Source organism: Melopsittacus undulatus, chromosome 9 (assembly GCF_012275295.1).
Source record: "Melopsittacus undulatus isolate bMelUnd1 chromosome 9, bMelUnd1.mat.Z, whole genome shotgun sequence".
Lineage (NCBI taxonomy): Eukaryota > Metazoa > Chordata > Aves > Psittaciformes > Psittaculidae > Melopsittacus > Melopsittacus undulatus.
Window position 1 is genome coordinate 23,346,097 of NC_047535.1, and position 72,089 is coordinate 23,418,185.

At 43.0% G+C, this 72,089-nt stretch overlaps 1 protein-coding gene across 1 annotated transcript; it reads left to right on the top strand.

The window, feature by feature from the left end:
* The first annotated feature begins 7,973 nt into the window (after positions 1-7,973).
* On the top strand, positions 7,974-44,118 carry WNT7A (Wnt family member 7A). Its single transcript, XM_034066422.1, has 4 exons — positions 7,974-8,122; positions 8,928-9,154; positions 20,500-20,771; positions 42,414-44,118. Exons 1-4 carry the CDS (start codon positions 8,052-8,054, stop codon positions 42,891-42,893), a joined length of 1,050 nt encoding a protein of 349 aa, XP_033922313.1. The 5' UTR covers positions 7,974-8,051; the 3' UTR covers positions 42,894-44,118.
* Positions 44,119-72,089: the final 27,971 nt, after the last annotated feature.

Consider the following 72,089-nt stretch of genomic DNA (forward strand, 5'->3'; position numbering starts at 1 on the left):
AGGGTTCACAGAACTCCCCCAAAGCTCCTCTGTTAACAAGGGCTGTTTGGACAAACTTGGCTGGAAACCAAAACCCAGTTCAGTACTTTTCCTTTTTTTTTTTTTTTTACCTGCAGTGCTATTTTAAGCCCAGTTTTTATGGTTTCAGTTCGGGCACTGGCTATAAAGGAAGAGGAAAAAAACACAGCATTTCATAAAGTTTATGTGCATTGCTCATAACTCTCACACCATGATATCACTGCGGCCATGTGAATTGTTAGTGGCACTTTGACATCAGCCTTGTAAAAGCACATCTCAGATCTTTGAATAGAGGAAAAAGAGAAAGCCTCTTTTGAGGAAAAGACAGGTTTCAACTTCTATCATTTTATCTGCAATTATAGTGATATTAATCTTATCAATAGCTGTAATAGTCTCAAAATGTCTTCTGCCCATTGTCAGATTTGTAAGCATGTGTTAATCCAAGGTCAGCCTTTGTCAGAACAAAAAGTAGACCTGTGTCTTTCTGTGCCTTCCTCCCCATCGTTCCACTCTCTCCACCCTTTCTCTCCTTCCTGCTGTGAACATGAGTTTGCTTCCCCTGATCTCCACATGATTTTCTCATGCTATTTGTTACCCCTTCCCATCCACAGTTCTATGTCTCCGCCCTGCACACATTCAGGGATGGACAACACCCTTGTTGTCCACCCTGCTGTACCCACCCAGCCACATGCTATCTGCTCTGCACATCACCCTGCTCATGGTCCATCTGTCCAACAGAGAGCTCCTGGGAGTTTTGCAGCCACCAGTGTCAGGCTCAGCTCTGCTTCACCCTTTCTCTCTCACACTGTGCTGTGAGCAACCATCAGGAGTTCATTCTGGGGCACATCACTGGTACCCAGCAGGTTTCAACACCGAAACACACACCAGCAGGACTTGAGATTCAACCCCAGCTGGCCACAACTGGCAAAGATGCATGATTCACCTTCAGTTTTGCACCCCAGCTCTCTTCCCCCCACACTACTCCCTATCTCTGCAGACCTGGGGAGAACCTGATAGCCTTGGGAATACCTTCTTTTAGCAGCATCTGTAGCTCTTTGGTTTTTGCACTGCCTGGAAGACTGTGTCATATTTGCTGGATCAGATCCATGGTGTTTATGACCTTTCTTTGGCAACAAATAATCTGCTTTAGCAGCTCATCTTTTCACCTTGTGCCCATTAATAAACATGTAAAGGAAATGCCAGGCCCCTCTTTTTTATTGTTAAAAAAACCCTACAACAAAAAGGCAAAAATAGTATTTGCCCGAGTGCAGTTGTGATAACTGAGATTCCCCAGTGTGTCTGTAAAGACCAACCTGTGATAAAATGGAACCTGATAAGACTCCCAGAGAAGCTGTGCAGGGAAAAACAAAAGAGAAGAAAGAAGCCTGGATAAGCAGCACCCTGTGAACAAAGAGCTGTGTTTGTACCTGTCAGGGAACAAAAATGAACCACTGTAGAACTAGAGTTCTCTGTGTGATGTGCAATAAGCATCTGGTGACATCTGCACATTGGTTGATGGAGCAGAAGATGCAGACCACTGGGATTCAGGTACTTGGCTCAAAACCACTGACAAGAAGGGGTCTGTTACTCCAGTTCTTCTGTCGATGTTTAGGTTTATTGTTTGAGAGTAATTTACATCATGTGTATTAATTATTAATAATACATCATGTGTATTAATACCTCTCAGGTATGTGCGGCAGGGCAGGGGCCAAACTCCAAGCAGGTGAAGTGATACCCATGGGACAGTCTGCAGCTGTAGGCAGGGTGAAGCCCAATCCCATTATAGGATACAGCCCCAGTGCCTGGCCTGGTGCCTGCAGAAACATGGGAGACCCATTGCTTTGGCCTTAATGTGAAGTATTCCTTCACCTGTACCTAGATTAAAAAGCCTGAGCAACCCCAGAGAAACCCAGGACTCATGGACTTTGTTTTCAGGAGGTTCTCAGACTGTGTCCAGCTCCAGAAGCCAGCAGACATGTCAGAGGTGACAGCAGAGGAGTGCTTCCCTGATGCTCACACACAGGCACAGCTCTATGCCAGATGAGCATCAACTGGCTGCATCTTCCAAGTCACTGAAGTAGACTCCTAAATCACCAAAACAGAGCCACTCTCTCCTTACCCCAAATCTTCTCCTGACTACTAGTCATCCACCTCTCTCTCCATCCAGCTCCTGTGACACTCTGAGCCCATCAGCTACTAACTGAAGCTGCAGGTAATCAGCTCCCAGGTACTTTTCCTGGCTTGCATTGATGGCTTAGCTTGGATGAGCCCAACCTGGAGTGCACCCCAGTGGAATCTGGGGCCTGAGTGTCCCTCTCAAAGGGTGCAAACCTGCACCACATTTCTCAGACCCCTTGTCCTGAGCTTGCCAGTTGCCTGTCTGTGTCACCAAGTCCATCCACACAAGGCAGTTGATCACAACCAGGCACGTGTCACCTTTTTATTGTCACAAGTGTTCAAAATTGGACAAGACTCGCTCTGGAAGCACCCCCCCGGTGCAGCGGCATGGCCAGGAGGGGTGGCCAGCGCAGGGCAGGTGGCTTGCACCCTTCTTGAGCTCTGATCTGCTGCAGTCATGTACTCCTTGTACAGAGAAATTGTGCAGCAGACTATTTATTGACCATTTTGCAGCCCCACAAATACATCTGTAAACTGAGAAGGGGCTGTGATTGCTGAGGATATGATCTATCACAGGAATGGGCCAAGAAGAGCCCAGGAAATTAACTGGCTTTGAGGGTATTATTTATTTATTATTGTATTTTTTAAAACACCCTTTTAGGAGGTAGGAGATTCTCAGTACAGGGAGCACTGGTATATTAACCTCACATTTTTGCTACTGAAAGGACTCTCTAGTCTGACTTCTATGTTTTGACAACAAAACAGTGCAGCTATGATTAGCCTGATAAAAGGGAGCCAGAGTTGGAGTATTGATGGTATGTGCATCTAGGATCTAGTTACAAAATGGGCTTTTAACCACATTCTCCCTCGTGAATTTGTGTTATCAGAGGCCATCTTAAAAACAACAAAAAAAGATAGACAATCTTTCTTTTTCATTTCTGTGGGTATGTTTCTTGTATCTCTTTCGGCTTATGATAAATGAGTCATAAATAACCTTGATCAGAACCACACACTGGGCAGACGGGCGCTGTGTGAACTTCCTTACTTAGTCCATGCCAGCGCAGAGATCAGCAGCAGCAGTGAATCTCTAATCAGAGGTAACTGTTGGCTCCAGATGTGGTTCTGTGAGGGAGTCCAAAGGACAGTATCAAGACCAACAGACTCTTCAAGCTTCTTTTTTATGATCTAGTTTATTTTGAGAATACATTTTGAGAACTGATTAGCCAGCGTACTAAATCATTGCACTGCCTAACCCCAAAAAGCAACCTTGACAAACAATTAACAATAGAAACACCATTGTAGCAACAAGTGATGGATGGCTCCAGGGTGTAGCTTGGGCCTAGCCTTTGTTCAGAAGAAAGTGGCTGATGCTAAATAAAAAACTGGGTAGTAAAAGGTGAGAGCAAAGAGATCATATCTGCAATAAAACTATTTGTTCTGCTTGAGCATATGCTTCTCAGGGCAGTGAGCATCTCAGGAGGCAGCAGAGCCCCTGCCTTATGACTGCATAGCCAGTGCACTCCCTGGGAGCAGAGTGAGAGGCTCTCACACTACCTTGGACTCCCTCTTGTAGTCCGAGCCATGTCCTGGGACAGGCCTGCAGACAACCATGCTTCATGGAGCAGCAAAAGCTGCCTCAGACATTCCTATAGACACCACAGTTATTTCAAGGGAGGAAACCAGAACTGGATTTTATCTGCATACATCTTACCATAGAATCACAGAACCCCAGACTGGTTTGGGTTGGAAGGGACCTTAAAGCCCATCCAGTTCCAACCCCTGCCATGCACAGGGACACCTTCCACTAGAGTAGGTTACTCAAGGCCAAGATCTGGCATTTCTTTTAACCTTTGTAAGAACAGTTTCAAGTTTGTTTCTATTGCCTCCTGATTCCTACTTTTCTGTCATTCATTTCTAACCGTTGTTCCAAGTTTTGTGCTAATTTACTAATTTGCCTATAACTTCCTGCTCTACTCTGTTAAGAGAAATTGGGTAATTTATCATAATGCCTCATATTGATTTTACTATGCAGAGATAAGCAAGTAATAAATTTAAGAACATAGTGTAAAAAAGGAAACTGGATATATACGCACTGTAAACTAGATGGTAGGTAAAGATTAGTTATTATAGACCACTGGAAAGACACATGGTTGAAAGGACCATTTAAGGTGTACAGCACTTTAAACGGTGATTAAAATGCTTGAGACACTTTGCCAAACAAGACAAACTACCCTTCATAATCTGCACAGGAATGCTCTTTTGTGTATGCTTCACATGAGCGCGCACCCATGCACACACATATATTTAGGTCACTATTTTTTTTAGGAACAGAGTAAGAGAAAGTCATTGATTAGCCCAGTAAATTATTTATCTTCATTTTCTGAGGAGGCTTTGCCATTTTCTGTTCTTACTGAGCCCTTAGACAACAGTTTGCTCAGCCTTGACCTATCCCATACCCCTGTGCTGTGTTAAACAGCCAACTTGCTGAGGTTGGGTTAGATAAAGCATCTCTAGCTTCAGCATCAGGAATACAGAAAAAAAAAAAACCAACACAGAATGAAGCCTAAAGAGCTCCTGGACCATTTCTTATGTTCCAGGTCACCACAACAGAGAATATGGACTGAAACTGTGAAGCAGATATAAAATGACCTCCTGTGTTTTAGTGTTCATAGGTCCACTTTGGAAAGCAGGTTTAGTTTCAGGATGAGACTCCTGAGACCTTTTGTGCCCATTTGTGCTCAAGAGCTATTGAACCAGTGTGACCAATTGTACTAAGAGCAACAAAAGAAGCTACAATCCCCACCTCCACCATGCATCCCTAGATCCTCAGCAGCAGCAGTGTTTGGTGGTTGGTTTGGGTTTTGCCAGCCCCCAGGAGCCCAAGTGTGGATCAGGACATCATTGTACCAAGTTATACATAGAATTATAGAATCACAGAGTGTTTGGGTTGGAAGGGACCTTAAAGTTCATCCAGTTCCAAACCCCTACCATGGGCAGGGACACCTTCCACTAGAGCAGGTTGCCCCAAGCCCCATGCAACCTGGCTTTGAGTACTGCCAGGGATGGGGCAGCCACAGATTCTCTGGGCACCCTGTTGCAGCACCTCAACACCCTCACAAGGAAGAGGTTCTTATATCCACCCTGAACTTCTCCTGTTTAAACCCATCATCCCTTGTCCTACAGTCATTACTACAGCCCTTGATGAAGACTCCCTCTCCAGCATCCTTGTAGCCACCTTCAGACCCTGGAAGCTGCTCTGAGGTCTTCATGCAGATTCTCTTCTCCAGGCTGAACAGCCCCAACTTTCTCAGCCTGTCTTCATACAGGAGGTGCTCCAGCCCCTGATCATCCTCATGACCTCCTCTGGACTTGCTCTGGAGCAAAAAAAAAAAAAACCCTTCATTCACAAATCCGCACAGGCAAAACATGCTTTGGTGATTGAAATGGCAGGGCATGTTCTGACACTCAGAAAACTGCTTGACATGCAGAGAGGACAGTGCACTGAGCACATCCGCTTACAGAACTGATAAAGCTTGCGTAATCCTACTTCCTCATGCAGGTCCATCCCACATTGCTTAAGCTGTTGGCCTGTGTACCTCACGAGAGCTGAGTGAGCATCTCTGTGTGAGCTGTGCACAGGGTTCTCCCGATCCCCTGCTTGTCACATACCCGTTCCCAGCGCTTCCCCGAGCGGGCAGCCCGCAGCGCATGGCCACAGCGCGGGGTGCCTGCCTCAGCACGCTGCTGGGGCAGGGCTCGCTCGCAGCAGCAGCACAGTGTTCCCTGCTCATCCCAGGAGATGAGAGACAAATGTAAATTGGAATCGTGCCCTTCTGCCTGTCTCTGAACCGCACTTGCCTTTTCTGGGGTGTTTCCCCTCACCCAAAGAGGACATGCCCTAAACCATGCATCGGCATATCCTCTCTTGCATAGACATTCACTTCTCACTGTGTGCTGCCTTACACACGCATATGCGATGCGCTCCAGGTCACCTTGTATCTGCTGCTGGGACACTCAGTGCCTGCTTTATTTCACTTGAGGCTGCTAAAGCCGTGGGGCAGCTGCTCCCTCTGCCCCAAAGAGTCTCGAAGGTGCTGGGGGCTGCCTGCCCTGTGACCGTGCTGACTGCGCTGCCCGCAAATCCCGCTCTGACCACTCTGCCCGCACTGCCCGCCAGGTGGCGCTCTGACCAAGAGTTTGAGGTGGCTGCGCGGGAGTGCGGTGGTGTGGGGGGGTGTTTGCGGACTCCGGGGCTGCTCCCACCACCGACACCCCAAATTCCGTTTCATTCACAGCACAGGGCCTGGGGCCGCCAACCGGTTCCGGCTCCCCGTGTCGGGACTGCCCTGCTCGGTTCGGCCGGCGAGGAAAGCTGACGGGCGTAAGGGTGATGTGAGCGCCCGCAGCAGCGAGACGCACAGGGTGCTGGAGAAGGGAAGGATCCACATCCTTTCCATGGTACCCTGCAGGGACAGCGCTGGCCGGACCGCTTACCCCCGCCGTGCGGTTCGGGGAGCAGCGGTTCGGGAGGCGGGTCCACGCGGGGCACCGGCGCGGTTATGCCGCTGCTCCGCTCGCTGCCCGGGAGAGAGATTTGGTCCCGCGTTCTCGGAGGGATCCCGAGCGCCTGTTGGTTTATTTTTTGTTTTCAGAAACCCCCTGTCAGCAGAACAATTGCCGCAGCACACCCCTGTTACCACGTAGGTAACCTCCCTGCCTGAAATATTTTAAATGGATAATAAAATAGTCACTATATCCGTGTAATTCCCAAGGAAGAGCCAGGAGACTCCCCCCCGTGCCCCCCGCGGCAGGACGGCGGCTCCCGGAGCGCCCCGGCTGCGGGGTCGGACCCGGCGTGGCCCCGTCCAACGAACACCTTATGCAAGCCCACGGTCGCGCAGGGCCCGGCGGGACAAAGCGTCCCCGCCTCTGTCATCGCAAACTAAGCGGAGAGGGCACCGCAGGTACACACGGGCGGGGCTTGCCCCGGCCCCGGCTCCGGCCCCGCCACGCTGTGGTACCGGCGGCGCTGCTGGGGAATGCTGCTGGGGGCTCGCCCCGCCGCGCCGGCTCGCCTCTGAAACCGGGAGGGAAAGTAGCAGCACGTTACACAGTAGCGGGGAGGCAGAGCGAGGGGAGGAGCGTCCGCGCTGGGGCAAACGCATAAAACCAGCCCCAGGTGCTCAGCAGCCCCGGCGAGCGACAGCTACCGCGGAGTAAAAACTTACCCCCCCCATCCCCGGTGCCGGCCGGCGCGGAGCAGCTCGGGGAGTGGCCCCATGCCGTCCGGCGGGCCGGGGCCAGTCCCGGGGGCACCCCCCGGTGACACCCCCCGCAGCTCCCGCCGCTTTCCCCCGGGCCGTGCCCTCAGGAGGAGTCGCGCTCTGCGCCCCGGGAGGATCGCTGTGAGCCTGCGGGCAGACAGGTGATCTGCCTGCCAGTCCTGGTTACCCTTCTTCCCACCTCCCGCCTTTCTTCCCCCCCGGCTGGACAACTCCCTCCCTGGAGAACACGCCCAAGTAGCTGAAAAAGAGCGAAAGCGAGGAGAAAAGCAAAAAGGGGGGGGAGTGGGGGGGGGTGGGGGGAGCAGGGAGACAGTTACCTCTGGACCTGGGGGAGCCGCCGGCGCTCGGGAGGATCCCGCAGCCCGTGCCCTGCCGGCAATAAAGCGCTACGTGTGACAGGCATACAAATCCGGGAGCGCGGGAGCGGCGGGGCCGAGGCGGCCCCGGCGGGCCATGCTGAGAGCCTGCGGGGGCTCGCCGGGGCGCAGCGGCGGGGCGCGGCGGCGCGGGGGGCCCCGCTCGGCCGGGGGGCCCTGACCCACCGCACCGCCGGGACCGGGACCGGCCCCGGGCCGGCTGCGCGGCACGCACCGTTTCGCACGTTGGGCTGAAACACGGCAAACAAGGAATATGAACAGGAAAACAAGGCGCTGGATCTTCCACATCTTCCTGAGCCTGGGGATTGTGTATATCAAGATCGGGTAAGTAACTTTTTTTTTTTCTCCCCTCTTTCTTTTATAACAATCGCGCTCTCGCGCTCCCAGCCGAACCTGCCCAGACCTGTTACTATTTAACTCGGGAAGTCTCAAAAAGAAAAAGATGATGGTAGTGATCACGGTTATTTCGTAAAGGACAGGTAAAGCCCCCCTCCCCCCCGCTCTTAGCGACCCTCGGGGAGCAGAGCAGCGGGGACCGGGAGGTCCCTGCCGATGGAACCGGGGAACCTCACGGAGCAGCCGAGTCCTTCTCCGCCCCAGCCTGGGATCCTGCCGCGGGGTGCCCCGCCCGCCCCCCGCAGCCACCTGCCGCCGGCCGCGGCTCCGCTGCCGCGCACTGAACCTCCGCACCCAGCGGGGAACGGGCCGGTGGCAGCTCCCCCGACCCGTCCCGCAGCAGCATCCCCTGGCCGGGTCGCGCGGAGCTGCCGGCCCTGGTGCGCCCGGCTGCGGGGGGATGCGGCGGCGGGAGCGGGTCACCCCCTGCTTTCCCTCTGCCCTCCCGCGATCCCACAGGATAGGTAAAACCCTCCCTGCCAGTTGCTGTGCGTGGCGCGAGCACGCAACTTCGCTGCACGCGTTTTAATTTCACGAATGAGGAAGTTGGGTCTCGTTTTGGCAGGAGCCCGCGTGCGCCTTATCTCCAGTCCGGCTGTGGAGAGAGGGAGAGGGAAGCTCAGCGGGAAGAGGCGGCAGTTTTCCGGGGGCACCTGACAAAGGTGGCTCAGCGGGTGCTGCGGGAGCCTCGGGCACCAGCCACCCCTCAGCCCCTGGTGTCTTGTCGTTGCAGGGGTTTTTCCTCTGTGGTGGCCCTCGGAGCCAGCATCATCTGTAACAAGATCCCGGGTCTGGCCCCCCGGCAGCGGGCGATCTGCCAGAGCAGGCCCGACGCTATTATCGTCATCGGGGAAGGGTCCCAGATGGGCATCAACGAGTGCCAGTTCCAGTTCCGCAACGGGCGCTGGAACTGCTCTGCCCTGGGAGAGAGGACCGTCTTCGGGAAGGAGCTCAAAGTGGGTATGTTGCCTCTCTGCTTGCTGCTGGCCAGCTCCCACCTGCATGACACGTAAAGGGGGGCACACGAGGAGCATCGCAGGTACAGCTACGGCATTAGGAAGGACTAGCTGGCTTGTCCAGCTTGTGCCAGCCAGGGTAGGACTGTCATCCTGGGCATCTTCGCCTGGATGCTATGGCTGTTGCTACCAGTGTGACTGACATCTGTGCTTCCTCCTGGCAGGGCACCTGCTGTGGTTAAGGAAAGACATTCCACATGTGTTAGCTTCCATCACAGCACTGCACTGTCCTGGTCTTGCAAATCGTTTATGAAAGGTGCCCCATCTGTGTGCACAGGACAGGACAGCAGCCTTGTTCATGTACTTAAGGATGTGAAGAAGGTGTTTGGTTCTGGTTAAAGGTAGTGGTCAGAGATTGAATGAGGGAGCAGCTCAATAGGGACACTGGCCTGATGTTTGTACCTGTTGAGACTAAGTCCAGCAATCAGCCTTGTTCTAAGAGACTTCCACTGGACATGGTAGTTATTCTATAGCAACTATAGGTAGTGTCCCCCCTCCCGCCACAAAGAAGGGGTGGGTTCTGCTTTGAGATGTCAGGGCATTTATAAAAACTGCTCCAAGCAACAGGCAGAAGATCCCATTTCCAATTTCCTTCCTTCCTCTCCCGGCACCCAGTTATTGCAACAATACAAAAATACATCTAAATTCTTAACTGAACCAGCATTAATAGTGACAAACACAAATACCTGAAGAAACAGAGCTCTCATATCCCTGTACTAAAATCACATAGTAGTGGAGCTTACTCAGTAATTATTGATTCCACAGCACTTAAGATACAAAGACTCAAGAAAGGTGTTTTCCAAATACAGGTATAGCCATTTTTAAAGCCATCATTGAAAGTTGGGATCTGTGGTTTTCAGTCTTAAGGTCTTTCTGCCTCTTCCCCATGTAAAATGTAGATGCCAAATAAAGAACAATGCTTAGCATTGTAGAAAACATGGATCTTTCATTTGAATAGAAGAAGTGATTGAGGACGGGAGGTAGAAGAGTTCTGAGCAGTCCCCCAGCAGCTGTGCCCTGGCTTCTAGCTTGCTGGAAAACCCTCTGGACTGGACTTGCTCCAGGCACTGTTTAGTCATCTATGGACAAATGGCAGGGTATGTCCCTAGTTCCTCATTCCTGCATTCCCATGAAATGCAGGAATACATCCTTGCTGCTCTACTCTGGAACTCCTGAGAACTCCTGGCAGGAGCTGAACGTGTGTTTTATCACGTGTGCATGCTGATACGTGTATTTTCCAAACCCCAGTGACATTTAAGGGAAGATCAGAAAGAACAAGATGACTAAATTTGAAAGCCCCATGTGAGTTACCGATATTTCAACACCTTTGATAATCAAACAGGGTGAGCCAAGTAGGGGATGTAAAAGTGACCCTGCATGACATCGTGAAACATCTGAAAATGGACCATTTATTCAGATTAGCTCATTGTTTCTATTCCTTGAGCTGAGCTGTTCTTGTCAGTGATGCATCCAAGTGTTTGCCACTTATGTCAGTGAAGAGCCCATTGGGATGGCTGACAGGTTTGGGCTCATTTACTCCAACAATGACGTTTCCTTAAACAGAAAATGTGAGAAGGATTTTTAATTCTTCAACGAATCTTAGAACTGCGGAGTTGCTGTGGTCTCTTGTACAAACATGCGCTCAGTTCCTCCCCCCGCCCAAAATTGAATTATTTAGCTAGCAGGTTATATTTAGGTCCTTTTAAAGAAAGTCAATATTAAAGGAAGTAGACTTTGATCTGTCTTTGAGGTGATAACTCTTAATATGTTCTATCTATCCATTATGAGGCTAAGATGGATAGGACAAATTCATCGCTGGCTTTGGAACACAGTCAAGTGTTGAATGGCATCCAAATGATAAAACTCATTTAAAGAACAACAAACTCCTTCAGATTTAAACAGGTTATACACTTAAATTTGAAAACAAACTTCAATAAAAATCACACAGGTTGGAAATCTGCAGTGGTGAATTTTACTTGCACCCAAGATGTGCATGCTGTCTTGAGGATAGAGATACTCAGGCTTTCAAACACTGGGAAGTGTTCTAACTCTTGCTCAGGTTGCCTCGCCCTATCAGTATGTACAGAGACCTAGAATATCTGACACAACTCATTTTTCTACAGTTATAAGAAAAATAATCTGTTTCCCAGGTCTCTGCCTCTTTTCCTAAGATCTCTGTCTCGGGGCGTGCTCTAGGTTACCAGTCAGAGAGATAAGGGTTAATATTACCCTCATGAAAAAAGGTAAAGCCTACATGCTATAAAAACATAAGTCAAATTAGGTGCCCACAAACTAGAGGAGATCAGGCCTCTGTGCCTCAATCTAAACAGGAGGAGGGATGTGGGACATAAAGGACCATATACCCTAGAGGGTGTATTTTAAGGTTACAGTGCACAAGAACAATCCAGGTTAACATTAGTTACTGTAACCTTGTCGCTTTTTTAATTAGCAGCAACAGCTCTAGGTCCTCAGTCCCTTGCCATTGTGTGTATTGCAAAATACTATTTTAACAGCAGCTAACACATTATCACCTTTTACAGCATTCAAAGACTGATTCTATTTCTTGGCCAATTGCATCCTTAAAGTTATTATCTAGGAAGTACATGGAGCAGCTTTGTCTTGCCACTTGCCACACATGACCTCATTGAGCTTTCTCTCTCAGAGGCTATGCTCTGCCTCTGGAGTGGCACTGATGTACTGGCTCTATGATTAGGGTATAACTTCAGAATGACAGTGATGTGGCTGGCCTGGCCACTGCACTGCTGAACGTATGCAGTGAGCAGTCTAATATCAATCTGGGAGGATGGGCTTAAATAACTCTTATGCTAATAGGATTTGTGTGTGTATGTGCATACAAATAAGTTCCCTTGGATACCACAGATTCTTGGGAACTATTTCCCAAGCTCTGATTTTGATGGCACACCAAGCTAAACCTCTTCAGAACCTGGTTTCTTTACTTTTACCTTTACAGGGTGATCCGCTTTAGGAATGTTATTCAAATGTACCCAAATTATTGAAATTCTCTTCTTGTCACTACAGGGTGATTCAGCAGGCCTCACATCTGCCATTGTGTGGCTGAGGGACAGAGACCCTGCTCTGTGCTCCTCTTTTCCTACTTTAAATGGCAACAGGCAGCCCTGGTTAAACACTGAAGTCAGCAGGAGGAAAGCATCAAATACAATTTTCCTGCTCTAATCTGTAGCTTGTGTGTATCTGTATTTTAACAAATTTACATCTAATCCATCTCCAAGGAATAATTTAGTTGTAGACTTACAGTTAACAACTATTCAAACTCATTCATGTTTCATATGGCCTATTTGTGACCACAAACTGGAGTTTCCATCTTGTGTAGCATACTTCAAACCAGTGCACAGCATATACTCTCCATTTCTTGTGTCATTTTGTCTAGTTTGTCCTTCAAATAAGAGTTTCTTCCCTACTGACAGACTGCAGATATCTTATCGTGAAAGCTGGTAACAAAAGTGCCAATAACATGAAGAGAAATAACAGAGTAAAAGTGACATCAGTTTACGCCAGCAGAGGACTCAGTTACTGGAGTGATAAAGTCACCATCAAGATCACCACAAGGATTTTTTGTTCTAGACAATTCTGTAGACGCCTTATTAATAATGTAAAGTCACAAAGAGAAATTTTAAAATAACCATGGAGATGATGCAATGCTGCAGTTCTGGACACTTCTAAAACCAAACCTATTTGTTACAGTGCTCAGCAGTTCTGTTCCTGAAGACAGCCACAATTAAACCAAGGGTTTAAAGCAGGGCTGGCCAAAAAAATTCCTGCCCACCTCTCTTCAGGTGAAATGTGGTTCAAGCCGCAACATCTGAGCAACCAGGGTTGCCTTTGACAGAATGTGAAAATCAGATTTGGGCTCTGATGGACTGCAGAAAGAGCAAGTGCTATAGTGAAGGCTCTTCATCAGGTGCCTTACTAACCCATTTTGATGTGCAACCTTGTCAACAGGTAGTCAACAGTAACTTTGCTGTTTGTGATAATCATAGGCCAAGGAATAACTAACTCAAATAATTCCCTTAGGATATGTAAACATTTCATGGTATCTAGAGGGCAGCACCATCTTGTCGTCATAGGGAAAAACAGAAAAACTATGTCCTGAGTAGCACTGCCACTATTAAATGAAACCTCCCAAGTGAAACTAATGCAAACTGCTTGACTTAATCTTGGCAAAGTGACACCCAAAGAAAACTCATCTCAGTACAGGCTTATGAAAAGAAAGGCACTATGACCATGCAGAAGCTGTCACGATCCTTCATGGGAGGGGCTGGAGAGAATCAGCTGAGGGCTGTGAAGATGTGGTGGTCTTCAATGAGCATTACAGCAAAAGAGGTTTCAACCAAGTTTTCATCCTGGTCTTACTGAAACACATCAGTTCTTTGGTTTCTTTCACGCTAAAAAATGTTTCAGTATAATCACATTGACACCTTCATCCATCTGACGTTACTCATGTGAATAAGGAAAACTGAAATCAAAACAAGAATCTATATGGACCAGACTTCTGCACACAGCACCAGTGTACATTATGCCCAGTGCCTTTGAGGGATCACTACAGATATACTCAGATGTACACATTAAAACAGGAGAGGCTGTCCTTTATACACCATATTAGCTCTACACTGCCCACTGGACTGAATTTAGCAATGATTTATTTCCCATATATTAAAATACACTTTTCTTCTATGGCTTCAACAGCATAAAGGAAGAGGGGATATTCTTGTCTATTGCAATAAGTGACAACTACCCTACAAGCTAAACTCTTAAGTAGCTTGTTCAGGAGCTATCAGGAACTATCTCTTTTGCTAGTATGAAAAAGAGAACAAGATCAAGCTCATTCTCCTATCTGGTCTGGTAGAGTTAAAAGAAAACAGAGTAAAACTTGTGTAAAGGACACAGTTTTGCAAACTTTGGTACAGGTGTATTCAAGAGAGGATTTAGTCTTCAATCATTTTCCAGAGCTTTTTGATTTGAAATACTGATGTAATTGTGTGTGTTAGGTTTTATAGTCCGATTCTTTGAATTACAGAATAAGAGACCAACTAAACAACCACTGCTAGCTCATCCTGAAAATCTTGCTGTTCTCATATTTCTCGTAAGATTACCTGCACAAGTCCATGGGAAACCAGGCTCTAAGTGCTCCTGCACTATTCAGTATTCAGTTTTCTGACTCAGTGGTGTTGCAAAACCCATGAGATACATGGAAAAGAAATACTGAAATTCACAAGCCTCTTGCTATCTATTCAGGCAAGGTCAGAACTGGTATTTCTGCACAGTTTTCAGCCCTGACAGCCAGCTCTTAATGTCAGATTCTTCCATGAGAACAGTTACTTGAAGGCAAAACAGAGACCAGGCTGAAATATGGCCTGAACATCCCAAACCCAGCATGCTATTGTAAGCCAAAAAAGTCAATCTATCTCAGCAGGGACTGTCACAGTAAGATAAAACATTGCCCCAAGGTCACTGCAGTTGGAATTCCCATCAGAAGGTTTTCATACCTGCCTTCAAATGTGTCTTGTGAGTACATGTTTCAGAGAAACAGAAAGATTACATTTCATTGGAAAGGTGGAAGAGTCTCTCCTGTTGGAGGGTCAGTACATGGCTCTTCCTGAAGCACGGCTTCTGAGGGATCAGAACCATCACAAAAGGGGAAACTATTGTCCCAACTCTGAAATACTGGCTGTGATGTTTGTAATGCACATGTCTTCAGCAGCAACTTCATACGTTTGAGGGTATTTTCAGTGTTTCCTCTCCAAGAATGTCATGTGTTGACAAAACTAAACTTCAGTTTGTGAATGTGGGCAGTGACTAAACCCCCCAGACTCTTGAATGTCTCTTAGAGCAACTCTACTTATTTTATTTCCTGGTACTAATCTTTGCAGAGAGCATGCTGCTGATACATAGAGAACTGCCATTTTCATTTCAAGTCAGTACAATATTTTAAGGCACCAAATGCCTCAGAAGTTTGATCCATTACAGAAGGGGGAAGACAAATTGGGGAGGGGTACTTCAGGGATTTTTTTTAAGCTACCATTTTTATTAATCACACATGCTAAGTTAAGGAAACAGAAAGCAAGGCTGTACATAGCCTACCAAGGAAGGAGGAGGCACACCCCAAAGTAGGCAGAGGATGAATCTGTTCTTCTTTTTTCCTAGCTATGAGTTATGACCTCTATAGAGAGATGTGAAGTAATGTTAGCTATGGCGCATAATTGGCAATGCACATTGTGTTTCCATCTTTCTATTTTCACAATCATATTTCAGCTCATGTCACTGCAGGTAACTCCCTCTCTGACCTTTTGGCTTTAAATAGCAAAAAATACAACCCATGTTTTCCAGGGAGATAAACAGAAATTTGTCTTTTTTATTTCACATCTTAGTCAGTTCATGAGGGGGACTGATGGGATGGGCCAAACTATTTAGAAACATACTCAGATCCTGAGAGGTACTAAACTGCTGAGCACCTGTTGACTTCCTGCAAGTAAACCCACTCTATCTTGCTAGCTTAGGTCCTGTTTCTCATGCAACATTAAGGGATTATGCAGCTTTTTAAAACTAAGTAAGTTCTTATTTCTAATCAGTGTGAATGAAGCTTTTTACAAACTGTTCAATTTTTTAGATGAAACTAAATTGAAAGCTAAATTAAAACCAGAATGCAGACCACTCTTTGCAGCTGATCTGCTTGCTGATCAGCCAAAGCCCAGTCACACAAACATTTATACCCAAAAGCAAAGATACACATGTGAGTATTCGCAGGATTAATGCTCCCAGGTATGGAAGTATGCTCAGTGTTAGGAGAGCCACCTGTCTTGGTTAATACTTACATTTGCACTTATCTGTCCCTTTGTGACATTTGACATAATGTGGTGGTGGTTGACTGTGCAGAGCTCAGAGACAAAGCCAGCTTGGGATTGTTGCATGCTGCCCAGTGAAGGGTCTAAAGCCAGGACTCCAGTGCTTCAGAGCATGATGTGCATCAACAGAGTGGAGCTGCAGGAATATTGGAGGCCATGGATGCCAAACTCTCTGCCATCAAAGCAATTGGAGCTGCAACACACTGAATACCTTATGGAAGCCCAGAAAGAGCAGGGACATCTTTGTGTCCGATACATGAAGAAAAGCCCCTATGTTCCAACAGCACTGAAGCACTTGTTTAGGCTGAGGACAGTCCCTGTGTGGATGGGGAAATGAAGCCAGGCTGGTGTCAGTGCCCATATCTCACGGCCAGGCTGAGTGCTGGTGGGTGACACTGCTGGGGTCAAGCACAGGGTGTGCCCTCCACTTCCCACCAGCCACTGTGCTTGAACATCACTTACAGTGTTACAGCAGTTATACCTGGCAACGCTGCTGTGGTTAGAAACCTGTCACATCATCAGCTTCATTAATGACTGAAGCAATCTCTGACAGACTGCTGCATCCTTTCCTGCAGCTACTACTGCTTGGAGTTGATCTCTGGCATGTGTTTAGCCTTTGCTTATTCCAGACAATGAGAAGAACATGTGATTTGGGAGCTGAAAGGATGGCTTACAATTTCTGTACACACACAGCCAACTCTCCACCTCTCTCCACAACTCCTGTAGGGCTCAGGCAGCTGTCATTCATTCTTTCTTCGGCCAATTTACTCATCACAAATGTTTTTATCTGCACCCTTGCAAGTCATGGGCTGTAAAAGCCTCAACAAAACCTCTTAAGTTGACCTAGTATCTGGGATCCTCCCACAAAGATGACTGTTTTTTTTATATGCATTTCTAAATTAAACTTACTTTTTTAAAAATACTTTTTTTTTTAAACCATAGCTTTAAATCCAGTTGCAATTTAAGGATGGGTTCAGTGAGAAACACCTGCAAGAAGGTTTAATTCCTGGATGTCCACCCAATGTGTCTAGTGAATAGCTCACGTCAATGAGTACATTTTATTTAAGCTCTCTCCAAAAGGTCTTTTCTGATCTCACTGCTGAAAACATACCAATTTACTCTCCCAGCTACTGCCTGGTCTTCTTCTGAGCCATCTAGAGAAGGTAATTACTGCAGATTAGAGTTTTCTACACCCTGTCAGTCATACAGAAGAGCAAACCCCTTGATTTTACCATCAGCCTGCTGACTATTTTGCTAGGAAAGAAGTGTTTTGCTTATTCTGGTCACTGGTCAAAGCAGGCTCTGTGTCTCATATGGTACGATGCATTGCTGCTACTTCAGTCCTTTCTTTGCCCTATGTTTTGTGTCATACCTCCTGCTTTGCTGAATTTCTTTGTCTTCCTGCACCAGAGGTGCTGTTCCCACCTATGAAGTATTTTGTGATGCTACAGTTACCATCACCTTCAGCTTAAAGTAGATACGAGAGTTTCAGTACAGTGTTGATACCAAAGCCTGACCTTTTTCTAGCACTAGGATCTGGAGGTTTTTACTACTTACTTTTCAGAGGGAAAGTAAAGCACAGGTCTCAGCTGAAAACTAAACAAGAAAGAAGACAAAAGAGGATTATATTAGCCCAGTTGCCAAATTGTTCCAGAATCCAGCATCCAGCAGTGATGATATTGCACCTTTCAACCTACCCATGTTTCGAGATTAGACTGAATACGGAGCAGGTCAGCTGTTCTGGAGCATCAGCAGTCTCAGAGGAAACCACCCATTGCCTGCAAGCAGCAGCCTGAGGCTACCTTGTTAAAGCAGCGTTTCCTTCCGAGATCCTCCAAGCACCTCAGCTGTCTGCTGAAACCAGAAGCAGAGGAGTAGCATTTGCTATTTAAAAGTGGTAGGAAAGCACACGTTCTCATGTTATCCCATCTGGTGTCCAAAGCCCTGTTACACTCCTTTAGTATCTAAAGCATTGTCACAGAGGAGGCTCAAAATGAATTAATCCTCCCCCCTAGCCTATATACTGGCATTCCTACAGGCCAGACAAAGGTAGTGAAGCTTCAAAAAGTGATTTAATTTGTGGAAAAACAGGGATAGTTTGATGCAGATGGGACAAGCCTGTTCCATTTTATCAATACTGCACAAATGCCAAGGTGCTTCCTGCCTGGATCAATTCCTCCAGACACTTAGTTTACCTTGTAATTCTCTAGTTTTAAAGAGCTGCTCAACTTTTTCCCCAAACAAGACCAACTTATAAAATAACTTAATTTGTGTAATATATTTTACAGTCAAGATTGACACTGGGGTCTGGTTCTGCTTGTGGCAGTTTTATACTCCCTGCATTGCATTTTGCTCACTTCTAAGAAGCAAAAGAGCTACTTAGTCTTAAATATGTTGAGTATGTCAGGTTAAAGTGATCTCCCAGTGTTTTTTATTCTAGATCTTGAAAACAACTTGTGATAGAGCAGAAACCATCTAACCAAAGGAAAACCAGAACCAGATGCAAATTTCACCAGAAACCCAGTGTAATGCATTGCTCCCCTCTGAGCAGAGAAGCTGGGACTTCTTATTATACCTTGCCTTGTTTGTCAGTGCATTTTTCCTAGTGTTTTATTTAAAATAGTGAGGATATTGTTGAGGATAAACTGGAGGAAGAACTACAAGGTGCCCTGGCTGTTCCTGGTGAATTCACGCTGGAGCGGGACCCAATTTCCATCTGCCTCGTCTGGTCTCCATACACAGAGGCACTGAGAGCACAGCTCCAAATCCATCTAAATCCTGTGATTTCTATCCCACATTGAGATTTTCATAAAAAGCCATATGTTCTGGAAAGCCTCATCTGTGAAGTCCACAGTCCCAACAACTCAACATTTTGTGACTTTTTTTTAAATATAGAAAAACAAGAAATCCTTTGAGGAATAATGATACTTTACTACAAATTTCTGAAATACTGTGCATGGCAGTATTAGTGGGAATATTATCTATGTGATAAAAGGGTATGAAGTTGCCTATTAACAGATTTTATGTCATCTTGTTTTCCACTGGACTTCACATTTAGTGGCAAGTAAGAGAAGTCCAGATCACAGATGTGAAAGCTGAGAATGAAGTGCTTGTAAGATTTCTTTCCCAGGTAATGATTTTTTTTTGTGAAATCCAATAAACAACAGAAATGTGCTTGTTTCATGTATACTACTATTGCCAGTAGCTGAGCTCTACCAAAACTCCACTGCTGGGTGTTTGGAGAAGGGAAGCTGATCTTTTCATCTGCACCTCTCCTAATTAAGAGCCTGATTCTGATCCAATTGATGCAAGGGTAGATTTTGAACTTGGAGAAATAAGAGTAGGGGTAATTGCTTAGTTTGGGACATCCAAGATTTTTTTAAAGGGCTGTTTGACAGACATAGGTGACCTCTGCAAATCTCCTTAGGTTTTGAAGGGGCCCTCATGCATCAGAACTGGTTCTGAAAGACTCTCCGATCTTGTAGTATCCACATGTGGGAAACCCACATAGCAGAATGCAAAAAAGCTTCAAGAAGATAAATTAAATCATAGATCAAAAGTGAGAACCAAACAGAAGCCTGTTGTTATTATAGCCATGTTGTTGGTCCTTTCCAACCCTGAGTATCTTATGATTCTGTGTTGCACAAATCAATATCAGCTTAACCTCTTCCTCACAGCCCTCTGGGGAGGCTGTTACTTTGCCTTGCTTTCGTCATGCACCTGCAACAGGGTAGGGTTTTTTTTCCATCCTACCTTTGAAAAATTAAATTTTGAAATCTAAATTTTGGACATTTTGAAATTAAACCCAAAACTGATTTCATTGAGTCTGCACAAATATCACTGATGAAAACTTTGTGATACCTACAATGTAAAAATCCCATGTTCCAGACCAGTAAAGATATTTTCAGAACAAGATTTCTAACAGAGGTTTTCTTCCTGTAAGCAGAGGTTGTTTTCCTGTATAAATACCTTTTAGTGCAGAACTCAATTTCTAAATAAAATCCCATTTCTGATTTTTTAAGAAGTTTAATATGGTTGTTTTAGCAATTTCACACCCAATTTCACCTATTTTCCTTTTCTTTCTTTCTTTTCGAGCTAGAGCATTTGCCACCCCACCCTGTTGCTATAAAAAGCTTAGTTTGACTACTTCTAATACCATCTGGAAATACATAAATGAAGTTGCCTAGACAATACTTTATATCTTACTATCTCATAGACAGCTATCATTTCAGAGAGAGAACGTCCACAAAAATCAATACTTAGAAGAGTAGAGACCTGCTTATGCCTGCAGATTTACAGCACTTCTAATAATAGCCTCCTGATGTTTGCACGGAAGGACCTTGCCTATTTTTTTCTAACTCATGTCACCATGTTGTATCATGTATTTACAGCAGTGTTTTCATTTCAGGTAGCAGAGAAGCAGCATTCACATACGCCATCATTGCTGCTGGAGTAGCACATGCAATCACAGCTGCCTGTACACAGGGCAACCTGAGTGACTGTGGCTGTGACAAAGAAAAACAAGGACAGTACCATAAAGAGGAAGGATGGAAATGGGGAGGCTGCTCTGCAGACATCAGATATGGAATAGGATTCGCCAAAGTATTTGTGGATGCCCGGGAGATTAAGCAAAATGCAAGGACACTCATGAATCTGCACAACAATGAGGCTGGGCGGAAGGTAAGTCCCTCTGCTCTCCTCCCAGGCCATCTCCAGCCTGGGACTGGAGATGGGTTAGGTCATGGACAGTGCCTAGCAACTACAGTGTGCTTTAATGCTGACTTCATTTTACAGTAGACAAGTAGGCACCTTGGTGAGTTATACGAGCTGGCTGGATCATCTGTCCATCACTTATTTGTCTAAATGTTACTCTCTACAGCTGGAAAAAGAAAAAGTAAACAAACATTTTTAACTGCAAAGGCAAATGATACTTTATGGTAGAAAGGTTGCTGTTACTGTGTGGGTGAATGGGATTTTCGTCAGGTTCAGACATGAACTCATTTGAAAAGGGATCGTTTTCAACCCAACTCTTTAAACCTTGTTCTTTGTGCAAGGACTACATCTAGAAGTATTAAAATACTTTAGCAAAAAGGCCACAGGCTGACTCACTGTTACACCATTATATGGATTTGCTTTATCATTCTGCACAGCAAGATGCCTGCCCCCTCCCCATTCTTTTGAACTGGGTAGCTGAAAGCAGCTGCTCCAGAACCAGTGCTCAGGAAGACAGGAATTCAGCAGCTTCCAACACGTTTCATGTGGATCCTGGGCACTGAGTGCCCGGGTTTGCTGCCTTTGCTCTTTGCTCCACTCGGCCAGTTTTCTGATCATCAACAACAGCTGTTGCAGAAGCAAGACCTGACCTGATCTGTGCTCCTCAGATCCCTGCTGGTCAGGCCTTCTCCAGCATACCCTGAACAGTCTTGGTGGTGCAGGGGCTCTGATTTACACCAGTGAGCAGTGGCCAGGAACTGCCTCGTACTCCCCATGTGCAGGTAGTCCAGCGCTGCTCTCAGTATGGAAAGTGCTGTATTGCTAATCATATCTTACGGAATGAATGTTTTCATTCTCTTGCTTTCTGAGCTCTGTGCTTTACCTCCTCCACTGAGCATTAGTACTGATTTGAGTATTATGTTAGTGTGACTTAGAAGCAAATGGGAGAAGGAAGTTAGGAACAGCAGTAAATTTGTGGATACTATTTTTGTTGTAGTAATTACCTGTGGGCTCTGAGACATCTCCAGTTATGCTGGAGCCAAGTAGATTGCAAAAAAAAAAAAAGCCATTTCCACCCCAAACAAAAGCCTAACCTTTCTTTTATTTAATGCTATTGTAGTAGTTTTATAGATGAGATTACGGTTTTTACTCTGTCTAGTATCCCCAATGCCTGCTTGTGTCTGGTTCTCTAGTGCAAACGCAGTACGTCAAACCACTAGCAAGATTAACACTGAGTTCCGAGAATAAATCAAGGACTACCCACTAATATTTGCTGAACAAATGACCTGAGATCTTTATTGCTTACTGAGAAACCTGGTAAAACACCAAGATCCACAGTCTGCTCTTTTACACAAGCACAAATCCACTGAAACTGCAGAGGAGTTTCACCTTAGTGGGAAAGGTACTTCCTTGAAAGGTCTGCTTGAGTTCAATAGGTGCTGGCAGTTAAAAGATTCCCAAGAAATGACAGAGCAGCCTGCAGACGGCTGCATACAGAGATGGAACTGGCTACTGTCTAGAATTCTTTTCTTTCCAATATAAAGCTCAGAGATACAGAGAAAAGAAGTTGAATTTTTTCATCTCCATTATCGCCCAGGTATGGGCCCAGGGTAGGGAAGGAGGGCAGCTGGTCCTAGAGATGGCCTGTGTTCAGAAGCCTTGAGGACATGAGCTCCCTTGTATTTCTCACCTATATGTGTACAATTTGCTGTGCTAAAGGACTGTGCCTGGAAGACTGAGCTCTGCACATTGTTACCTGGGAGAACAGTAGTGTGTGCTATCTCTGGCCATCTGCCATTTCTCCAGCAGGCTCAGGAACTGTTCTGATCTAGAGATATTTCTACTCTTCTTCCTGCATCCCTTACAGAGCAAAATTACTGATCTTTGTTTGAACAAATCTCTGTTTGAAATCTTCAGGGGAAAGAAGGAGTAACATGACTGGGAAGAGGCACATTCCTCCACCATCCTGGAGAGAATGAATAAATGATGTTTTTGCTAGCAAGATTCCTTTCAGGCTTTGCTCTTATGTGAAAGATCACAGTACTTAAAGACAATTGGCAGAGGGAGGCCATTATGGGTATTTGGCAAGCTAGGTCTCTCACAACCTAACCCTTTCACAACAAAGACCGTCTTGTTTTGAGGTGGTACGCTCCGTTTTGGAGCAATATGGATCTTATCAGTCTCCATACAATCTATTCTTGGTGGCTTTCCTCTGGGCTACAAATTCTTGTCTAGTTTTACTTGCCCGTGGCTAGTTTTTTGATTATATTTATGCACGTAGGAGACAGACTGGCACCTACTGGCCTTCCAGAAATAAAACAGATGTTCAATTCTTATTGATTTGTTATCTGCACCTGTAGTCACTGCTATACAGTTCACAAGCCTGTCCCCTTCACTTTGGTCTTGCAGTGTGAAACTGTACTGTGTGCTGTACTCACTGCTCTGGGCACTCACAAATGACCTGTGGAATGGTTCTTCTTTAGGATTACACCAGCTGCAGAGGATCCAGGTTGTACTCTAGTAAATCATACATGTGTTATTATCTAGTTGACTTCCTAGGAATCACTGGCACATTCATCTGTTCCATCTTGGTGAGCAAGAGATGACAGACTTTGCAATGCAGTGGGCAGGCCCGCTGGGCATGAGTTGGACTGCATAGTATAAACCTGCAGAGAATCAGGAAAAGCCTGATCCAGACATTTTAGAGATCTTAACTGAAGACTTTCCACCTTCCCATAGTCTTGTTTTACCTAGGCAGATGTCTCTCTATCTCCCGTGGTGCCCACAAGTCTCTTTGAATCATAGAATTGTAGAATCAATCAGATTGGAAGAGACCTTAAAGATCATCCAGTCCAGCTGTTACCCCAGCACTGCCAAGGCCACCACTAAACCAGCATGACTTTTCCAGAGCAATCTCACAGTTGTCTGTCAGCTCTTTCCAGAGATGAATGAAAATTGACTGTGCCACGTGTGGAGGATTTTAGAGGTGTCAGGTGGAGAATATCCATGTGTTTTTATCTCAAACAGCCTTGGTAGTGCAATGCTTGGAAAACACTTGTGTGCATGCCCAGGGCACAGTGAGAAGCACTTGTACGTGAGATCGGCGGGTGTGAAATGTCTCCACTTCCAGCTGCTCCCGCACTGCAAACCAATGCCAATGATGCCAATGGTTCCTGCAGGATGACACCTCCACTGCTGGGGTGGAGCCAGCAGGCCTCTCACTCTGTTCCTCTCCCTGTCTCGGTGACAAACTGCCAGGACTCAGCTCTGTAGCACACAGGCACAACTTCAAAGTTCCCAGGCTGCTTGGAAGGGAAGGGACAGAGTTCAGAACAGGGGTCACATACACCCTACACAACTGGCCCCAAGCAGCCCAAGAAGCCTCACATAATTTGTCAAACCTACTGGAGAGCAGCTATTTCTGGCCTCCAGAAGCAGAGTTTAGGGTGTCTTTCCTCTTTGAATTAGTATTTCCTGAAATGCTGATTCACTGCAGGAAGAAGCAAGCAGCACACGGAGAACAGGAGGAGAATTTGTAACAGCTGAGTCAGAAAAGAGAGATAAAGCTTGAATTAATTTAAAGGCATAATCCTGATTTGCCCTGAGAACTTCCATGTGCAGGGTTATAATTGCAAGGCTGAATCATCTGTTTGCAAATTTGTCTTCTCAAGTATAAAGTTACTTAAATTACTGCAAGTAACACAATAATGTGCGTCTGAGAGTTATTTATGCTCCAGGAAATAAAAAAGTTATCCTCCAAGTTATGCTACTAAAAAATAGCAAAGTAGGTACTGAAAGGTTTTACGCATTTTGGCTGTAAATGTTCCATTTTGACAGCACGGCAAGGTACATGACCAGATTGCTCTCTCCTCTCTTTTCTCTGTGACATTGAAATTCCACGAATGGCATCTTGCATCAGCGTTGCATCATATTAAGTATAATGCAATATTATGAGTCATTGTTATAAATCATGGGCACAGGCTGCATTAGAAAGCTTTTGCAATTCAAGAGCACATCAAGGTGGATTCTTATTCAGTGCTTGTCTTTGGAGCATACACAGGTGCACTAACTTTGCCATATACCTTCATCCTCTGAATTGGGAGCATTCCTATTTTCCCTTTCAGCTCTCAGGCTTGCAGGAGAAGTGCAGTACGTGCCTAACAGAGTTGCTGCAAATATCAAGCAAACTATGAGAAAACAAAAGGTGTTTCTGAAGTGGATCATGCAATGATCATAATAGACTGAAGTGTTCAGTATTGTATCCTTTAGGGAAAACTGTAATGATGTTAATCGTCTGCATTTGGAAAGCACGGTGTTTAGGAGTTCTCTCAAGCCATTCTTTGAAGCCTCCACTTATATGGCACTCTCCCCCTCACCTCCTAGCACTTCTGACCTCAGAAGGAGATTGCTGCCATGTAACTTTCCTGAACTTCCAGTTCTTGCATAGCATGAAATCATCACGCAACTGCAAGAATGTAACTGTTCTCTAGAGGAGATAGCTATTTCTACTTCATTCAGCATACCTTTAACTGGCCTACTAGCATGAAGACAAGAAGCTTCACAGAGCACAAGCTCTTGCAGACGAACCACTTGAAAGCTTGTAAGCATCTAGCACATTGTTAGAAAAGAGACAAGACTGATAAAAGAGGCAGCCAAACATTTGAACATCTGTCACTTCTGAATATAGGCCTGACATTTTGGATGTTTAATATTTCTGCCTGAACTAGGTCTGAAAGCATGTGAAAACATGGCACTATTCCTGCTTGCAGCCATGGCTCAGTTCAGCTGCTTGCAGTGGAGGGGGATTGCAGCCCTGCTGGGGTGGTCATGCCTGAGGAAGACTGCAGCATTCCAGGGGACCCCAGCATTCCAGGGGCTCCTGAAAGGAGCTCTGTTTCCAGAAGATGACTAAGGATACACACTGCCTAGCTAGCAGGGTACAGTCAGTGTGCTGGAGGACACAGGGCCCATGATGGGACCAAAAGATTCCTTTCCATGTCTGTACCAGCTGTAATCTGGTGCTAAGCAATGTCTGCAAACAGCACAACTGACTGATAGTGACCAAACCCGTGTACTTCTGTATTCATCTGTCTCTCAGCTCCATCAGAAAGAATGTCTCTAACGGCACATGCACACCAGGATAAAACTTGCCTGTGTGGAGCGGCTGAGAATTACCATTGACTCCAGGGAGTCTAGAGACCAACTCCGAGCAGAGCACTGGGTGAGGTTGTGCTCATAGTCCTGGCACCAGCCATCAACTGGTATTAGAGTATCAGCAGCAGAGCCACATGCTTCTTGGAGTCCAGAACTCAACAGTGCCCTTACAATTGCACTTCACATTTCAACAGATTTTTCTTCTCCTTTTTTATTTTTGTTGTTCCTGAATTGTTCCTGATTTTTGTGTTCAGAAGCTTCTAGTCCTTAGTGTTAGAGATGCTTCTTAAACACAAAGCTGATGAATTATTTTCCTCTCTACTGGTAGATTCTAACTACTTGTGAAACGATTGAGAGTGGTTTGAAGTTGGGGAGGATTTTTGAGAAGTAACTTTCCACTTGTAATTACAATTCCTGTGAGGGATCATGGAGAGAGAGAAGCATACCTAGGACTGGTGCTGCCTGCTTGATCAAGAGCTTGTTCATTTACATCCAGGTCCCCTCACTACTCCCTCACTCGGACCTCCATTGTCAACAGATGTGTTGAGTGTGTAAGAGTGACAAGCACATGTGCTGCCCCTCCACACAGAATGTCCAAGCCCTTGCTTAGACTTCTTGCTTCACTGATAAGGGACCAGGAAAAGTGCTTTTAGGCTTCCATTCCTGTAGGCTGTAGGAAGATGGGGAGCTTGGTTTGTTGGCAGGTAAGTGCACCTTGCTGATAGTGGCAGTAGCAATTCTGACAGACTTCAACGGTAGCTGTTCGGACCCCTAACAAATGAGTTTGGTAGACATAGAATCACAGAATTATAGAATCCCAGACTGGCTGGGGTTGAAGGGATCTTAAAGCTCATCCAGTTCCAACCCCTGCCACAGGCAGGGACACCTTCCACTGGAGCAGCTTGCTCCAAGCCCCTGTGTCCAACCTGGCCTTGAACACTGTCAGGGATGGGGCAGCCACAGCTTCTCTGGGCACCCTGTGCCAGGGCCTCAGCACCCTCACAGGGAAGAGCTTCTGCCTAAGAGCTCATCTCAGTCTGCCTTCTGGAGGTTAAAGCCATTCCCTGTTGTCCTGTGCCTATATATGCCTATGTAGAATGTCCTGGTAGCTGGCTTGCTTAATTCAAGTGTACGGTATTTTGCATAGATTAAACTGGGCAGAAGGAGAAGGTTTACAAGAAGGTTTAGACATGTGGCTTGTGCCTCTCTGTGACCAGGTAGAATAATGGAATATGTAAAAAATGCTTCTGACAACTCTCACTGTCATGGTTGTAAGGTACAGACAAAAAGAAGGAGCATTCACCCATAGAACTGGGTCAACTTATAGCATGTTACCTGAGGGAAACCAAGTCCTATTCCACCCTACAGTTCCTGTGCTTCATGGCCCTCCTGTCCAGAGTACTTGCCTTCTCCCCAAGCCTCCAGCCTCAAGGCCTGGCACCACAGCTGTAGTTCAGTGCATTTAGAAAAGGAGCATTAGATGTAACAAAGTCTTTCCTGGCACCACATGCTTGCTGAGGGGGAGCAGGATTCCCAGAAAGGCCAAGCACTGAATTTGGAGGAAGCCCAATTCACTGAATGGGAAAACTCCCATTGAGGTTGGTGGGACCATAGGGTGCAGCTGAGTGCTTCCAAAAATCCCATCCCTACAGAGTGTTTGCAGTGCTCAGCAGGACTTTGCTGGGCAGTTTCCTAGGTGTGAAAAACATATACATCTGTGCACTCTTATGGTATTGTGTTTGTATTTGAAAGCATCTAAGTACTATTTTATGGCTCTCCTACTTTTTTTACATAGGTCTTAAAACAAGTCCCAGCTTGACAGTCAAGCTCTGCATCTTCTCAACAGCCCAGAGTAAAGATAAAGGGAATATTAATGTTAGTCTAAATGATGAGAGGGAATTGGACTGCACAAGAACAGTAATCCACATGAATGGATTTTCATTCCACTTGTCCTCCACTTTCAGCTAATCAGAAATTGTGATACATGGTCCCACTTGTATTTTGGCTTTCAGCTCCCTCCTATATCTTATGTTGTTGAAAACTGTATTCCTGATTTACGCTGAAGATTAGGGAATGATAAATGCTATCACTTACCTGCAGTTGCAATTTTAGAGGATTCTGCCATTATGAGCAAAACATGCATTTCGTGTATATGAGTACCAAATCTGACAATCTGTCATGCAGCTAACTGAGGGCCTGGGCCTCTTAATAAATAACAAAGTTCTCAGATTCTAAATTTAATATATGCTCCTTTTATAACTGAAATGATCAGGTCTTGCTCCAGTGATGGATTTGCTCCACAAAGCCACTTGCTGGGTCACACCATTTTTGGACATTTTCTAATTTAATTCTTTTGCTTTGGACACTTAGCAGCATTTCCTTCCCACAGGGCACGCGCTTGCCATCCAGCACTCAAAGGGAAATATAATCTTGGTGAAAGCAGCTGCTGTATAGATTATTCAGTTCTACCAGTGGTTTCAGCACTGTTGGATGTGATCTTTTCATAGAGTCTGATTTGGCAGAAATACAGCTATCACAGAGCATAATCACTTCAAAGCAAATACATGCTATGTATGGGTATTGTAAAAGTTATGCTGAACACATAATACAAGTTTTAAGAAAGAGAAAACGTAGCATTTATTAGCCCTAACTCTGACCCATGACCATAGATGTTTTGCCCTGTACTGTTTATATTAACCTGTGAGTTTTGATGTTTTATTGAGAAATTAAATCAGAATACAAGATTTTTGGGCTTCATACCTAAATCTAGGCCTAAACTGTTGCAAAACTTTCATAACTAGCTGATGAGCACAGTTCTGCTTCTCCTGTATTCCCGAGATGACATTTGTTACACTTTACATTTAGGGTTCTAAAACCTAAGACTGATTTCCTTGTATTAGTCTAGACACTTCCATCTCCGTATTTTAGCAAAACCCAACAGAAGAGACGCATTGGCCAAATTAGCAGGAAACTAATGGCCAGGCTACTTACTGAGAACATTTTTAATAGACAAACAGGCAGTGTTTATACTGCATATAAAGTTTGCACTGAATTATGCTGGAGATCTTGCACGATGCAGTCTCATTCATTCCACCTCTGACAAAGTGTACCCATTCATCACAAAACTCTAGGTTTGAGTGCTTGAATTTCTGCTACCGTGCTGTGTCAATGGGGATAGAAACTGGAATCTTCTCCAGCTACAGCACAAACCCCTGCAGTCTGAGCTGGAAGTATCTCCAGGAGTGTTTCCAAGAGCCTTGCAATGATGAGTCAGTAACATGAACTCAGTTATCTTGCTATGTAAAGGCATTTGGAACAATCTATAATAGAAGTTTCGGTAAAGGTGAAAGTTAAACCAAGGTTTGGTTCAAATGGTTTACTAGATACCTGGTTGCAGAAAACTCTGAAGCCATGAAATCCTGAACCCTCACTAAAAGCAATAATTGCTTGCATTTGCTGTACAAATGGAACAGACTTTTGCTTTAATGGAAAGAATTTGCAGGTATTTTGCAGTAAACAATTAAAAAATCAATTAAATGAAGAGCAACCTTTTAGTCCAAGGACACAAACAAGGCTTGCTTTGGTACTGGAAGAATGTAGAATGGATCTATTAAAGGATAAGGATTTCAGGTAATTGCAGAGACGATGCTTGGCTCTGCATGCCCAGTCAGTGCCAAAAGGCACTAGTATTAATCTGCATTAGAACTGGTTATAGAAATGACCCTGAGCCTTCTGGTACTTAAATATGAGCTGCACCTAATGGGCTTCATATAGTCTCTGAGAAAACAGAAGAGTCAGTATTCAGAAATTGTAAACCAGATCTAAGCTAACATCTATTGCTAATGATCTAGCAAATAGATTTTCCTGGTAGCAATCAGCTGGTGGCCTACCCTAAGGAAACTAGCCTTGCCTTAAGTATGCTACATCTTATACTAAATATAAGACCACACACAATTATGAGTATAACCATGTATTCTCTTACAGGGCTATTCCCACATGAGATTTTAATTGAGTCACATCATACTGTTAACTTTGGGTATATAAATCCTGCAGTCATAAAACAATTTACTATTGAGATGGCACAAGAGTGTGTAGATAAAGAAGTTCAATAAGGAGTCAAGAATATGTGCCCAAAAGCTTCAATTAAGACCCTGGTTAAAACAGAAAAGGTCCAGGAAATATAACCAATGAAATAGTGGAGATGCTTTCCTGCAAAATCATCCCTTACAGATGATGGCAAGCTCTTTGCAAATTGCCTTTGTGAATCTAACATCACCAACATTCACGTTGCCACCAGGAGCATTTATAGGATTTGTGTGCTCCCTGTGGTCTTTTATTTCATAGAGTTTTCTTTAAAATGTCTACCCTTTGTCATATTTGGTTGAAATGACTAAAAAGGTACAGCCATTACCAATGGGATATGAGAAGACAGGAAGGCAGAAGTGAGACAGTCACCAAGTGAGTACTTAGGCTTTGTTTTCTAAGAAAATCCACCTGACAAGTCTGTCTTGCTATACTTGGAGCAAATTTTAACTAAAAGGTGTAATCAAAGTCTTACAATATTTTTCAGAAAATTATAGCTTTAAATAACCATGCTAAGGAATACCTTAATACCTTTCTGCAATTCTATTTCACAGGATTATAGTTTATATTAATGTTCATCTGAAAGAGATATTTATAAAATTAATATCTGATTAATACATTAAATGTGTGCTACAGACATGCATGGTTTCTTTTATTGATGGGTTTATGTACTGGTGAAACTGGTGCTTAGATGCTGCTGTCACAGGCATCCTATGACCTTGTGAACTAAAGACCTAGAGCAAGAGCAATTGGTTAACCTTTTGTTAAAAACATCTGTCTTGATTTCAAGACTCATTTATAGAATCATAGAATCCCAGACTGGTTTATGTTGGAAGGGTCCTTAAAGCTCATCCAGTTCCAGCCCCCTGCCATGGGCAGGGACACCTTCCACTAGAGTGAGTTGCTCCGACCCCTGTCCAACCTGGCCTTGAACACTGCTATGGCTTATAAAGAGGAACTATTAATGATATTATTTGATGTTGCTATTCAACTCATCTCTAAGTAGCAATGAGTTAGATCTGTTAATAAAAAAAAGCAGTAGCTATGTTTGGTCTGGAAGGTGAGCTGGCTGAGGTGAATTACGTGCATCAATGCAGTAAACCTCAAAAGGGAATATCTGTTAATAGGTGTTTGCTCATCTGTAAGACAAAGGCTTCAACTATTGCTTACAATGCTTGTTATAATGAAAAGGAGAAAATCTAATAAGCTGGGTAAAAGCAAGACAAAAAGCAAAAGGGTTTTGCTTAGACTGCACTAGGCATTAAGTGTAAATTTAGGAAATTCCACTTTCTTCTGCATAGGAGGAAATTTTCATTGACAACAGGCCAAAGATCCTTGTTAAAATTCTTGGCCTGGATACAGGCATGCTGATCTTGGCAGCAGCTAGGCTACAGAGATAGGCTTTGCTGGTAGGATCTTATCTCTGATAAGTGGAAGCTATTTGAAAACATGGAAGTGTGGATCTGTTGTCCAAACTGCAACTGGAGGGGGAAAACTCTTATGTAGAAAACTTAATTTGAAAGTCATCTCTGTGCTATAATTATTCTCACACAAATGTTACAATTAACACCAAAATCATGTTACTTTATGATACTGTGAATAATTTGAACTTTAAACACCAAGTGTGTGGAAATGTGTTCACAAAACACAATGTGTTATTGTGATTGAGTTGCTGCCTTATGATAACTAAAATAATTGCATACTGATTAGCTGGAGGAGTAATGGGAAATTTCTCTTAAAATTACAAGAATAGCTATCATTGTCCTGAGCAGCTGCTGCTTGATGTGGCAGCCTGGTGATATCCTACACAGGGAACAACCATCCTTGGCAATGGGTTTGAAGCCTCTGCCACAGTCCAGGTCGTGTTATCTCTGCAAAATAGTGTGGCTGAAGAGAATGGGAGTAAGTTTGATGTAGCTCAGGTGCTCTTCCCTGCTGAGGAAGGTAGCAGAGTGTGCAATGAGTACTCCTCCAGTGTCGCTTACAAACTGTGAACAGCATGTCAGGTGTTAGGATTGAATCTTTAAAATGTCTCTCTGTGAATCAAACATGAATAAACCCTGTGCTTCTTTCTAGACCAAAGGAGTTAGTGAAGAAGTTAAGAAATATTGAGTTTTTATAATAGCAATACTGAAAAATTAGCGTAGAAATAATTTGAAATTACCTGAAGTGCTTGATAGAAAGGGAAAACATCCTTTGATTACTAAAACTGCTGGCTTGGAGAACTGAAACATCTACAGATTTTTCAGCATTGCTTTGCCTTGCATAGTATTATGTGCTGAGTATCTAAGAGTTAACTCTCATCGTCTGGTATGCAACTGAACGAACCTATAATTGTGTGTGGCTATTGGTTAAAACTGTTTGGAAGCAATATGAAGTGATATTATTTTGCAACTAGTACTCTTGCCAGTACCTGGCTTTATTAGTTTAGCACAAGAGGTGTTTTCTGATTAGTTGTCTGGAACAAGTAAGACTGTTCTTTTTATTTCTATCACTCTTTGGAAACTTTACTCTTGACAATTTAAACATTTGTCAAAATGCTCTACCTGGTTGCTCCCAATTCTTTACTGTATAATGCCAGCACCACTTCATTTGAGTGCTTCACTACCAGTGGGGAGAGTTATACAGAAGATGAAGTTTAGTGGGAATGAGTCAGAATGTGCCATTCCTCTGTGTACATTAGCTGTACTGAGAATGAATTCCAGTTGTGTCATTACCTGTTTTCCCTATGGTTTTTTTTCTATGTGAAGAATGACTCAGGCCCCATGGCATATCCCAAAGTGATGGGCAGCAATGTCATCCCTGCCTGAATAAGCCCCAAGACTTTAATTCATTGTTATGCCAAAATGAGGAGTGTAAATAAGTTTAGTTCATCTTATCTGGGAGTACTTCTAATTTCTTCAGAAACAGCATGCTAAAACATGAGCTATAGGCACCATTACTTTCTTTCTTTTAAAAACCCCGAACATGCCATCCTACATTTTAATGACAGCTTGATGCATTGACATTTAGAAGCCCAGAGTATGGATGAAGATCACTGTCCCAAGATCAAAACTAAAACCAGACACACTGGACACAGGATGCTAGAAGAATTATATTGACTTCAAAGAGGTCAGGGTTGGCAGACATCACTCAGTTAAGATGTCATTGACTTCATTACTCTGATTCATACATTGACTGCAGGACTGAGCTCCTAGACTGAAGTAAGGATTAGGGAAAATGGCATTTTTAATAATGGCCATTTGTCATCTTTTTAATATATGGCAAAATACTGCTCAGATCACTATGTTAGAGAGGCCTGTTTTAGAAGTATCAGTATTTTGGAGTAATTTTTAATTAGTGACCCAAATGTAGGAAGATCAAAGAAGAAATGTTATGTTGACAGCATGTCCAAATCTAGAAAAAGTGCTGTCTCATTTGCTTGGTAAACTGTCCTAGTAGCAGTGAACACCATACTGTTTCTTGATTTTCAAAACTCCTTGGTCATATTTTACTCACTTCTGCCATGAACATCCTATCCAGTATCTTTCTGGAGAGGAAAATACGTACTGTAGAAAACTTTTGTAATGATAGGAAGGTAAATTAGATAAAATAACCAGCAACTCTATCTGTAATTGTGTAACACCATCCCCCTTTCCAGTCTATTTTAGCTTCATCATATGAAGTGCCCAGGTAGGCCAGACAACAGGATTGTTCCGTGTTGCAAAAGCTAAAATCCATGATATCTACAGTGTCAGTTTTGCTTGGACAGCAGCAAATAACAATTTTAGATAAATTTTCCTTAATCTCACAATCCCATTTCAGTGAGGGACTTCACTTAAATAGAAAATAGAAAATAACATGCTGAGTGGCTTTAAAACAATTCAGCTACATTCCAGTAATAAAGTACATTAAAAGAAACCAGACTTTTTTTTTTGCACTATTTTTTCCAAGTTGCTTTTTATGATTGATCTTTAAACTTCCTCCATGATGACACTTCCTTGGCATTGCACTGATCCAGTCTAATCTAGGTGATAATGCGTCTCCCAAGAGTTATTTTTTAAAAACAAGTACTTTATCACACACATTGACACTTTGTTTCTTAAATTATTTCCATTTTTTTTTCTGTTAAAATATTTGCCTTGCTTTGGAATAGAAAAAAATCCACAAACCCAAAGTATTGGTCAGCCCAGTCCTGCAGACAGAGGTTCCAAGAAGCCACCACAGCAGTAACCCCTCAATAAGCTGTCAAGCCAACTGTCAACTACTGAGCTTTTGTCATTAGCAACTCAGAAAGCATAAAGTCCCATCCCAGAAACCTTCTGTCTCACAGCCTGTTTGCCAAAAGACAGTAGGAACTTGCTACTTAGAGCCTATTTCCTGATAGAAAACTTACCTAAGCATTAGTTTGGTAATCTGTAGTTGAGAAGAATTTTTATAACTGGACTTCCTGCCAACAGGAGGAAGGGTGGGAAGAAGGTTTTGTATTTGATATTACACAGAGAACTTTGTCACCCAGAACATCCCTTAAGAGTCTGCAAAGCTCAACCTGAAGCTTACAATTCCAGTTCCTGAATTCATGATTTCAATTCATATTTTGATGCCCAGAGACAGAGAGATGAGTGTTCAGGTATTTTCTCTCTGGGGAAAGAAAACTGGAATGTGTTCATGAAGGACGTAAAAAGGCAAGGAATCCCACAGGCCAGCTTGCAGCTCTTATCAGACATGATGGAAAAGGGAGAGGGAGAAGAGAATACCTGGCATGAGACCTGCTCCAAGAAGGGATTGCCTGACGTGGCAATCCCATGTGGATTTCTTCATGTATCATTCCTCGCTAATCCAGATCAGATTTTGCTGAGCTATCAGCATCAGGTGTTGCCACATCATGCCCACTATCTCTGCAAGCACTATCTTGATGAAGATAAATAAAAACTTAAGAACCTTATTTGACTTTCACAGGCCATGATTAGATTTGCAGAGCTGTCAGAGAAAAATACTGAGGAATGAGCAAGCTAGATACAGACTCTGAGCCACACACATGGAATCCACTCTCATAGTCACTTTTGCAAAACTGTGAGGCTTTTGGCAGAGGTTCATCCCAGGAGCAGCTATGGTGGGATATAAGGTGTTCTCCTAGGAGGACCCCTGGAAGCAACAGAAAGCTTAATATTAGAATAGAATCATAGAACAGTTAGGATTGGAAAGGACCTCAAGATCATCGAGTTCCAACCCCCCTGCCATGGGCAGGGACATCTCACACTAAACCATATCACCCAAGGCTTCATCCAACCTGGTCTTGAACACTGCCAGGGATGGAGCATTCACTACCTCCCTGGGCAACCCATTCCAGTACCTCACCACCCTAACAGTAAAGAATTTCTTCCTTATATCCAGTCTAAACCTCTGCTGTTTAAGTTTCAACCCGTTACCCCTTGTCCTATCACTATTAAGACACCTTTTTTTTTGTTTCACATAGCAGTTCCTACAGCTAGAAAAAAGGCACACGCCATGCCTTATGGTTTAATCTGAGAAGAGCATTATTAGGTTGTCTGAGAATCTGCCTTATTAAATGTCTCTTTTTACAAACTCCTATGTCCTTTTTATGCTAAGTGTAACTATTCTTCAAAAATTACAACAATGAAAGTATCCTGTGACATTTACTTTCTACTGCTCTTTCGGTGCTTTTGGTCCCAGAAGTGGAGATAAATTGATTTAGTGCATTGTAACTCATGAAGGTTATCGGAAGTATAAGAAAAATATGCAGGAGAAAACATTTTTTACTGCATTCCTCTCAGCTTTTACTGGCCTTGCTCTCAGTGCTCATTTGCTATTCCGCACAGTGCTAGTCATTGAACGAAGGGTACCAGGTCTCCCGTCCTCTAATTCAAACAATACAAAGGGAAAGAGAAGCACATCTCACTCAGTTTGCATTTGCTGACAACAGTGCACAAATGCTGTGACCATGCAGAAAGACTAATGTGTATTTTTGACTTTACTTATTTAATGCATTGTGGAAATAGAAGCTACATTTACAAAGTCATTGCTGCATATGGTCAACTGCTTTATAAACATGAAGTAAAAGGCAACCAGTATTCCACAGAAAGTATAAAAATAATCATAAAACTCTATAAAATGCATATAAGAAATGTAAGGAGCCTATTGCTTTGTGGTGGCACAGAGAAAAGGCAGCAATGTTACAAAAAAGGTTAAACTTATGAGAGCACAAAATTTCTGAAGTCTTAATTTTTAAGGATCTCATGAGTTAGAATCTGGAAAAAGCGTTTCTGCTCTTTAAAGCCGGATTTCCATTCCTGAGGGTAGATGGTGGCATTGGGAAATACCACCCACCTGTGAGGCTTCCAGAATTCTGTCATTCAGCAGCATTCTCTTGGCAGTCTTCATTATTCGTCCTCAGAGCAGCATGTTGCCTGATTTTCTTTAGAGCCCTAGTCTGAGGGAAGTGTAGTGGTGATGTGATGGATGTAGGTCACATGCTGTGGTGATTTCACAGTCATTTTGTATTCAAAACCAAAAGTCTCTTGTAATGAAAAAATGGTTCAACCTGCCAGGGCAGTCGTCTTTCTGGGATAGTCACAGCTCAGCCTATCACATTTGTTTGATACTGACTTCAGGTATTGTTATTTTGCACAGATTTATTAATCAAAAACATGAGAAAAAGGAAAAAAAGAGATATTTTGGCTGTGCTTAATAAGGTCTTCATAATATGTTCAAATGAAATATGAAAGACTGGAATAAGTCACTCTTAATATGGGACAGAATTGGTTCCAAACTCATCCCCAGTTAGTTTACCATTGGATATTAATGCAAAATATGTTGTGTTTCTACAGAACACATGTTACAAAAGCTCTATTAATATAGGTAGTGAATGGATATCCACTGATGGGAATCAATCTTTTCCATTTAAATATGCATTTGATAACTTTAAACTTGAAATAGAGTACTTTTTTATTATGCTGTTTCTGACATTCAAAGCTTTCAGGAGCTTTCTCTTCAGCAGCAGTGTTTCTTGGTTTATCCTCTCTCATGTTCATTTTTGTTTTGCAATCATTTTGTTTTGCAAAAAGCACCAAGTATTGTTTCCTTGAGTTTTAGAGCTCTGGTGTTAAGACAGTCCTGCAAGTTACTTAAACAGCAGCATCCTTTTGGTTCTCAAGCAAGTTAATTTGTTCGAACACTAACTATTACATGGCTTTACTGTATGTATTTTTACTGTGTTAGTTTTAAACAGTATTTTTCCTCAATGAATCCTTCAAAAGCAGAAACCCACATCTCTAATATAATCCTGAAGTTTGAGTAGCTTTGTCTTACAGCTACAATTGCCTCTGAAACTAATATAAATCATGAGTCCTCATATGCCACAAGCTGAAAGGGGCAGATTTGCACCTGTCCATTGGCCTCTCCAGCCCACAGAAGTGGTGTGACTGCTCCCCAGCCCCTGGCATGCTCTTCTCCAGAGTGAAAAACCACTCTTGTTTTGCCAGTAGCTGTGAGTTCTTTCACGTGTAGTAAAGGTATTTGTTCAGGCACTCGGAGGGACAAGTATTTCCTGACCCAGATGACCTGATGTTACACAAAATTAGGAAAGATTATGGCCCTAGTGGGATAGGAATGAAGTGTCTGTTGTCTCACTCATTACATCTGCTTCACTTGTAAGCTAGAGTCAGAGTTATTTCTGATGTAGCAGTAAAGGGTCCCTGGCCTCAGACACTATGGGCAGTGTACTCACTGGGAGGCAGGATTTAGTTTCCATGGGAATCCTGTTGGTGAAGGAGAACGTGCTGGAGGTGCGATGGTAACTGTATTTCAGATATAAGTCCTTTGGGATAGCTTTGGCACCAAGTGTTTTAGAGTTCTCGTGATCAAACCCAGGGCTGTCCCTGGTACCTGACCACATGTGAGTCACAGGGCACGTGGGGTCTCAGACTGCCCGGGCCTAGGCATTTGGAAAAGCAAGGTGGTACACACCACTGACTAACTGGGTAACAGAGACACTGAGCTCAGAACACCCACTGCATGAGGGTGACCCATGTTTCTGAGCACAGCAGCCACATAACAACTCCATTTGCCCTGACCCGAACACCCACGGCACCCATCCCAGCACCCACAGGGCACACTTCAGATACGGCTGCAGGACAGCACTTGAGAGCAAATACCACTCCAGTGCCAAGCCACACCAGCCACCATTTTCTGCTGGTCTCACTGGAAACCAGGCCCATTGGCTCAGCTACACAGTGCCCTGGCCACTGCTGCAGGATTGCAGCGCTGGTGCCAGCCCATGCAGCTCCTGGGCTGCAGGGTTCTCCAGATCTGTGCTTACCACCCTCACATGATACACCCTCCACATTCTCTGCAAAACCAAAGGTGAAGAAAAAACATGTTAAGTTGCTAATGGCAGTGCCCAAAGGTACTATATCTGAAGAGAACATCAATAAAGAGAGCCAGTGCAAGTTTTCTTCACACAAACTATTTCCCAGAGGCTAATGGCAAGGGGAGAGAGGGAGAGAAAAACAAGTACTGACAGTTTACTGTAGGAGCTCAAAGAAAAAGTGGACAAAGCTAAAAGAACTCCGGCTCTTTGTTCACATTTAATCCAGTTCAGAGCATTCACTGGTGCATACAGATTTACTTTCCATGGCTGACAGAGCTGGATATGGTCATTTGGTAAGAAACAGAGGATCTAGGATTAAAATTTTGTGCCCTTCACAACACATTGTGCCCTTCCTACATTTTAGGAAAAGTCACTCTCAATACGTATAAAGTTTTAATCTAATGTAAAAAGTGAGAGCTGCTGGTTAATACCTTCAAAGACACATATCCTGGTCTTGACAGGTGAAGAACGCTTTCTGGTTTTAACCAGACTGAGTTTTTAAGGGGTAGAACATTTCTTTTGGTTCACAGAAATCAAGGGAAAGACTGAGGCCTCTTGTCCCTACACAAGGAATCCCCTCTTTTATCTTCTTCCTTCTCTTTTTAATTCTCATCTGCAATTTATAAAGGCACTGATTTATCAGAGGCTACTAGAATGGTACTAAAATACCACTCTCCACATATTTTAATGCAAAACGAATAGTCTAAGCACCAGATGTCACAGTACAACAAAACTTTCTGATCAACACTGCAGGTCTTTGCTGAAGACACAGTTCAAGTTACACATAGCCTACTTCCTAAGGGCTGTAGGGTCAGTTCATCTCTGGCTGAATTTGGAAAACCGCACACACTGAAAGACAGCACCAGTGAGGATTTTATATAAACCAGAACAGAACCTACAAAAGGGTTTGTGAGGCAAAGGTAGAGAGGTTGGGTTACAAAAGGCAGAACTAAATGGGAAAGTTCAGTTGCAGAGTACAGTTGACCCAAATTAGGCAGATTTTAGCACAGTGTATTGGAGATGCAGCCCCAACAGTGTGTAGAGAGGCTTGGCCAGTAAACCTTAGAAAGTACCACTTACAAACCAAACCAGTAAATGTGGCACAGCGTTAAAGGACAGCATTCTTCATCATCCTTCTGCCCTCTCCAAGAATTTTTTTGTCATCTAAGAAGGACCCTTGACACTTTGGTTCAACCAGTATTACTCCAACATCTCATTTCCACATAAACCCACTCCTTTTTATCCTAACTGCCTATGCCCAGCATTAGCTGAGCCCAGGAAAGCAGAAGCCTATCCTGGTTGGCATCATGTCACTTCAAGGAGCCCAACATGTGCCACGAGGCTGCCCAGTTGCTGAACTGCTCCAGCAGCTTGCTCAGCTCTTTTAGTGGAACTACTAATTCTCTCAGATGTTGCTAGCTGTAATGGGCTGTTAATGAAACAGACCAAAAGGCAATTTAGGCTATTTAAGTACACTGCAGGAAAAAAGCTCTACCTGGGTAGATGACACATGATGTATTTTGTATTAATGTTTCAAGTCAGTTTGGATGATCCTGATGGCAGGCAAGGGAGAAATATTTTGTTGCAAGTTTGAACATCTTACCAGGATATAAGGCCAGCCCCTGAACACAAGCAGGGATTGAATTAGGGCTGAGAAATGCATCCCTGGCTAGTTTCAAATTTAAAAAAAGAGAGATTTTAAAAGGTACAAATGAGGCTAAAAGAATTTATGTGATTTTTCCGGTTTCTGTGCTATAACTCCTTTTCCCTCTCCTCATCTATCTTCTTAGCGTACTACCTCATAAATGAGTGAGCAATAAAAGAAGCATGCAGTGGCTGAGAAACTTAAGATAACAAGATAATGCAAATGTAAGCCAAAGCTTGAGAAGAACTGCAAGTTAAGATGTAGATCTGAGTATAATAGTTTCTCACATCTTAGTTTTAGGGCAGTCATAGATAGTTTGCATGGAAAATTAACCTAAAAACAGTAGTGTGAAAGGTGACCCAGTATATACTAAGTTCAGATCTCTCAAAGTCTTGGACCTATACTTTGTACAGACCTTCAGACCACATGTGCTGACACTTCACTCGTAGACTAAAAATAAAGCTATTTTAATGCCTTTGAAAACCCTGTCTTCATTGAAGAATGGCAGAGGAAGAACAATAAGTAAAGCTGCAAACTCTCCTAAGGTTAGGCAATAGCAATTACTGTGCCTAGATGACATGGGAACAGCCTGAAGACCAAAAGGTATGAGAATAATAAGCTACTACATGTAGTCTCTAAATTACTCATTCTAAGGCTGCCAAGAGCAGGATGGAGTTATGTTCATCAGGGTTAGTGCACCACTTAGGATCTGCAGCTGTGCTCCTTCTCCTTTGCCACCCCTGGTTTATGCTAAGATTTTAGTCTTTTGAGTCCCAGGACACATGTCCAGCCTTTGAGCTGGGCTTGGCTCCATCAGTGCAGGCTGGAGCAGCAGCCAGTGCCAGTGTCTGAATGGCAAGTTTTCCAAATGTCCGAAATTGAAGAGGGGTTATAAAAGAGGATTAATTCAACTTGTTGTATCACTGTACAAGGGTACAACCAACCCTTGTAGGCTGCCCAGGTCAGTTGTGTGGATCAGCTGGGCTTTCTCAGGGAAAAACTTGTGTGGCCACTCCCTGAACCCAGATAATCCCTCTGGCTGCACTTCCACTGCTGGGATCTGCTGGTTTGGGCAGAATTTAATCATCAAAATCGTTATGACCTCTTTCAGGCAAAGATCAGTGGGAAATTAACTGTTGGAGTTAGGTATGTTTTCTAGCATTGACCCAATGTAGCCGCTCAGTGAGGTCAGTTATAAGGCTCAGGATGGACAGCAGGGACTGAGCTGGTCTCCAGTTTCATTTGCAGAGTGGGTTGATGAACAAGCAGCAGGAGGGAGAAGGTACAAGGATAAAGTGTCAAGGATGGGAAGGTAGAAGGAAAGACGAAGCTTGTTATCCTCAGTAAGAATGTAGTGACAACTCAGGTGTAAGCATGAGATACCCCTACAAAGAAGAGAACATGTGACAGGGTGGAGCAAACCACGGAGTTGAGGTGTTTGAGATGCTTTTGCAGTATGAATGAGGTAGATTATTTTTTCACAATAATTGATGACAAAACATGAAACCTATTCCTCATCTTTACTCACTAAAACAGACCTAGTTTTCTTAAAAGTAGCTGGGGCATTCCGTATTATGCGTGATCCCTGTGAGAGGACACAAAATACTTCAAACAAATAATGTGAGTATGGTATATTAAAATAATACTTAGATTTCCAAATTGGAGCATTAGCTTGCAACATTTAGAAGAGATGATGCCTACGTGAATAAATGAACATCTGTTCTACACTGCTGATTGATGTGAGACCAACAGAAGAATAACCCCTGATAGAGTTTAGCTGCTTGTTCCTATCTTGCACCAGCTGATGTCATGTCCAGGTGCAAGAACTGAAATGCAGTTTATGTTTTAACCTGTGTTTACAAGAATCAAGCTCTAGTACCTATTGTTGAATTTTCAAAGCATTCTGCATGTGGCATGTCAGGGAATAGTGTGATTTTCTGCCAGTTCCTAATTTCACTGCCATGTATCAAGAGCTGTAACATCAGATGAATCTGAAGCACTGTGCATTCCTATTGGAAATAAAAGTGATGAAAACTGTGGTTAAGAAGAGCCCCATTTTACCCTTGCTCTGTGGGCTGTGAAATTAGGAAAGGATTTCTTCCCTACTTAACTCAAAGTGCAAATGGGGAATCAGCTTTGCAGCAATGCTCAGCTGACACTGACGAGCATTTCCTATCTGAGACAACAATGTCCCTGGGCAAGCAAAAGCCCCAGCTTTGGTGGAAATGTGGCCTGTGAGGTGTCAATTCATGCTGGAGAGCAAACTCATCTGTTATTGTCATTCAATATGTATCAAATAACCCTGTTGAAGAGACTCTTGCTTGTATTAATGCATCATTCTTTGTTTTTCCACATATAGATTCTGGAAGAAAACATGAAGTTAGAGTGCAAGTGCCATGGGGTCTCAGGATCTTGTACCACTAAAACATGCTGGACAACTCTGCCTAAGTTCCGGGAGCTGGGCTACATCCTTAAGGACAAATACAACGAAGCTGTTCAAGTCGAACCAGTGAGGGCAAGTCGTAACAAGCGTCCCACCTTCCTGAAAATAAAGAAGCCACTTTCCTATCGCAAACCCATGGATACAGATTTAGTGTATATAGAGAAATCTCCCAATTATTGTGAAGAAGACCCTGTCACTGGCAGTGTGGGAACACAGGGCAGGATGTGCAACAAGACAGCCCAGCAGTCCAACGGCTGTGATCTCATGTGCTGTGGTCGAGGTTACAATACACACCAGTACTCAAGAGTGTGGCAGTGCAACTGCAAATTTCATTGGTGCTGCTATGTTAAATGCAACACTTGCAGTGAGAGGACAGAAGTATATACCTGTAAGTGAGCACGTGGCTGGGCAGGCTGGCATGTCCCTGGCCACGAATACATTTGCACATGCACTCAAAGTACCTACAGAAGACTGCAGGAAAGACCTTCTCTCCCAGAAGAAATGCTGATGAATGGAGCCCTCTCTTTTCTTCTCATGTTTCACTGCTTCTGTGAATACACATTTCAGACTCATATGAAAGTCAGCCAGGAAACAAAAACAAAGAACCCCCACCCTGAGCCACCTGACACACAAAACAGGGAGGGAAAAAAGATCATCTCAGTTAATGTGCGCCTCTAAAGCAAGAAGTATTGACTGCCTTGTGAAGAGACACCGCTCAGAGGAAAAGTTCTGAGCTTCGCAACTAACTCTTGGTTTGGAAAAACTTCAGTGTAACAAGGAGCAGCGAGGGGCAGAGGAGAAATCCTCAAAAAGGGCTTTGCACAGGATGGGATGGACAGTGCCTTGTCGTGAACTGCCCATGTGAGTGTGTGGATGACACAGAATTAGGCTTCTACACTCGTGAAAAGCTTCTGCTGCTCTTGCCCATCTTTCCACTTCATACTATTTGCTACAGCAAGTAGAACTTTTGAAGTTTTCTGTAGACACTGCTTTATCTGCCTTTCTTGTGTGTGTGTGTGTGCTGCAGATTTCAGCACAGGGAGTTGGGACACTTCAGCATAATAATAGCAATATTTAACAATTTATTCAGATAAAACTAATATTAATTTATTTAATTAAAAAGAACTCTACCAACATTTTTGGATCTATTCTGCAATTAAAGTAGATAGCTGGCTTTGTGGAATAATTTTGTAGAAACAGCAAGGAAAAACGGGAGCTGTATATATTATTCTTCACTAGGATATTTCTATTAGTTGGACTTGCAGGATGTGTTCTACAGTACTAGATGTTTAAGTACAAAAGCTGGCATCTTTATATATATATGTACATACACAAACACACACTGTTGTTTTGGGGTTTTTTGTTTGTCTGTTTGTTTGTTTTCTCCTGTTTGCTGCTAGATGTCTGGAACAAAAGTCAAGTGGTAGGGGTTGCAAATCTTTACCAGTTTTGGGGTGGTTTTCCTTCCATTAAAGAAAGAAATGTTGCTAAAATCCTGTTTGGAATATGTCTAAAAAAAAAAGAAAATCCAGACAAACCCATCTTTTGGAAAAATCAACCATAGGATAAGAGAGTATATTTTGTAAGAGACTATTTTTATATAAATATTTTATTTATACTATGTCTGCTTGTTCAACCTGTACTTTTTCTCAAAACAAGCATACAATTTGTAATTCTTAGGCTATTTAACAGAGGAAGGGTCATTAGTTTGTGGACACAGCAGCAGCAAGCTGGATACATTCAGCTGCAGTTGGTGGATGTGTCAGGAAGCAGAATGACTTTTCTCTCTGAATGTGTGCATAAATGGGCTCTTTTCCTGCAGCTCCATTTGCGGAATATGCAAAACGAGAACAGGGTCTGTAGCATCAATTCTGTCACATGGCTTGAATTCCTCATTGGTATGAACTGGATGCTCATTTATCCCATTCAAGTAAAGCAAAATCCGAATTAGCTTCCCACATGCGTCAGTCATTAAACTGTGGTGTTATGACTAGCAAAAGTGCTGTGTGTGCTGTCAGTTAAACCTCTATATTGTGTTACTGTCAAATTTGATTTTAATCAGTGGAAGACTGTAGACTATGACTGTAAAAACTAGCATGACACACATTGTCTGATTCTCATAGATAGGATACAAAGCTTACTTTTTGTCCAGCTCTTTTTGGCATTTACATTATTCTCTCTCCCCTTCCCTCCCCCCCTCCCCCCAAAGGCCAGTGCCCAGGAATTAAGAAAAACATCTACGCAAATTTTGAGACTACTCACTTGTTTGTCAGAGTCCAGCTAAGCCATTTTGTGTTCCCTTTATGGTATTTCCTTTTTATCACTGTAATTTCTCCAGCTATTTGAGTGGTGAATATCATTCTGTTTCTCCTGCTTGAGACATTAGTGACTGGTAAAAAACTAATCTAATTTTAATGATATTTTTCATTGAAGAAGAAACCGATGATATTGCATGCTCTGTCTGGGACAGACCAGATTTTTCTCTACTTCCAGACTATAGAATCTCACACTTTTAATGAGGCTAAGAGGGGCATCAGTAAGGAGACAAACCTCAATCTAGCATGCAGTGCTGACTCCTCGTAAGAACAGCGAGCCTTACGAGGAGTACAAGATTTATCTTGTGTCCACTGATCTTTCTAAGGCAAAACTCCCACCTAAGACTGCAAAACCAGAGGAAGTTTTCTTAGTAAATAAAAGTATTACAAAAGATGTTTTAAAGTTCCACCCTAAGGATCTAACCTTTTAGAACTTGTCTGAATGTGACATGTTTTTTCCTTGTTTTAACTTCTTACATACATCGTTTGTGTAAGAACACAAGCCCATGCAGTACCTGGGCCTGCAATGTATACCTAAGATCAAATAGAGAGTTTCTTTGCAGAACTGCCACTTAAAATAGAATTTTTATGCAATTCAGACACCAGCACAGGATATCAAAATAAAATTGTGACTATAATTTGCTTTCAAACTTACGACTTGTCAGTATAAAGCAATGTAAAAGCAATTCAGGGCATAATTGAGTCACTGTTTATAGTTCTAAATTCCATGCATCAAGAATTGATAAGACATAAAATGGAAGTATGTACAGTATGGATGTTAATTACAACTATATGTTATAGTTCAATAATTCAGACCTAACGTTTAATATTGGAATCTCCCTTCCTCCCCCAGTTTGTATTGGCTCTTTACTTAGTGAATACCATATCATAGTTGAAAATGTGTTTTCCTTAATGGTTAGAGTTATTTTACAAGTTATTACTTTTGCAGCATGTTATTACCCTGGAAGAAGAATCTGTGAAAGTCCTGCTGCCTCTCTATTTCAGTAAGCAGCGATGTGCAATGTACAGCCAGCAGATTAGTAACTGAAGGACAAATAACTTTAAACAGTTTTACTCACAATAATAAAGAACTGGATGAGGATGAAATGAATTTGATCCACAATTCCCCTGTATTTTACAGCATTGCGTATGATCAGTGTATTAATTAGTGAAAATACCAATTTGATAACTGCAAGAACAATTTGGGAACTATGCATTAAAGAGCAAGGAAAACGCTGCATTCAACTAGAAAGTACTTGGAAATTTGTCTGTATCATCTTAGACAGGAGAAACCTGGCCCATCAGAATCTGCCATGAGTCTGGAGTTAACTTTTCATTGGCTAAACGGTTTTGAATGGCACGAAGAATAAACGGGAGAAGGAGAAAGATTTACAGTTTGGTAGATATTCCCCCCCCCTCCCCCGACAACAGTTTGTTCTTTGTCCTCAGGGATAGAAGAGCTCTATTTCTGCCTGGTGAAGAACCACACAATGGGAGTGAAATGCATACAACTGCAGAACAATACAGCTCTCAAAAGAAAACATATCTTTTTATTTCCACTAACCAAGGGAAGCGCTGGATTGCTGCTCACATTCATAACCCAGCTGAGGCTTTTAAAGAAAACATACATGCAAGAGGAGTAGGAAGTGTAACAGAACAAGCATAACTGCAAGTTGGGAAGCTGTTATTCATGCAATCTCACTTCCTCACTTGATAACAGAACCTGGATTAATGGAAATAAAGCAGTTCTGCCTTGGGATTCCTAAGCACACTGTAAGGATTTTACCTCTCAGCCTTTTTAAAAGGACAACTAACCTGAATACAATTAATTTGAATACTAGAAGTACCTACATAATACATGAATCAGTCAATGATTAAGTTTTCTTTGCCATGTATGCACAAACCTCATGGAGATATGTCTTTCAGTAGTGATAATTAAACCGAAAACATCCTTAAAACGTGCTCTCAAGTGGCTCATTTGGTAAAGTTACTGTAACAGTGCACAGTTACTTAGAAAAGGAAAATAATGGACATGAACCATATTATACAAGGGTCTTAATGACTTATCTGTGGATTATAGAACTGTTTTTAACTCACCACACTTGAAAATCAGTGTGGTGAATACAGAAACATCACAGAGTACAGGTGGGGTGCATATGTTCAAATTAATTTCTGACAACATTTTTACATCTATCATAGAATCATTATAACAGGTATCAGAAATATGTGCTGTGAATGTCAAAATGAGTGTATTAAATAATAGAGCCCTCTGCACCCAACTCGTAACCCCAAGAAGTCAACTGAACAAGAAGCTCTCCAATTCTGCTGTTGGTAGGACTATCCTGCAGCCTCAGTGATTGACATGCCCAGACAAAGTTGGCCAAATCTGGCAGATGCTGTTGCTGTCAGCCAACAGAGGTAGAGTCTGAGTCAGGCTTGAATATTCCAAAACTGTTAAAAAATTTAACCAAGTGCAGGAATTGTATCACAGTAAAACTTCAGATGATCAAGCTCATCTAAATTCCAAAACATTCTCCCTTAATTGATGCTTATTTTGGGTAGTTTTCACCATGGCAAGTGACCCGACTTGCTAACCCAATTCATGTTCTTCTGGTCAAAATTGTACCAGTAATTTCTCAAAATGTGAGCACTTTAATCTTGAACAAAAATTGAGGGAACCCTACCTCTGAATTAATAATGTATAAGTCAAAATAATGAAGAGATGCGCTTGGATCTATAGGACTCCATGTGTCTGAAGAAGAATGCCAAAACTTTGTGATTCTCTTGTCCAGAGGTAATGATGTAAAAGCCAAAAGGCTTCTTTTGATACTTTGGAGCTCTGTGACATTACTGATTTTTCCATTTTGTTAATATATATATTCACAGATTCATCTATAACATGTGTCATGTAGTTTGCAATCGGAGGTCAGAAACAAGTCCCGGAGAAACCTCACTTCTAAGTGTAGCACAATATATTTACTACTGGTGCTCTCAGGTTTATGTAATTCCTTACCTTGATCTTGTAATTTTGTTAGCAAAGTCTCTGCATCCCACTTTTTTTTTAGAAATGATACCTTTGTAAAGAGGTTTGATATCTCTATGAGAAGATGAGATCATACTTACATTGGAGAAATGTTCCCAAGATTATGTGCACACAAAAAAACCACAAATGAGGTAAAAAGGATGGTATCAACACTGCAGAATTTACTTATGCTTAGTAACACATAATCAAACTTAGTTCAGAAAACTTAGCCCTAGTATGTGTTTGCTATGCCAGCTTTCCTCTCCCTATACACTCAAAATACAAGTAGTATATATCGTACCAGATCCACAGTTGATTTTGTGGTTGCCAATACAAACAATTCACCAGTGGTACCTCAAAAACCCAATACGACCAGCATAGAAAACCCGTGCACCTCTAATGCGTAAGAATGCACAGAAGTTTCTCTTGGGAAAAACACATTATGCACAATGTGCACAATGTGCACACATATGTGCACAATATATGCTGTTACTGCAGTGCTTCACTTACCCATTCTCATGCCTGCATACATGTGTTATACACTTGTTGTGTATACACTTGTTGTTTTATTCTCTCCAAGCATTTGGAGTTTTAGCTCTCTTTAGAGTGTTTATAAGCTTTCCAGTCCATTCCCAGTCACTGATGGCTCGTGTGTCCTGTTTTTTTAGTCTGTATCGTAATACAATAGAGGAGGAAACTCAACATAAAAAAAAGTTCAATCTCTCATAATGTACCTTTAAGTTTCCAGGCCAGTACAAGAAATATGGCATTACTCCAGCCATCTAACACACCATGTCCTCCTTACACACATTTTCAATACAATTGAGAAAGCTGCCCTGATGGCTTTTTAAAACAAAGTTAAAGACTTCAGCCAAAGCTAAGCCTGCCTAGCTGTTACACACCTCACAGCACAATTTCATTTGGCTCTGGCCAAATCCAAACATCTATTCCATTGAATCAGCAAGAAACCTGTTTTGTGAGTTGTTTCTCGCACTTAATTTCTTTCCTAGCAACTTTTCTTTTGCACGTGGGCCCATGAAAATATGCACTATTTGTCCACATGGAGCTTATTGTTGAAATTACTTAAATTTGATCTGAACTGTTTTAAACTACTCAAGATATTTAATACCTGGTACCTTGAGGAAGAAGTTACTGACAGAGAAGATAGAGTACAGGTAGTAGTGTTAGACCATAATGCCATCACACAGGACTGGAAGATACATAATTTAACACCAAAAAATCAGAATAATTCCTTTTGGCCTTCTATAATGCTCAGGTGCCAAGTTGTACAAGTGCTCTGCACTGAGCCTGGTCTCAGTCAGCCACTGTTATCCCCATAAACAAACAGGAAATCAGGAGACAAAAGCACATGAAGGTTGGGCAGTGGGCACAAAGAAGTGAAAGAATTCGGACTCTGATCCAGATTTCTCAGCTTTTGCCATCCCGTTTTAAGGAGCTCAAGCAATGACTGAGCTGCCTCAAACTCATATTCAGATTTGAGTGGTTTGGAAATATATTCACTGCATGTAGTAGGTTCACTGCGTGTTCCGTGGAGCTGAAGGGAGGAGACTCCCTGTCAGCCTCATTAAATGCTAAGCACACAGTAATTAATATAACCTCCACATTAAGTATGAGTCATGCACTGGGGAGACTGTAGAAACCTGGTTTTGTGTTTTGTCTCCTGAAGTCAAATGATTAACAATGATTTGAGGCAAAGGAGGTAGCAGAGAGTCGGAAGATGTGGTCTAAGTCAGTTCTGCAGAGGGAACAGCCTCTGGCAAGCTGAAGCTCAGTGCAAAGCCTGAGGGTCTCCATGAAGCAGGGACCAGTTGCTGTGATGCTGCATCACTGAAAGCATATACAGAAGTTAGCAAATACTCTAATGGAAAGCGTTTCACAGAACAGTGCTAAACCACATTGTATCTTCTGCCACCAACAGAGGGGGGTGTGAGGTGACTCCCTTGGGTGAATGAGTTGTACCAACTAAGTACAAAATGTGAGAGTTAGAATGGAAGCTTAAAAAAAAACCCAATCCCCCCCCAAAGGATTAAACCCTTTCTGAGAAGGGAATTTATCTGCTTCTGCTCCTCCTTTCCTGCTCAGCTCGGGTACCTGTCAGAATACTCTGACGTCTGCCCATGTCTAGATGCAAGCCGCATGAGCTGAGTTCAGATTAAACAGTAAAGAAAAAAACAGTTCCCAGAATATATATTGTGTTTATTTAGGTCAGACCAGCTTGGATGAAAGTGCAAAATCAATCAAAGCCTAAAAGGAAACTGGCAAACTGTCAGTGCCTCAGCACATCCTAGCTGTGCATCCTCCACAGGGACAGCTGGGCTGAGAAATTCTTAGTGTTTCTAACACATATAATGTTGGTTTCTATAATAACAAGATGAGATAAGGTGGTACACAGCCCTTCATTAGTGACTACATGCCAAAGGTGTCATTTTGATGACTTGTTCGGGCAGGAGTGGTAGTGGCTGGGTGATAGATTATTCTCCCTTTCTCCTGCCACAATGACATCTGCTTTATTCACAGATCAGCCACCAGTTGCTACAACAACGCCACTGAGCTTTAGAAAATGTTGTTGAGCTGCTGAGAGAATCTTGGCTACCCATTAGCAAAATGTTAACTATGCAAAAGCGAATAGCCTTTGGTTTTGTTGTAGGAAAGAAGTCAATGCTCCCCAATAAGTAAGAATGTCAAAAAGAATTTACATTCAAAAAGTAGAGAAGGGGTTTAACCCATGATATCACCATGATTCAAAAATCCCCCTGGAATTCATTAGTGAGACATTAGGCCTGAAGAATAGAGAAAATAAATAATGAGTCTGAAAAAGAAAGGACAAATACACTTTCCTGTGAGCAGCTTGTTGTCTGCAGCATTTTAACACGTCCGTTGCCCCTTCACTTTTCCTGTTCTTTGTCTTAGATTTTTACACAGTAATCCTTTGCTAATAGGGTTTTATTTATTTATTTTTATTTATTTCTTTACTTCCACTTAGCACTTTGAGGGGACATTGGGTGCTGCTAAACCATGTGAGGAAACTTATTTGGCTGCCTGTAAAGCCCTTTGCTCCCACTTCACTAGGAGGGGAGAGAACCTCACACTCCAACATATTCCTTAGAAAGCCAATTATAAGAAAGCATTTGCAGGCATTTATAGCAGGAATAGCTTTGTCCTGCAGCCAAGAAAGGCAGCATTGGAGAACCAAAGGGGCAGACCATGCCTGGGGGAACAGGAGCAATGCTGGGGGCAGGTGAACATTCCCTTGACAAGTTTACTGTGGAAGGCACAGTGAAGATGTGGTCAAAAGCACTGAATTTCCCAGCTGCTGAAGTATCTGCTCTGGGGAAGAAGCAATGAAGCAGCAATGTTTAGAGTGAAATTCCTCCAATTTCTAGGAAAGTGCTGCTTGTCATCTCCCAAGTGACTCCTGTCGGGCTGCCTGCCACTGATGGTGGTGTTAATGTATGTTGGACAGCATCTAGCATAGCAAGAGGTTTCCACTGCTCCCAGCCCCTGCTCTCCTTTGAAATACAATGGGTCTATCTGTCTTGGTCACCATTTTTCACCCACCTCAAAGTTAAGTGAATATAATTCTTGATTTGTTTTCCAAATGACTCAAACTATTTTCTTCCCTTTGTCTCCCCAGCAAGATCAGATCGATTTTACAACGTGTTGTACCTCAAATTTAACTTCATTAAATGTTTATAACATTAAGAGACTAATGACATAAGCCCTGTCTGCGGTATTTAATAGGCTTTATGAAGAGACTGAAAAACTGAAAGGACTAAAGTTCAGGTTAATTCTTTGAGAACTAATTTCAACACCTATTCTTATCTGTAAAGCACAAACATCATCCTCATCCTTCAGGGCTATCATGTTAATTTAACTGCAAGTTTGTCAACCACATTTACCACTGAAATTTGAAATCTAAGCCCAGCTCACAGTCGATCATAGGTGCATTGTTTGTCTGCCACAGTAAATAGGTCCTAAATGTTAATCTAGTTACACCACCAAGCTGAAGAGATTTTAAGCTACAGATTACTGGGAGAATACATGTGGAAAATGGTTGGTAGCCTTTTTTGCTGCATTCTAAACACTTGTAGTCCCCTCACCAAAGAGGTTTCCTGGGTTGTATGAGTCCCCAATCTGACTATTTATTAATGGATACTTCCATGTCATGATTGCAAACCCGTATTTTCAAATGAAGAGTATCCCTGTATTTTGCTGCTTACCATCCCCCTGTCCAACTACTGCATGTCTGGTTTTCCTCCTCAGTCCTGAGCATGTTGCTTCTTCCAGGGATTCTTTCTAAAGCTGCTGATCTTCAGTCCATGGGAATTAAAGGGAGAACATGAATGCTAGTGCTAATGCTGAATATGCACTAGTTGTATAATTCCAATGCAATGTTAATTTTCAAGGGAGTACAATGGGGAAGTGGTTTGGTTTGGTTTTTTTTGGTGGGGGGGGTCACTTTTTGCTTTGTTTTGGTTGAGTTCACAGTATAATCAGGGCTCCAGAAGTGCCAGTGGAAAACTGTTCAGAAACTGATGGTTGCAGGAGCCCACACCTGATGTGCTCCCCTGAGCCTGCTCTGAACACTGCCTGTCCCCACTGCCCAGGGAAGGGTCTCCTGAAGCATGAGAGGAGACACACCACCAGCACTGCTGTGATAAGTACTCCAGAGAGTGAAACATGGAAACTGGTGTGTAACAGGGGACTCATGGGTTGCTTGAAGCTCTTTAACATGTTGGCTAGCTCTACAACTGCCTGACAGGAGAATGAAGCCAGGAGGGGCTGGGCTCTGCTCCCAAGGAACAAGGGATGGGACAAGAGGAAATGGCCTCAAGCTGCACCAGGGCAGGTTTAGATGAAGTTGAAGAACAATTCCTTCCCCAGAGGGTGCTCAGGCATTGGAACAGGCTGCCCAGGGCAGTGTTGGAGTCACCATCCCTGCAAGTGTTCACACACTGTGTAGATGAGGCTCTCAGTGCCATGGGTTAATAGTGGTCTTGGCAGGGCTGGGCAATGGTTGGACTTGATTTTTAAGATCTTTTCCAACATGGTTGATTTTATGTTTCTATGGTTCTGTGGTTCTTTACCTCTCCAACTTTACACAGGAATACCAGCAGGCATTCTAGTGTAACTAAGCAGTAGATTAAATGCAGAATTCACATAGATCTGGAATGAATATATGGGACTCCCTGCTATACTTACTGTGGTTCAAGACTGAGTTGAGCAGCTCAGCACACCTATCCAGGCACCAGCAAATCACTTGGGGTTTAATCTTTTCACAGGCTAAAGTTCACTCTCAACTTTAAAGAAAGAACATAGCCCAGAAGGTAATTTTTAAAAGGAGTCTGTGTCTCACAGGTACAGCAAAGGGAAAAGCAGCATTCCCAGCATTGTTGTCATGGCTACAGACTGAAATCTGTCTCCCACACATATGGTGTGTGATGTGGGGAAAGTCCAAAGAGCATCCTTAAAAACACCACCCCCTGCTCGGAGCCCAGAGCCTGCTATGGGAAAGCAGTGGCTCAGCTGGGGAAGCAGTACTGGTGAGGGTCACTTCCCCACAGCAACAGCCACTCTTGGAGCTGTCCCTGTGTATATGTGCAGTACTGGCAAAGAGGGCAGCTTCCTCCACAGCTCTCCAAGCAAAGACCAGCACATATCCCTGGCCCTATGGACTGACAATTTCAGCTAATTATACACTAGGAACCTTATTTCCTGAAGATGTATATTGTCCTACCAAGAGGGATGGATAACATCTTCATCTGCCAGAAACAGGATTGCTTTTGACAGAGTTATGTTTACAAACATAAAATTTATCACTGTTTTTTCCTAAGATAGCACCTGTGTACACCTGGAACAAGACATTTGCTAATGATTTATGTTGGACAGTAACAACGGCTGGTTTTGCTGGAGCTCTGCCATAACTTAGTGTCTGCTACTCTGCCCTATTGGGTCAAGACAACACATCAGTCAAGTAAATCATTTAAGTAAATTATTGAGAACTTAAATTGACTTTTTCTACATAATATGTAATTACTTCCTTGAACCAACATTCCCTTACATCACTGATCTAAAAAGGCTTCTATTTATTTTTTAACTGAATATTGATTGAATTTAAATTACAGCCAGCATGTACTATTCATCTGAAGTTCAGATTCCAGGGAGCAAACTTTCCAACAGCTTTCTCAGCCTCATAGATTCTTGCCACCTACACTCCACAGCACTCAGCACAGCGAGCCACAGAGCTGCACTTTGCCCATCACATTCACAACACAAGGACGGGCCTGATGCATCTGCCGAAACCAACAGTGCCAAGGCACTTGAATTGAAATTGCTGGGAGGTCAGAGATGCCGAAAGTAGCTCAGCAGCATGGGGAAAGGTGAAAGGCAAGTCTGCAACATCAATTTCTCACCAAGATGTTGTGAAGCAATGAGGATTTTTGCTGTAGCCGGCGAAACAGTAAAAGCCCAGAACAGAGAATTAAATGTGTAAAATCTCCATAGGGAACACAGAGACTGGGAGCTCCACAAGGCTGTGTCAACCTCTGAATATACTGATAGTCCTAGCACAAGTCTAGAAGAAAACCCAAATATGCAGAGATTTCTCATGTCATTCAGAAAGATATCAAGAGAGGTTTCAGCAGGTCGTGTTCTGCTCCTGAGTTCTTTCCCTCGCTTCAAACACAGCATGCACATACACAGCATTGCAATAGTGTCAGAGCTCAGCAGCCCTGAGCTGGGGAATCCTGGCCAAGTCAGCACTGATTACTGACCCCTGATATGTAGTGCGCAGTTTAGTTAATAGGGTGTGGGCCATTAGGGCCAACTCAGATGGTAGGAAGAAGACCCTCTGAATGCAAATACCCTTCCTGTCTGACAGTCATCGTGTTTGTCGCCAATCATCCTCTCTAAAACTCCTCCAAAAACCTATAAAATGAATACATAAATAAATAAATACTGTGAAGTATTTTTCTTTCTTGAGGAGATGATCGAATGGAAACAAATACCAATGATTTTCAAAAGTGCCTACATGCAAGTTTGATGGAGGAGAGGCAGGAAGAAAAGTCAGAATTCAAAGATGGATGTTTTCCTTCAAGGTGTAGGAGGCAGAAGTGTCCCAGTGAAACCTCTCACACACAGATCAGGTGCCCTGTGATGCTTTGGGCAGAAGTAAAAAGCCCCTTAAATCCAAGTTTGAAACTGTGGTCAAGTGACCCCAGGCTGTCATGTGTGTCTGGCTTTAGCAAAGGCCAAGAAGGACCTGCTGCTTCTAGCAAGGGCTAGCAGGAGATCACATCTGTTAGGGTGCAATGTTTAATATACCTTAGTCAGACCTGTTTCCGGTTAAAATTGGCAGAAGTAGTGAATATAATTATCTTAGTATTTTATTAGTGAGATGGGAAGTTAATGGGAAAGGGCAGCTAAAAGTACTTCTGCTAAGGCTACAAAATACATTAAAGTCAGCACTGTCATGGATAGCATCCAAGGTCACAGGATTCAGTCACAGGAATTGATTACTGATATTTACAACTCAACAAATTGCTTTAAGCAAGGGTGACATCATGCCCTGCGCTGTTTACCAGAGGAACTACATACAGTGAAGCTGTAAAATAGCTCAGCAGTCCCTGATAGCTTAATGTAGCTGGTGTGATGCTCAGCTAGAATGAAGTAAGATTCCACTCTCTGCGTCTAATGTTCTGTACAAAGCTGCAGCTGGGTGAACCAAGGGAAGAAAGAAGGGTTGTGTTAGTCAAACTTATACATTCCTGAGAGCTCTGCTGACTAACATCTACAGCAGTCCCTTCCATTCAAATGTGAGATTAGAGAAAGCTGCTGTTTAATGCATTTACTTATACTTTAATTAAGAATCATTTCAAAAAGCAAGATCCTACTTGTATCTGTTGCAACAGCTTGGAGTGAACCCCCTGAGCACATCAGCAGACAGAACAGAATGCTGTGGCCAGGTCAGCTTCAGCCTGTGTTCTGAGAAGGTCTTGTTAGCAGTCATGGACACTTGGACTGAATCCTTGTTCCTAGTTTTAACTGAGTGGAACATACCAGTGCAGACAGACACCAGGGAAACCTAACCCAGGAGCCATTAGAGGCTGATGAAGGTCCATGAACGCAAACAGCTAAAGGAGAAAACTCCTCACCTGCCCTGATGGGGGTATATAATGGCATAGTTCCATTGAAATTTGGAGGAAGCAGTGCTCCCAAACTCTGCAGACAAGAGAGAGGAGCTGGCTTTGGTTCCAGCCCTGCCTAATGCCCAAGGGAACGCTCGCTCCCATCATGCCAGTGTGTGCTCCATCTCACACTGTCCACTGTCCCTGGTGCCATTCAGCTCCTCTGCAGGCCAAGCCATGAGCTGTGCCCCCAAACCCCACTGAGCTCCCAAGGGGAAGAGCTCATCAAGCCCCAACCTTCTTCCTCAGTAGTGCAAAGATTTTTCACTCTAAAGAGGGCAGGTTTCTGATTGCCAAAGGAGGCAAATCCCCTTTTGTGTAATTTCATGTGCTTCAAGGTGCTTGTGGACTTTGAACAACTGTTTTGTACAATCAGACATTTTCTCCTCTCAATTGGAGTCTGTCATTTTCTAATGCATTACATTACATAGTAAATTGAATATGGGTTTGCTGGGATTTCTTTTTGCTAACCTTTATGAATCCTCTTGAGTGATCTGTGGATGGGATCAGCAAACAAATTTTGTTCTAGCTCTCCAAAACCTGACACATGAATTGATTTCATCAGGACACATTAAGTGAATTATGGATCTCTGCCAAGAGGGCATGTAGGATTTTGCAAGGGGGAGGGGAAGAAGAAGGAGACTTTGCTTTCTCCCTTTTTTTCTGCTCCTTAGCCACTCTTGCTAAGAAAGGACAAAAGCACTTAAATTCATTGCTCTCAAAGGAAATTGCTTTGCTTTTCTGCTCTCTCAGAAGTCCTTTTTCTTCTGGGTTTATCCTGTTGTTGCCTTCCTCATCCTTGCAGCGAAAGGAGGCGCACTGTCTGCTCACTGCCAGAGCCATGGCCATGGTAGCGCTGCTCCACTGCAGTGCTAGCTTCATGTGGGCTCTGCTACCCAGCCGCCCTGGCACTGCCAGCGCTCCATTTGCTTTCCAAGGCTCAGCTTACAGTTTCTCAAGCACATGGAGGCTGGCAAGACGAGTGGGCTGTTGTAATAGATGACAGGAAGATCACAAGCTTGAGGGACCTTGTTCCTCACCATTCACAGCTCTCCTGAGAAGTTTCCAAGGCTGTGGTTGTAGCCCTGCTCTGTATGCTGTGCCAGAGCTTCTGATGCTAACTTCTTGGCACTGCAAACTCCCACTGCAAGTGATAGATCCCATGACCTTCTTCAGTTACAGATAACACAAACTACAGTTATATTTAAATGGCATATTGGTTAACCTTGGTGGCTTGCAATACTTTCCTTTGCCTCAATTTCTATCATTAATAAAGGGTTTTGTTACAAAGGCACCTTGGAGTCCCTCGCAGGGAAATCTAGCCAACAAACTCTTTCCTGTGATCAGTTTTCTGCACTGAGCTTCTGTTTTAGCCAGGTCGTCCATTATAAATGCTCTGAAACACCAGCAGCAATGAAGACATTAACACCGCATTAGGACAGGTATTCTGGCAAAATACTTTCAGAATTAGGTGCACACTGTAGTCACTATTATTGCTGCTATCACTTTCAAATCCTCTGAAAAGATTTGTGGTCAGAATCACCACAGAACACCTAGGGAGGCTCAATGCATCCGGAGGGACTACTGGATAAATAAGGAGCACTGAGAAGCTAATGGGACTGGGGGCATGATGTGAGTCTTTGACAACAGGAGACATACCTACCTTGTTAAGAATCATAATCATAGAATAGTTAGGGTTGGAAAGGACCTCAAGATCATCGAGTTCCAACCCCCCTGCCATGGGCAGGGACACCTCACACTAAACCATATCACCAAAGGCTTCATCGAACGTGGCCTTGAACGTTGCCAGGGATGGAGCATTCACAATCTCCCTGGGCAACCCATTCCAGTGCCTCACCACCCTCACAGTAAAGAATATATTCCTTATATCCAATCTAAACCTCTGCTGTTTAAGTTTCAACCCATTACCCCTTGTCCTATCACTACAGTCCCTAATGAATAGTCCCTCCCCAGCATCCCTGTAGGCCCCCTTCAGATACTGGAAGCTGCTCTGAGGTCTCCATGCAGCCTTCTCTTCTCCAGGCTGAACAGACCCAACTTTCTCAGCCTGTCTTCATACGGGAGGTGCTCCAGTCCCCTGATCATCCTCGTGGCCTCCTCTGGACTTGTTCTAACAGTTCCATGTCCTTTTTATGTTGAGGACACCAGAACTGCACACAGTGCTCCAAGTGGGGTCGCACAAGAAAAGCTGTCAAATCCAGCTCTTGTGTTTTGGGGGAGCTGAGTTGCATTTTCTCACACACATGTACACACATTTCAACCAGGAAAACATTGCCACAACCCTTGAAAACTCATTGCTGTCAATCATTAGCATAAACATACTGGCTGCTCCTCCCTGCATTAGTGGAGCATGTAGCAACTCTCTGTAATATCATCCTAGGAACCTACATCATGAAGCAGTAACCAGCGACCCTGGGTCAGGAAGCACATTACATAAGCATTCCTCTGTACTGCTCCAAGGGGAGCATGAATACCCAGTGATGCCCAAGCCTTCCTGAGACCCATCCCAGGGGGTGGATGCCAGCACTTCTGCTCCTGGGAAACACTGAAGACCAAACTGCCTGAGATTCTAGAAGCAGCAACAGAGCCAACACAGAGATAGAATTCCCAGCCTTCCTGGAAAGACCTGGACTCTTTCTGCTTTGGAGCTCTTCCACTCTTAAACACATTTCATTCCATTGAAGAATATTTTTTTCTAACTTAATTAAACCTGTTTTTTTTTTAATATTAATCTAATTAAATAATAAGGGAGCAATGGGGGTACAGAGTTCCAGTTACTAGAAAGAAAGCCCTGTCCCTTTAGTGTATATTAATAAGGTGCAGAACTAAATATACCAGACTTTCTTCTGCATACCGGACACTTGGATGACCAAACCCTGCAACACTTTCCATTGCAGAAGTCTAGGACACACCATTCTTAAGTACAACTCCTAAAAGCTTAGTTCCTATTATCCAAAGCAGATGTACAATACATTGTTTTCATGATAAAGAAGAATTTATTCATCTCCTCTCCTTCCCAGCAGCAGAGTAGTGACTTTCAGTAATGGAGCAAGGTAGCCATCATAGGCTGTACATAGTGCTTCTGTTTCAGCCCTAGATGTGAAACTGCGTGAAGGGGTTAATCCTTGTGAGTTCTGCTCTCATTGGCATTTCAGTCAACTTTTTCCATGGATATTTGCTCAGAAATGGTACTCTCAAGAGCAAAACTGGTGGTGTCCATAAAGTGTACTTCTGACCTAAGCTTTATACTCACACAGGAGGGTTGATTTCAACCAAAAGCAAAAGTCAAAATAGATTCACACAGATTTTTCTGCTTCTCGGAAGATTCAATACCAGAACAACATATCCAGTAACTCTTAAATTTTACTTCATAGATGTATATCATAATAGATAAACAAGTCCTATATAATTCAATTTATTTAAAGACACTGAAAATTTGAACAAGTAAAAATCTATCAGAAGGAAGCTTTTCGCTCTGTAAAGGAGATGGCAAAATGAATGGGTGCCAATCCGTGCAAACAGACTTCATGTACAGCTATGATTCTGATCTATTCCCTTCTATTACCCATCCAGTACCTCTGTCTTTCATGCACTAGTTCCTCTTCCTTTACTCTTGAAGCAGTAAGCTTGCTTAAAGGAAACAATTCAGTAAGAGAATTTCTACAACATGTATAATTGTTCCTGTAGGTCTCAAGTAAAGAAGTCCTACAACTTCACTATATCATAGTAAGTCTGAACATCTAAGTATCTTTTAGTCCTTTCAGTTAGGAGGTGACATATCTACAACAACATTTAAACCCACACAGCAATGCACTTACACTGCAGCATAGGCACTCTTAAATAAGTGATTCTCCTGGAAAAGACTTTTCTACTTTTTTTATTTCCTGGAAAACTATATATCATCAGCTCACTATAGTTCAGGAAATAATTCTGCTTTTAAACATGCTAGTTCAGATCATGCTCCCAGTAAACAGGGCACTTGGGTGCAGTAAGACCCAAATGAGGTGAAGTCTATCTTCAGTCCTATGCCACAGCACACAGGGAAGTGCAGAACTGTGGCAGTTAATGAATGCAGGAACCATCCACTGTGGATGACTTGTCCAACTCACTTTTCCTTTTCTCCCGGTCACTAAAGGTGACACTAAAGATGACAAGCAGGACACAGAAACCAGTAAGATAGAGAGGTCTCCAAAACTGACCATTAGACAGTAGAAAATCAGAGGGTCTTCCAAATGCGCAGTGCCAAGTGCCACTCCATTTCTAGAACACAGCAAAGAGTGAGGAAATGGGAGAGACTGAGAGATATCTGCTGGCTTCCATAAACAGCATGCAGTGCAAGACTTGTCTGATGGCAGCCCACTCAGTTATGAGATGTAGGTAATATCAATAGCTTTTGTATTTTATGCAGCTGCAAGCCATATTGCAACAGCCAAGTGCTGTTCTGGAGCAATCCTGGAGCTACTGGCTCCTTGCCTTGGTATTCATAATTCCTGTCAGACCCAACACCTCCTGTGCACATTCTCCATCTTCTTGAATGCCGAAACACCTTGAATTCTTTCTACATCAGCTTCATTTCCCTTTCATAGCAGCCTCAGTATGAAAGGTATCTTGGACTGGTATTAGTAGCATAGTATTTTGAGGTAATTACGTTAGAAGGATGCCCTCCTCCAGTTACTGTTTTGACAATTAAAAAGCATTAACTAACAAACCCAAAGCTCAGTAGTTTTACTGAATGACTGAATATTTGCAAGTATTGTACTTTAAATTATTCCTCAGCTTTCAAGAGTAACTATTATAATGTACATTAATGCATTACATTGAGCCCTTCCCCTGTATTAGATTCCAATGTAACGAGATCATTTTCTTCCTTCAAGAGTAGTATTTAGATCAAGATATGAAAGAAAACACATTTATTCCTTTCTTCTGGGGGTTATTTGGCATAAGTCTATATTCTATTCTTATAACTGGTAATTAAAGCACAGGTAGTTCAACTCAACTAAGTGGACTGAAATCACACACAAGTTTGAACACAAGAACCAAGTGACGCTCTGCTACTTTTAATGATGCAACAATGGAAAAATCAGTCCCCAAAACCCAGATCCTTGCAAAACACACAGCATTAAAAACAAAATTACAATGGGAGACACTGAGGTGTGTATTAGTCAGAACAGATGAATTTGCAGTCAAAGGTCATTACCTAGTAATTGTACTACTTAGGTGTGCATTTTGTTAAGGCCTATTATTTCATGGTTCAGAGCACACCGTCTCAATCTCTCAGATACAAAACATTACAAAGAGCATTTGCAGGCTGGGCATTTAAGTTTTTAGATGAAAGTTCACTACAAAGCAAGTAAAATGGAGTTTTGAACACCTATAGAGAGAATGGAAACAAGTACAGTACAACTACGATCAACTGACTCTAGCTATTAGACTACTCATTCAGGTTATAGAATTCTTTAGTAGAAAGACACTCCCTGAAAACAAACTCTCCTTCTCAGTGGAATGCACTAATGTGAGACTGCATGGGAAAACTACCAGTATTCTCTATGATGGCTAAGGTCATGCCTGCTGAGCACTGAAGTACAGTCAAGAGCAAGTGCTGGGCTTTCATTCTGCAAGAACACTTGTTTTCACCTAAACATGGCATAGCAATTGCTGGTAAGAGACTTGCAGCAGCCCACTTAATTCTGTATGTGCTGTCATACAGATGTGCCATAGTCTTATTTTCTAATCAATGCACAGTGATCTCGACAGTGCTCTGGAATAATGCAGACCCACATATTTGATATAGACTAACACTGAAGCCTAAAAACCTCCCATTTAACTCTCCTTCTGTGCTTGTGAGCCCAATTGTAGCAGCCAAAACATTCAAACAACATCAGAAGCTCTTTGAGTTTTCCAGCCTGATTTCTGCAGACCAAGTTGGCACAGTCATCATCTTACAGTTATCATCTGTCCTGAAACTGAATCTTCTGAGCCATTTCAGCACCAGTTCTGAGGCTGTGCTTTGAAACACAGATAAAGTCTTTGACTAATGCTGCTGTGAACTAAAGTAAATTCAGATTCTGTCAGGGTGTTTTGAAATGCAGGATTTGACTCAGAAAAGATTATCTTCCAACATTTAAATATTTCAGTCTTTTCTTGAATTTCATTGTCTTTCATTTGCTGTGGTTTAATCCAGGAACAGGGAATGACTGTCTCCTTTCGAACTACACCTTCTGATGGCTTCTTTGCCACATCACTCCCTATTCACTCTGTCACTTGTGAAACCATTAAAAACATCGTTTGATCTCCCTGGCCATATGCATTTCAATAACAGGGACCTCCTTCTGCTTGTTCCCCACTTTGCATCTTACACCCAGACTTAAGCTGGTTTGCAGTAAAGAAAGAAGATTGTTAGGGACAGAAGGAATGGATTCTGACTTCACTGATCACACAGACAATTTGGAGTTCCAGCAAAGAGAAAAAAATCATTAGAGTTTACGACAAAACAGAGTTTTGTTTCTTGCATTTCATAGGCTGTATGGGTTGCTACCTTTCTCAAATTCCTTACAAATTCCTTAAATATCTTCAGATTTTCCCCACATTCTGAGTAGTTTTGCTGAAGTCTTCAACCAATAATGAGTAACTCTGTCAAATCACAATAGCATCTGGGGTATATCCAAGAGGTTACTTACAGTCTCCATGTCCAAGAGGTTACTTACAGTCTCCATGGAATTACTCTGTTGGCTTGTCACTTCTGACTTGTCACTGTTTAAGACCAAATTAAAGCACAAAGACTAAATGAGGTCGGATACCGAGACACTCTAATCACAGGTACACATGGTTTTCTCAATTATACTACTTCCCTTTCCCTGGGAGAGGCAATGTGGTTCAGGAAGAGGGTCTGGCAGGTCAGTGTAGAGGTACTAGCAGTCCTGGTGCAGGGTTACCTCGCATTCTCCCTGTTCTCTTGGGGCTGGATCACCCTAAATCACAGTGTGAGATGTTGGGGTCCCTTCAGATTATCTCCCTCTTTTCTGGCTTCCCTCTTAACTTTCTCTCCTGACATCTTTGCACTCCTCACCCCTGAATCTTCCTAAGAATTCTGTTGTTTCCCTACTTAGAGGACTGGGCAGAGAACACCCCTTTGGTGACTGATGCATTCAAATCACACTGCTGTATTCTAACCTGCTGTTGTCACTGATGTTCACAGTCTGCTTGGTCAGAAGACTTCTGGACAGGTTTGCATTTCCCTGTGATGTTGTTTGTGTAGTTTGACTGTATGCTTGAGCACACAAACACTAATCAAGGTACATTCTGTCTGGGACAAGGCATTGGTTGTATTTTGTATACTTCCATTAAAACATCCATGGAAGTGGATAAATAAATGTTGTCAGTAAAGACTATATCTATTAAATATAAGCACTTATATATGCGTAAAATAACACATCTTTTCTAAACATGAGTGATGTATTAAGCCTCAGATTTAAGTTCTGTGTTTCACGAAACCTACAGAAGCATGCATATGGTGCTCAGGAACTGAATGCTGATGACTAGAAGAAGGGAAGTGCTCACACCAGGCAAAACAAGGAAGTCCTGCAGAAAACACATTCACTCTGTCTGCAGAGTCCCACGTGTCACAATTTCTCTGAAGCTAATTTCAGGTCATGACTGAAATCAATGTTAATGTGCTAAGCTGCTTTTGCCATGGATTCACAACCCATGCACCAGTGATACTGACCTGGTCAGAGCCCTTCACGGGAGCAGTTGTTCAGTCATAAAAACTTCAAAAGATTCTTGCAACTTAAGGAAATCTTATTATGACTGGGGAAAATTCCTGTTCTTTCTCCTCACACTGGGAGCCAGAAAACCAGGATGCTTTAAATTCCTCCAATTTAAAGGAGTTTGAGATGTGCTTTGAAATCAGAAATGTATTTCCTCTTCCTGTCTCAATTTCCATTACTCTGAATGGCTGACGCTACTCCAAAAATGGTTTCTATTTAACAGAAAAATTAACAGCAAACAGATCAAACACAGAATTTCAGAACTCAGAGTGTGTTTTGTTTCTTCCCTCAACAGTTGCTTCTGTGCCAGTGAAAAGAAAGGAAGTGGAGCCATCATGTTCTGAAGAAAGCCCAAACCACACCAATCTTGCAAGTGTATGCATATGGGAAAGGAGAAGGAATATATGAGAGGAAACATGATTCTCATTCCTTCTTGGGGTAAACCCAAGAATGTTTCCTTCCCTGTGTGTGACAGCACACAGCCTTGGTGAACACAGTGACTCTCCCATGAACCTAGTCCTTCCGCAGCCCCTCTGCTGTCCCGACCACATGGTTATTCAGAGTTGAAAAAGCAGAAAAATCTTTTGGAACCTCTGTTTATGTTAGTTTTCCCCAATACTGTACAACCCACTGGAATGTAAGGTAGGTACATCTGAGCTCTGCAGAGCATCTGACTGCCTCCAGCACACTGTTGTCCCCCACAGGGATGGCCCTCAGTCCACCAGCCATGTTGTTTGCTGAGGCCAAGACCTCAGTCCCCAAAGGAGCTCTCATTCCTGGCATATTTAAGGGAAGCAATTCCAACACTTAACAGAAGCAGAACCAACAGTTGGTTGTTTCTCCTCTTTTCTTCTACAAACAGGTCACTTTGAGCTGAATTAAAATGGGGCTTGTCATGAGAAATAGCCACTTTTAATCTGCAGCCTCTAATTGCTCAAAGCCATTAAGAAGCTCTTGGAGAATGGAAAAGCTGCAGTGTTATTTTTATTTTTCTATTCCCTTGCTGGTAACCTACACAGCATCTGAGACACTCTCTTTGTGCACACTGAGCTGGATCTGTAAAACAAAGTCTGTACAACATACTCCATCTAACGAAGCTGTTTGAGGTAAATAGCCCCCTGACACCCTTTGAGACTTTCTCTCCTCTTATTTCTTCTCTCTTTTAATTCCATCTCAGCAATTGCCAGTGCTCTGGATGAATGCAAGGCCTTTCCTCTTCAGAAGCTGATTGTAGCAAGACTTAGATTGCCACCCCTTTCGAAGAAAGATGCCACTTGACAGCTCTTTGGAATGAAGGGGGAATTACGTGCAGGGGTGACACTGGCAGAAAGAGTTGGCTCTCCCCATTTCTTCAAACTGCATAATGAATGAAATGGTGAACAGAACAGAGGATGTAGGGCTGGCAACATGTATTAGTTGAAGGGCTTTTTGAAGCCATCTGTCCACCAGCTTTAGCCACTACTGAATGAAAATTGGTTCTGAAAGGAAAAGGGACAGACACTCTAATCTTCCAGCTCTTCATCCTTCCTTGCAAGCCAAGCAAAGGCACTTCAGTGCTCAGGGGAGGAGTCCTTAGCTAAGGCAGGACTGCTCTGCAGGCATGGTAAATGGTTACACTGACAGCACTTATATCAGTTAGCAGCATTTATGAATGCAAAGTGCCAATAAGGCCTAAACCAAAGTCAGCTGCATAAAAATCAGCTGCCTAAAAACCAGCTACCCCTCATATGCACTTCAGTGTGAATTGACAGAAATCAAACAAAAGACATCTTCAGCCTCTTTTAACAACTAACCCAGAGTACCAGTCACAAGTCCTGAATTTCAGCCCCTCTCTTTAATCACTGAACCAAAACTGCCCTTTCATGGCTGGCGCTGCTGATGGTAGTTTTGGAGGTACAGTTCTTAATGATTTATGTTACCTTTATTTCTGCACAGACTGAAGGATAGAAAAATTCCCGTGTTGTGGGGATAATTTGTGGCATTTACTTTTCACACAACTTGGACCAAATAAAAAGCTTCCAAGTTGGTCAGTGCAAACCCAAGATTTGCTATGGGCACACAAACATTTTAGTTCAAAGCTTACGAAACTACCAAACAGGAGTACTAATTGCAGACTTCACTCTCTACCATCACAGTTGTGAGCAAACAGTAAGAAAGAGAGATCATTGCACACACAACAGAAGATTCTGAAGAAAGTCATCATACTTGAGATCAGATTCCTACCCAACACTGCACTGTTGATTCAACACAAGCACAAAGGAGAATGAATCCATGTTTAACCACTCACCCTATATTACCAAATGTGGGAAAATGACGTGTTAATTTATGCAACAGGATCTGAGGAGCAATGTAAAAGGAAAGAAAACCATCCAGGCAAATGTCTTGGGTGCGCCCTGGCCTACTGGATCCGTGCACCTGGCAAATCAGCAAACTAAAGCAAACAAATGTGGGAAGTAAGTTCATGTTTCTGAAGAAAAGAAAATAAGACAATTTCCCTCGCCCGCATTCGAAGTTTGCATTATTGTACTTTCCCAGGGCTATTCCATGTTAGTTGTTACCATCATTCACAGCCGTTGTTTAGACAGCTTGAGCAGTGGCAACAGAAGTGAAGTAGATATTTACGCATTTAAAACTATAGCATAGAAGTGTATCTTTGGTCCTCATTTCAGCAGGAAAAAATTATACAGAGAGAGTTAAACCACGTATAATATTAAGGGAAAAATAAGTCCTTGTAATCTTTGTCCCCAGAATGCTGAGTTAAAACTGAGCGTTCTCTCAGTGGTACCTCACTGTTTAGGTTGCAAGATCTGCCATTTGGAGCCCTAAGACCTCACGCAGATTTAGAGCCTGAAGAAAAGGCTGTGGAACTTCAGCCCTATCAATAGAATACTTTGCAATCAGCTTGCAAAGGGCTTGTTTGTTAGTTAAAACGAGGATGTGTGTGTGGCAAGAAGAAATAAGGTGACACTTGGAAACATTTGCACTCCTCTGTTGGAAAAGCAGTGAGAACCTGTGCACAAATGATGTATCTGTAGGTCAGCTCTGGGACTCAGGACCCTGGAGCCACCCACAGGGATCAACATGGTCCCACACAGGGGGTGTGCAAGCCAGAGGCAAAGCTGGTAGGGCCCCAAGGGAATCCAAAGTGGGACTCTAGTGAAAGATCAACTTATATCCCAGGGCCTGGAAAGCTGTGCTAAGGGCTCTGGTGAATCTGAGTCCAGGCTTGCTGGAAGAGCAGAAAGAGAGAGAAGAAACTGTAGATCTTTGGAGACCTAGTGCCAGGGAGGGAACTGCACAGCTGTGTGGCTCAGGGCACAGCAAACCGGAGCAGCTAACAGACAGCAGCTTGCTATTACCATTGCTACATGTATTGCCAATGATTCAAATATATATCTGCTAATACAGATCTGATGAAGAGCTTAAGTCCTCTGCTGTATTCAGAGCACCTCATAATCACCAGCCTTTTCAAAACAGTACATTGCAGAAAAAGAAATGGAAAAACCTCAAGGTAAAAGGTACCACTACCAACTCCATCAGTGACATGTTAGTCTGAGTAAGTGTGTGTGTAGTAGACTGTAATTTACCACTGGGCAAAAATAGTCACTCTGACTTGTGTACTGCTTTCTCCCCTACATTTAATTTAAGCAGGGCTGGACAGAACAGATTAAAGCATACTATAATGAAAGACAGAGGATGAGCTTTGTCCAAATAGAAATGGAACTTGAACGGGCGTATAAAATAGAATGTGTATTCTTGTTTATGTGAAACAGGTATCTACAGACTGAAATGACTGAAAAGTATCCATATAGGTCTATTCAAACTGGAAAGAGAGAGTCAATTTGAAAAATAACTATTTTATCTACCAGCAAGCTGATAAGGCAGGTGATGTGACTGAATGTTGGTTTTGTTTAAAAGCAATCAAAAAGATAAGAACCAGAATCCTTGCAGAGATGTGTGGCCAGGCTCCATTACTAGCTGGACACAACTTACAAAACCCAACCCCTAACTAAAATGGCAAATTACTTATTTGGCAAATATAGAAACACAGCCCTGGCTTGTGCCAACTCCCAGTCCCAGCTCCACTGAGGCACCTGAACAAAGGCCTTTCATACGCAGTGTAATTTAGGCTCCCCGAGTTAGTCAGGATGCTCAGGTGTATAGAGGGGCCTCACGGAGCACCAGACAGAGACAAATTCACATGGAGTAAGTGAAGCACTTTGCTGGCATGTGGACGTGGGTTCCGGAGGCTATTGCCAACACAGAAGACAATCACTGGCAGGTAATAAAGGAGGCATTTATGTGATATGTCAGCGGTTAGTGCAAAGCTTTAAAGAAATGAGATCATGTGGCAAGATAGCATTCTCTGCTTTCCCCCAGGGGAAGAAGCATTACTGTTATTACTATAAGCCATTGTTACCGCTACTTCTTTGAAATAAAAGGTGCCACAGGATCGTCAGCTGATACTTGTGCGATCGCAGCTATCATAAACTGCGGTTTCCAGGGTGTTCCTCTCCAGTTACACTGCAGCTACCACACAAGATTGCAGCACAGACAGACAGCTCCCTGGGAGGACAAACCTCCAACAACCTGCCAGTGAGACCGCCTACACCAGACATGGCTTTACTCTGAGCTTGCACAAGGTAACCAAAGTAAGAACAGGTTAATACAAGTTCCACTTGACCTCTTGGCATAGACAGTGGAGCTATAGCAATTCAGCCCAAGAAGGCCAAGAGAGACAAACATTATCCAGTTCTTCATGCCCTGTTCACTAGACCTCATGAGATTAATTTTCCATTTATTTTCTGTATTTTGTATAGAAAAAATCACTCTAAAATAACCTTCAATTTGAAATGCAAAGCTAATGGCTTGTTGTAATGGACATGACAGGTACAGTCTGCATGCTGTTAATATAAAATATCTTGAGCAAAACAGCCTTTATTCCAATTCCTTATTACATGGAGAAAACATCATTTAATGAAAAGATGTAAATATTGAAACACCTGAATTTATTTGAAATTTCAAGTTCATTTTTATGGTGTCCATAAGCCAGCAATTTTTCCTCAGAAAAAAAATAGTCATGATACTCTTTTTTTAAACTTTAAATGAAGCACATGTATCACAGCTGCACTATAAAAATAAAACAAACAGATAACTGCAGAACACATGAGCACCTTCTGAGACTGAACTGCTCTGTATGTATTCAAAGGCTGGTTAAACCACTAAACACCAGGTGTCAAAAGCTAAGCCTGTCAGTGCACCGTTGTCATGGGTTGAGCAGTGGCGGTCTTTTTTCTCCTTCTTGTAGCTGGTGCAGTGCTGTGTTTTGACTTCTGGGCTGGGAACAGTTGCTTGATAGCGAGCATGTTTTGAGGGTGTTTTTGTTCAGGGCCTTTTCTGAGCACGTGCTCTGCCGGGGAGGAGGGGAGGCCAGGAGGAAGGAGAGACAGGACACCTGACTCAGGCTAGCCAATGAGGTATTCCATACCATAGCACGTGATGCCCAGGATGCAACTGGGAGAGAGAGAGCTGGAGGGGTGGAGCTCTCGAGAAAATGGAGGAGGGAGCACGTGGTGCTCGGCCGGGCAGGGTGGAGTGAGTTATGGGTCGGTGGCTGGTGGGGTGTTGTATTCTTTTCGCTTGTTATTGGCTTTATCATTACTATTTGTAGTAGTAATGGCAGTAGTGATTTGTGTTATGCCTTAGCAATTAAACCGTTCTTATCTCAATCCGTGGGGGCTACATTCTTTGGATTCTCTTTCCTAACTCTCCGGGAGTTGGGGGACTTGGTTTAAACCACGACAACCATACAATAGTCACTCCAGCTATGGTTTAATTATGTCCAACTAATGGTAAGATGGCTTAACCACGCTAAAAAGCATCAACCAAATTAAACAAATCAGTGTGAATGTTTCCATCTATCAATGCTTTTGTGACTGTCATTTTTATTGGTGACATCTAAGTTACATCATTTACTGAATAGAAAAGTTTGTTTTCCATGGATTCCAGGCCATGAATCAATGAAGCAGGAGTAAGGTGCACTAGATGGAACTAAATATACAAACTGGGGAAAGCGTGCTACTTATCTTCAACATAAGCATACAGAATTGAAGGAAGTGAGTATCTAACAGCATCAGAGCTATACAGTAGCATCAGAGTACAGTTCATTTAAAGGAAGTTTCTCTCAAGATCTCCTGGCCAACTCAGTAAGTTTACGTTTGGTTCCTCAGATCCTTCTGCAAAGATGTTTCCAAAATCCTCCTTGATGACCACCTAGCTATCTGCCAGGGCTGCTCCCAGTGTCACTAAGAATATCCAGGATCACCCCAACTACAACAGCTTCATACCTTCACCTGTGAAAGTCAAACATGGAATAAAGGCAATATGCACAGTCACTGTTTCATTTCTATTCAAAATACTCCCTTGTTGCCCTGAATTTTGGATTTACATGAGAGATGAGCAAAGAACATCCCACAGTCCAACAGCTACTGAGCCAATTTCCTTACTTTCCAGGGAGCAATCTGTTGCATGTACAAGAATATTTCATGCAATATGAGATCCTACACCTGACTGATGAGCACAGTGGCCCCAGATGGGCTAAAGCTACAAAGAAAGTGGACTAAACCATCTATTTCCATCTGCTTATATGGTGTAAAATATCTCATACAATAACACTCCATAGAATAAGTCAACAGACTTTTATGTATATTATAACACACTTTTCTAAGCACCCATGGTGGCAGATTCCTCACAGGACAGTTTAAAAATCCAAAGTTAGGTGTAAGTACATGGAAGGACTGAGTTGAACAGCTAGAGGTATTTTTATGCCATGCTTATGATTAACAGCGTAAATGTTCTCAGTGTAAATGTACCTCCCACCTATTTTCAAAGTGGCATTTTATTACCAGTCTCTCTGTAGAAGGGGCTGGGAAGAGGGTCCTAGAAGACAGAATGAGCAGCTTGTGTTTGTAGTGTGTTTCCCAAATCAAGGTACAAAGGGGCTTACTGAAGAAACAGTCAAGTTGTAGATGGAAAGCAGCAGTGATACTGGGTCAAAAAGATAAGTTTGCTTGACCACTTCAGTTGTTACATTACTAACTTGAAATTGAAGTGCTGGAGAAGACTATAGTATAATGGAAACATTTCAAAGCAAAAGGAAATTTAAGTGTATCTCCTTGCTGTGAGAAGGAGGTAGTGAGCAGGGGATATACAAAGTATGAATAGAAGCATGCAGGAAGAGAGTGAATCAGCTGAGACTTGTAGAGTTATGTAGAACATGAAATAGATAAGGAAGTTGAGACAGTAAAAAGCCTGGCTCAACAGATGTACCAGCACAGTAAGGCTGTAATGTTGGATCCCACTGAGGGAACATCTACAAGAGCCAAAACATGGACTATGAGTGAGGGATGGATCTGGCTGACTGGAGTGGGACTGTTGCAGCAGACAACTGGGAAAGTTTAAGGAGCAAGACAACCCTCTTATCTTGGACAGAGGAAAGGAAGCAATCAGCAGAGCTAACTCCTTCTGGTAGTATAGCAGTGAAGGAAGAAGATGCTGGAGATAAAGCAGAGCTGGTGAGATAGGCTGTGAGAGATGCGAAGGCAATGACATAAAACTCCATAGCAGTAAGAGAAGCGTAAGCACAAGCCAAGAACAGTTCTCCATCTGGTGGGAGGAAAGAAAGTTGAAAACGAACTAACAGGAAAAGTAGTGAGCTCTGCAATCCAAACCAAACACCCTCTTTCCCTCTTAAGCTGTCCTAATTTACAATTCTATTATATTCCTTAGCTCCTTCCAGGCCGCTTAATTTTGTTCATAGCATCTTTAAAACACTGGTAGAAGCATACAACATCTATGACATGAGAGGTTTTAACTGTACATTTCTTTAGGTGTAGGGTGAGGCTCAGTACAGTCCTCACAGAGTTTGTACACAATGGGTTAATGACCTAGATGATGTTCATTCCTCTTACTATCCTATCTATTAATTTGGGGGGTTCTGCCACCATCTGCATGTACTCTATATCCACAATAACTTCAAAAGCTTAACGGACCCCCAGATATGCAGTGATGCTGTAGACTAATGTTTATTTTGAAAAGCAAATGAATTTCAGTGCACAGAAAACTTACATCTCTCTTTACTGAAAAACACTGCAGGTCCCTTCAGGCAGCTCATAAAATAAAGCAAGCCAGTGGGATTCGGGCTTTTATTTCTAGCTTGTACTTAGCAACCAGATTGCTCTGCAAGCTTGAATAGGAGATCC

Coding starts and splice junctions, on each gene's coding strand:
- WNT7A (XM_034066422.1), top strand. CDS start 8,052: ATGAACAGGAAAACAAGGCGCTGGATCTTCCACATCTTCCTGAGCCTG. Junction 8,123..8,927: donor ATTGTGTATATCAAGATCGG/GTAAGTAACTTT, acceptor TTGTCGTTGCAG/GGGTTTTTCCTCTGTGGTGG. Junction 20,772..42,413: donor ACAATGAGGCTGGGCGGAAG/GTAAGTCCCTCT, acceptor TTCCACATATAG/ATTCTGGAAGAAAACATGAA.